This window comes from Dasypus novemcinctus, chromosome 14 (assembly GCF_030445035.2).
Source record: "Dasypus novemcinctus isolate mDasNov1 chromosome 14, mDasNov1.1.hap2, whole genome shotgun sequence".
Classification (NCBI taxonomy): domain Eukaryota; kingdom Metazoa; phylum Chordata; class Mammalia; order Cingulata; family Dasypodidae; genus Dasypus; species Dasypus novemcinctus.
The window spans coordinates 13,673,690-13,745,778 of record NC_080686.1 but is presented as its reverse complement, the minus strand read 5'-3'; the positions used below and the strand labels follow the sequence as shown (position 1 = coordinate 13,745,778).

At 35.4% G+C, this 72,089-nt stretch overlaps 1 long non-coding RNA gene across 1 annotated transcript; it reads right to left on the bottom strand.

The window, feature by feature from the left end:
* Window positions 1-17,151: 17,151 nt before the first annotated feature.
* Window positions 17,152-66,680, bottom strand: LOC131273351 (uncharacterized). Its single transcript, XR_009180560.1, has 3 exons — window positions 66,619-66,680; window positions 66,384-66,449; window positions 17,152-17,265 (listed from the first exon to the last, which is right to left on the bottom strand). It is a non-coding gene; the product is annotated as an uncharacterized lncRNA (long non-coding RNA).
* Between the last annotated feature and the right edge of the window lie 5,409 nt (window positions 66,681-72,089).

Here is a 72,089-nt window from a genome sequence, read left to right as displayed (position 1 = left end):
TGCCTCCACTATCAATATCCCAGATTAGAAAGATAGATACACTTGTGGAGGGAGTTGCTCAGTGAAACTTCCTGGAAACACAGACCCAGGCACAACAGAAACTTTCAGCATATTACTTCTTTGTTACTTACAAACACAAAAGATCCGAAAGAGCAGACAATCATGCTAGTCTCCCAGGGAAATCAACTGCTTGCGGCAGGGTTGGTGGTTAGCAGCGCCACGTGTCCCACTTTGCATCAGAGCTGAGAGTGCTGTACAGTTTTAGTGTTGAGTATTTATGCACGGCTGACAGGCTCTGCTACTGAGAGTTCCTGCCTTGATAAGCGTCTGGGATTCCTTGTTCCTGGTTCTCAGGTTTAAGATTTGGTCCGATGTTTTCATAAGCCCTAACACCTCTCCTAGACTGGGAATGAAAAGAAAGAAACATCTGCACACAAATAGAAAAGGGGTAGATGAGGGACGGGTGATGGCTGCCGAGCACGTTCTATGATTTGCCCAGCACTTGTCACAATCAATGTTTTAAAATTGATACATTGTTACCTCCCAAATTCCATACTTTACTTAAATTTCCTTAGTTTCTATATTTCTGGATCCCGTCCAGGATACCACACTACATTTAGTTGTCTTATCTCCCTTGGGCCACAACGGTCTCTCAGATGTCCCCAACCCCTCTTTATTATTATTATTATTTTTTAGGAGGCACCAGGGATTGAAGCCTGGATCTCGAATATGCAAAGCAGGTGCTCAATCATTGAGCTACACCTGCTCCACATCCCTTCTATTTCTGATGACACTGACCTTTTTAAGGAACACTACATATGTCTCTGATTGGAATTTGTATAATGTATACATATACAGTAGTTTTAGAAAAGATAACCTCTACCCCTATGAGGAAGTACTTTATCTTTTAGAGTGCAGTGTATTTTCACAGTTCCTTTTGCCTTTTAAAAAATTTTTTTGATTATTACATTCAAAAAATATGAGGTCCCCATATACCCCCCATCCCCATCACCCCACTCATCCCCCCACCTTTTGCCTTTCTTACAGACTCCATTCATTTTCAAAGTTACCTAGGTTTTACATTTTCCCTCACCATTCAATGAGGTTAATATATTTAGAATATTTTTCACATTTTTCAGTCCATTTTGGAACCCCTGACACCTTAATTCTTTTAATTACATGTACTGAAGTTCATTCTGTGTTATGAAGTTTTATGGATTTTAACAAATGTATAGTGCCATGTATGCATTCATCACCTTAAAACTGCGATGGTTTGCTCGGTCGGTAGAGGTGGGGTCTGGCTGCGGACGAGGGGTGGGTCCAGCCTTGGACAAGGGGTCGGTCCCACTTGGGACGAGGGGTCGGTCCGACAGCAGACGAGGGGTCGGTCTCACAGGGGTTGCGCGGTTCGGCTGACGGGGTCGCCCGGCGAAGCTGGCGACGAGGGGGTCGCCCGGAGAAGCAGGCGACGAACTGGGGACAAGGGAGGCCAGGCCCTTGTCGGGGCTCTCAGGACTGGAGGGCGCACGGCAGAAGAACTACCGCGGAGACAAGGTAAACACGCAAGTCCAACTTTATTGAGGGAGAGGCAACAGTTTTATAGGGGCTGGGGAAGGCTGATTGGTAGAAGCCATGCTCTGTTCTGATTGGTTGCCGGAGAAAGGTCAGTGGGAGGTACTGGATGGGGGAGGGGTGGTGGTTAGGGATTGGCTGTTGCTGTTGCTGGGGGAAGGGGCAGGGTTTAGGGATTGGTGGCTGCTGTTGCTGGGGTGGAGGGCAGACTTGAGTTTCCCGCCCACGCCTGGCTGTTGCTGCTGTCGGGTGGAGGGAAAAGGGCAGACTGGAATTTTCCGCCCTGCGCCTGCGCAGGGAGAAAGAAGGCATCGTGTGGCGCTATCTGGGAGGAGGGGCGGCCACGGAAGCATGGCTGCCGAGAAGGGGAGACCCGAGGGCACTCCGCGCCCATGCTGAGCTTCCTTCAGGGGTGGCGGTGGGCCCGACCAACCACCCTATTACAGGGGCAGCGGTTTGGAATAGGCCTACTGCAGCCGCCGCCCCCCGCCAGGTCAGCAAACCACACTTCAGCCCGAGGGGCGACCGCAAAAACTATCTTCTGTACTTCACTACCAAATTTTCCCCTTCTTCAACAACTGGAAACCGCTAATCTTCAACAACTGGAAACCTTTTAGTTTTGCCTATTATGAATTGTCATATAAAGGGAAGCAGAGACTATGTAGCCTTTTCTGCTGGTTTTCTTTCACTTAGCAAGACAGATGTATGAGTGTCCAATATTTTTACTTGACTTGATAGCCTATTCCTTTTTATTTCAGAATAGTTGTTCATTGTACAGTTGTACCTTGGATACCCATTCAGTAGTTGAAGGACAGCTTGGGTATATCCATTTTTTGGTGATTGTGAATAAAGCTGCTATAAACACTTGGTGTGTTTTTAATGGAGATTAGGTTTCTAATCATTCAGGTTAATGCTTAGGAATATCATTGCTAAATTTTATGGTAAGACTGTGATTAGCTTTGTAAGAAACTCCCAAATTGTCTTCTAATAGGACTGTACCATTTTGTGTCCCTTCTAGCCATGTACGAAAGTCCCTGTTGCTCTGTATTCTTGCCAGCAGTTGGAATGGCTAGTTTTAGAATTTTAGTCATTCTAATAGGTATACAGTTGAGTTGTAAGTATCTTTTTATGTGTAATACGGTACAACAAGAAGAAGTGACACCAGATACATATGAGTGAGAAGTTTAACAGTATTCATAGGTCTTGGGCACAGTTCACATGGGGAACATGTCAGGGTATAAGAAGGCAGGGAGGAAGGCTTACAGTGGATCTGGGGTCTTTGCATTTATACTGTTATGTGGTGGAGCTGTAGTGGTTGGTGACACGAGAATGAGAATTGGGGTGATTGAACTGGACTTTCACAGGGGCTACGCAGGACATGAGAAGAGGGAGTAGCTGTATCTTGTGTAAGTAGATTTTGGGGTGGCCACTGAAGGGCCTTACAACAGGGTCTAAGATATTGAAGCATCATGACAATGGTGCTTATTCCCAAAGAATTTTGTTTTTCTGTTGTGACCTCTATGGAGGCTGCATAAATGGTTGATGCAGTCTCTGGACATCACCTAACTCAGAATTTAAGTGGAAAAGTGGCAGGCATTCCCTGAAAACATCAGAAGGCCAACGAAAATCCACAACCACATGTTGAGGGAAACAACAGAGTGTTAAAAGCCTGGGAGGAAAAGCTGGGGAGAGAGTTTCTTTGGGCAATTTGGGCGTTCCACAATACCCATTTATATTGGGGAAATTAGACAACCCCAGGCATGGGCAGGGCAGAATGCATGTTCAGACAAGACCTGAGAAGACCATCAGTTTTCACTTCTGCCTGACCTCTGGACTCAGCACAAGCAGGAAGGTAATGCAGGGTTCTTAATGTCCTGGATAGGAGTTGAAGAACTAAACTAGCAAAGAGCTGATCTGCAAAGACATGGGGAGGGGCTTTCTTTTCCTTTTGTTTCCTTAGGATCCTGGCATTCAAGGTAATATCTGTCAAAACATTAGCTCATCAAAAGGTAAAGGAAAGGAGACTTCAGAGACATCCTATGACAAAGAAGACAGACTTCACAAAAGTAATTTAGAACAGTAAGTAAACAGAGATGCATCTCCCAAAGTAAGGTATTATCAGATCCCATTAAGCATAAAGAGGTAATTTGTGAGGGCAGCAACATGGGATGGGGTAGACTTCTACCGAGGCAGAGTTGCTGTAAACTATTGAGGCTAAACTGAATTCAATTCAAACTAGATTATTAAATTTTGAAATGTTAATTGTAATCCCCAGGGTGACCACTAATAAAATATCTAAAAACATATTCAAAAAGAAATGAGAAAGGAACCAAAATGTTACATTAAAAACTCAATTAAACAGGAAAGAAAACATTAAGGAAAAAATGAGGAACATGAAAATAGAAAACACACAGAAAATAAATAGCAAATAAGAAGAGGTATCCTTCCTTATTGATAATTATTTTAAATGTAAATGGATTAAATCCCCCAATACATAAGCAAAGAATGCCAAAATTCATTTAAGAAAAGATGATCCAGCCATATGCTGTCTACAAGAGACTCATTTTAGACCCAAAGAAACAAATAGGTTAAAGTGAAATAGTGGAGAAATATATTCCATGCAAATAGTAACCAAAAGAAAGTTGAAATGCCTATACTATCAGACAAAAGAGAGTTTGCAACAAAAATTGTTATAAGATACAAGGACATTATATATTGATTAAGGGTTAATTCATAAAGAAATGTAGCAAATACCAAACAAAGGCACCATAAAAAAAGAAAACTACAGATCAATATCTCTTATTATGATATAAATATAAACCTCCTCAAAATTTACTAGCAAACCAGACCCAAGATCATTTAAAAATGATTATTATATAATAACCAAATGGATTTACCCCAGGAAGGCAATTGTGGCTCAATGTAATAAAATCAATGTAATACTTCACATTAATAGAATAAAGAACAAAACCATATAGTCATCTCAATTGAAACAAAAAATAAAGGCACTTTACAAAATCCAACAGGCTTTCAGGATAAAGACTTTCAATAAAGTAGAATTAGAAAGGAATTTCCTAAACTTGATAAAGACCATATATGGAAAACCCATAGCTAACATCATAATCATCATACTCAACGTTGAAAGATGAAATGTTTTGTGGCTAAATTAGGACAAAATCAAGGATGCCTGCTTTCATCACTGATAATTCAAGATTATATTGGATGATCTAACTAGATAAATTGGACAAGAGAAATAAATTAATGATGCCCAAATTTGAAAACAAGAAGTAAAATTATCTCTAGTCATAAATCCATAAATACAGAAAAGTCCCAGATAATTTATTTTAAAAACTGCAAGACCTCACCAGAAGCACCTTTGGCATCCATATTCCCACCCCCGCCCCCATGGTCTCTTCAAGTAATCTAGGTTATTTTGATCATATACTCAAAATTCTTCCAGCCTCTACCCATTACACAATTCCAAAGTCACTAGCAAATGTTTAGCTATTTGTTATAGCAGCACCCTGCTCCTTGTACTAAAATCTGTTATTAATGTCCTAGAGCTATGTAACAAATTACCATAAACTTGGTGGTTCAAAACAACAAAAAATTTTTCCCTTACAGTTCTGGAAACCAGATGCTTAAAATCAAGATATTGGCAGAGTGAGTTCCTTTTGTGAAGAGGCTCTGGGTGAAAATTCATTTCCTGCCTTTTTCCTAGCTCTCGGTGGCGCCAGTTGTCCTTGGCATTTCTTGGCTTGTAGAGGTATGACTCCAGTCTTTCCATCGTCCCAAGGTTTCCCCTAGTCCTCTACTTTCTCATTCCGTCACTGTACTTATGGTCCATTCTAAACCCAGAGTAATTTTATGACTAGATCTTTTAATTAGTCATATCTGCAAAGACCCTATTTCAAAAGGTGGGCACAGTCATAGATATTATGGGTCAGGACTTGGACACAAATCATTAGGGGAGGGGATATTCAACTCAACCCAATAGAGCAAAATTTCAGTTAAAATATCAGCCTTTCCCAACCAATCAATGCCATTCTTGAAGTCACAAAGCAGTCTTTTATGGCATGTTCCTCCTTTAACTCCATTCCCTAGAAAGTATCCACATATATTTTATAACTCAAATAGCCAGTTTCCAGATACAAGGGCCATTTCAAATGCTGCCACATTTTTTATATTTGCACATAGAGCAACAGATTAATGGACAAAAGATCCATATTTCTTTTATGAATAGATCAACCACTCTTCTCTGCTAGTTTACTATAGTTAGTAGGTGGAAATTTCATTAACAAAGGAAGGTTTTAGATTATAATTGATGTGAAAATCTTTTTTGACAGAAAGGGCATCATATAGGTTAAAATGTCTGTACCCCTAAAATGCAAAAATGCTCAAGGCTTCTTTCAAATGATTTTGGACTGTGATGGTGGAGAATATTATACTGATATATAAGTCCCATGTTTCCCAAATCCAACCAACCTAAAGAAGCAAATATGGACACATTCCTAGTCATTAACCATAATTCCCTGGCTCACATTTACACTTGCCATTGCAGGCTTCCAGACTCCTCTGTCACCTTGCTCCTGATACTTTCTTGGAACTTAGTTATGTGGTAACAGTTGGTTCACATGTACTCTCTAATAAGACAGTCAAATTTGAGGTGAACTTCCAGATTCCTTCCATGGTTCTTATTGCTGGGCACTGGAAGCCACTAGAAGGTGCCTTACCACGAGCTCTGCAAGGAGTGACCTTGACCTTCAGGCAGGAAATGCCACCACCTCCACCAACATCAGTACCTTCACCTCTCATGAAAATGATTTATAACACTTGAAATTACAAACTTGTATTACCTTCCATAGTCTGATCTGGGCAGCAATAGAAAAATGCTTCTGTTACTCATATTTTAATCATATGGTTTCTTGAGTGTGACCAATTGCCAACATATATGTTAGAGGGAGAGTTTTTTTATTATTATTATTGTTTAATTGTTTCCTAAAACTGTTAAATATTTTCTTTCACTTGGCTAAGTCAGAGAAGAAGCCCAAATTATACACGCTATAGGTGGCTATGGATTTACTATTAGATCATTTCGGTTCATAATACTCTCCTCAGGACAATTTCTTACCCAAAAGTCTGTTTTGTCCTCAAACAAAATGTTTCTCCTCACAAGGCTACTAGGACTCTTCTTTGCTAATCTTTCTTAAAAACTATGAAAAGTGAGGTATTCGTTTGTTTTTCTAGAGAATCATTCCTTTGTCTTATCTTTAAAAGCAATGTATAAAGAAAATGAAAAACATTTTGGCGATATTCTCTGATTTCCTTAGAGTTAGGTATAACTTTTAATCAAGTAGTTCATTTTTAATTTAGAGTTGCAGTATTTTCCAAGTATTGGATGATGGTCACAGAAGAGAATCACAGAAGTGGTTTGTTAAAGCTATCATCATAAAGAAGCAGATTGTTAAACCAACATAAATTAGGTATGAACCATAGGAACTCATCTGAAAATCAGAGTGCTAGTCTAAAGATAACTTTTTGAGGAAAGTGCTTTCTTTGGTTTCAATGTAAATAGACCTTTTCTCACTAATGATACCCACTGCACCAGTTTAGCTCTAACACCAACCCTCAGGATCAGTGTAGATTTTTCCAATAAAAGTGTCTATTAATCTCCACATTTGGCAATACAACCTCACTCAGAGGAATTGGAATTTTCAATCTATTTTAAAAAGTCATAGTCACTGTCATAACATATTAAAAACTAGGACCCCCAAATTTAATGATTATATAAAATACTGAACACAATTCCATATAAAGTAAACCCACAATTTTATCTGAATGCTGGCATAAAGTATAGATAAATATTTTCATTTGTATCTTGAGGCAATTAATCTTTAGTTCAAAACTTTCCTTGACCATCTACATCATTCTAAGAATATAATGGATCATTTACGCATTGCTAGCTGAAAAGCATCTGCTTATCTATTAATATTTTCTTTATTCTTCCCCTGGCTGTTTAAGGCTTTCTTTAGAAAATTTAGTTTAGTTTTGTTTTACATAGTCTCGATACATTTTTCATTTTTTACATCTCTATATAATTCCATTCTTTTCCTAAATGACAGAATGAGGAAAGGATGCACTAACTTGCATTGCACTAAAGTGCCTTCATATTCTCAGTCCATATTGAACAAATATTTTCTATTATGTTTTGAATCATTAAAATATTGGCTTTGATAGTCCATCAGGCACAGCACGTGTTGATGGGTTTGTTCCAAAGACATCCTCAATACCATGTCACACCATGAAATAATCAAATAGAACCTGAGCTGGACCTGATTTAATTAGTTTTGACTATAGGAAATCACCCATGAGGCTTGTAAGAAGCCTCTTAATCCCTCCAGGCATTATTACTTGGTCTATGCACACAATGAATTTTCTGTATGAAGTTATTAAAAACACACACAATGTAACTAGTAAGGATCATGCTGTTTCTAAGTGATGCTCAAGTTTTATTTTAGAGAGGTAATGCCTCACAGCAAGAAGAAACATTTTGTAATGTTGATCTTCTGCACAGCAATTGAAAAAAGCATAGACAGAAATTACTTCCTTAGATACTCCTGTTGTTCTTTTTGTCTCAATCATTTCTGGCACCCCACACAGTAATGATACCTAAGGATCTATCTGGCAAGAGACTGATTTTAAGCATAATATAATTAGTGCACTATTCTGCTCTATCCATATAAAGAAAAAAATGTGTTCCCTGTATCTCGTGACAACAGTCTTATGCCGCAAAAATAATCATGTTTAATAGTTCCTTATGTATCCTTCTGGAAATTTCCTATACCTATAAAAGGTATGTGAAGTAAGATAAACAAACATATCATGTTTGCAGATAATTTATGCAAAATTATCTAAATAAACTTCTGAAGTTTCTTTTCCTTCTCAATACATTTTTTTCATTTTAAAAATTCCTTACATATAGATTTATTTCATTTTAAAAATAGTATATGTTTTGATGTATTTAATATGCCAATGCACATATATAATAATTATGTGTGTGTATATGTATAGTAATATATAATATGTATTCATATTACATATATTAATATGAATACATATTAATATGTTATATATATATTTTCCTTTGTATGGAGAAAGCATACTTTTGGATGACTTTCCTATTGGTGGACGTTTAAGATGGTTTTAGTCCTTTTGCTTACAATAAACATTGTTTTAGTGAAATCATCATGCCTTTTGTAAATTATATTGAAGAATAAATTTCTAAAAGGTAAATTGTTAGATCAAAGAGTTTATATATTTATATATGAATTGCCTTCTTAAAAATTTATACAATTCACATTTCCCAAAACATAGTATGTTTCTGCCACATACTTTCCAAAATGTGTGATGACAAAGGGTTATAAAAATTATTCGTTGTCAGTATATGTAAAATATCATATTGCTTACATTTTTTGAAATAACTACAAAGTTTAAAAAATTTTCACGTTTATTGAACATGTTTTTTTTCTGTGAACTAAGATTTTTTTCCCCATTTTTAGGCAAATATATTGCAAGAATAATAAGTGTATAAAATAAAATTGCTCTATATCATTCCTATGCATTGCAAATATGCACCATATTGCAATTTGATTAGTATTTAATTTTTCTGTATTATGTAAAATATTTTTATGCTATTAGTATTATAATATGTTTTATTTAATAAATTCTGGGTGTCTATTATCCTGATAAATGTTATTTTATTCATTTTAGTCATTATTTTAAAATTATTTTCATATTATTTCATGTATATCTTTGATACCTATAATTTATTTTGATACAAGAAGTAAAGAAATCTTACTCTCTAAATAAATTTTATTCACTAAATTATTACCATATGGCTCTTCAAGCACCACTTTTTAAAATAATTTAGTTAAATATTAATATCTGGTATGTCTGTGTTCCTCCATTATCCCACTGATATATTTGTAAGCATTTATTGGCTATTCTTGCTTATTTAAAAAATAAATTTTAGAATAATTTAAATGATACTCACAAAGGAAAAAATTATGTTACTTTATTGGGATTATATTACTCCAACAATCAATATTTATTACAGAACTCCTCCTGAGTAAGCTAGGCTTCCTCTGCTCAGTTTTGTTCCATTGACCCTTCCTTTTATAGAGGTTGATCCTTAATAAACATTGTGTGGCTTACGGTTGGCAGAATAATGGATCCTCATCCCTATAGTCTGTGAATATGTCCCCTTACTTGTCAGAATTGTTTTGCATATGTGACTAGATTAAGGATTTTGAGATTGAGAGATTACCCTGTATTAGTTAGGTAGGCACAATGGAAATGCAGAATCCCTATAAGGGAAAAAGGGAAGCAAGAGTGTCAGATAAGAAGAGGTGAAGATGGAAATAGAGATCAGAGTGATGAGTTTTGTCTGGGCACCATGAACCAAGGAGTTTTGGCAACCTCTAGAAGCTGAAAAGGACATGGGAACAGATTCTACCCTAGGGTTTCAAAAAAGAATACAACCCTACTAATCAATTAAGAGTTGTGAACACCATAACTGTGAGATAACAAATATGTTTTATTTTAAACCACCAACACTGTGGTGATTTGTTTTAGCAGCAGATGGAAACTAATACACAGCCTAAACTATCTTAGCATCGGCTCTCTGAAAATCCAGCCTCTAGCAGCATTGGATAAGGGAACAAATTCAGTGCAATGATTCACAAAAATAGCAGTAAAGATTGGAAAGGAAAAAAAAAAAAACTCAGGATGATTACATGCGTAGAAAAATATTCCAAAAACAATTGCAATTTAAGTGTGTTTACCAAGACTTGTGACTATAAAACGATTTAAAAAAAAAAACATCAATTACATTTCTATATAACATAAAAACCTAGTAAATAAAGTTTTAAAAATGATGTTAGAATTCTTAAAACAACAAATATCTAACAAATTTAAAAAAAGATACCCTCTGCAAAGAAATTTGCAAAACATTGAGAGGAATTTTACTTTAATGGAAAGACTAACAACATATATAGTTTGAAAGACACAGTATTGTAAAATGTTATTTCTACTCAATCAATACAACTTCAGTCAAAAGATCAACTTTTTATTAAATGTCTGGATTTTGTTAATTTTATTCTAAGAAGTATAAGGAAATGCAAAAGACCAAGAATAGGGAAAAATTTTAAGGTAGGAGGACAAAATGGAGTTCTTACACTATGAAATATAAGACCTTATTATAATGTTACAATAATTAAGACAGTGTGTGGTAGGCCTGCAGACTAATAGAGAAAAGACAGATATTTTAATAAAATGGGTTTTGGGTAACTTGATATACATATGGTAAAACATTATTTATTTCCACCTCACATGTACAACAAATAAGTTGCAGGTAGCTCTAAATGAAAAAGACAACAATAAAGCTTCCAAAATAAAACATAGGGAATAGCTCTGTAATGCAATTTGGAGACTTTTTTTTCGTAATAGAAATTAAAGAGGATTTAATTATGGAAGAATATTGAAAGAGAGGGGAAGGGCAAGATGGTGGCTAAGCAAGGTGTTTCAAGAGTCAGCTCTTATAGGGCAGTTGGTAATCACCCAGAGCTATCTAAGGCACCTGTTTTGGGGACCCAGGAGATCAGAAGAGCATCATGCAACATCCTTGAAAAAATGGAAGGAGGAGACTGCCCAACTGCAGTGAAGTGTGTGTAGGGCATTTCATGCTGCACAGGCCAGTGCCCATACTTCATTGGAAGTACAAGCCACCTCAGGAGCTATTTCATGACTGGAGTGGAAACTCCATTTCCCAGAAATGGGGGAAATTTACTAATCAGTTACTGATTAGTAAATTCAACCGGCTAAAGTATAATCCTAAGAACAGCTGAAGTTTAAACCTGTCCAAGTTGGAAAGAGGTTGGTATCCACCATTTTAACCCCAACCCCAGTATGAGGGGAAGTGGAACTGATTGAAAATCACTGTGATGTTAGGGATTAGCTTCTTCTCCACCCAGAATGGATTACAACACAACCCTAGGCTTCAGCACGGAAGAATTAGGGGCACCTGCACCAGCATCTCCAGGCAACTGCAGACAATTTTGGCCAACACAGACTGACTAGTCAGACACCTGGGGCTCCATCCCCACACCCCAAAAGGATAGGCAACTGAAGGCACTTTGGTTCTTCATGAACTGGTTTGCTGAGTGCCTTCAATTCCATCTCCACTCCTCCATCCCATAGATTAACAGGGGCTTCAGCTTCTCTGGGCAATAACAGACACCTTCAGCCTGCACAGATGAAAAACTGTTGAGCAACAGCGGATTCACCTCACTTCCCAAAAGGACAGGAAGGGGTTGCTGATTCCTCAGTCATTCTAGGCAGGGTCTCAGGGAACTAAATAACAGCAATAGACATTAAAATACACATGTCATGGGTTGTCCAAGAAGGAGAAGAGAAGGGAAAAGGGGTAGAAGGAATATTTGAAGAAATAATGGCAGAAAATTTCCCAACCCTATTGAAGGACATTGATATCCCTGTCCAAGAAGCACAACATATTCTCATTTGAATAAATCCAAACAGACCAACTCCCAGACACATATTAATAAGAATGTCAAAGGCTAAAGAATTCTGAGAGCAGCAAGAGAAAAGTGATACAAAATATACAAAGGATACCCAATAACTATAAGTGCTGAATTTTCATCAGAAACCATGGAGGCAAAAAGGCAATGGTATGATATATTTAAGATATTGCAAGAGAAAACTGCCAGCCAAGAAACCTATATCTAGCAAGATTGTCTTTCAAAAATGAGGGCAAATTTAGACTATTCATACATAAATGGAAAAAGAGAGAATTTGTAACCAAGAGAACAGGTTTGCAGAAAATACTACAGGGAGTCCTACAACCTGAAAAGAAAGGCAGGAGAGAGAGGCTTGGAAGAAAGTCAGGAAATGAAATTTATACCAGTAAAAGTAATTAAAATGTAAAAAGAGTGATGAAAATAAAATATGACAGATAATAGCCACAGGTCAAAAATGCATGAAATAAGTACTGCCTTCACAGTAATAACATTGAATGTTAATGGATTAAGCTTCTCAATGAAAAGACACAGATTGGTGGAATGGGTAAGAAAATGTGAGTCATCAATATGCTGTCTACAAGAGTCTTACCTTAGACCCAATGATACCAATAGATTGAAAGTGAAAGGCTGGGAAAAGATATTCCATGCATGCTGTAACCAAAAAAAGCCAGAGTAGCTTTCCTTATATCAGAGGAAACAGACTTTAAAAGCAAAAACTCTTATTAGAGACAAGGAAGGACATTATATATTAATAAAAGGGGTAATTCACCAGGAAAAAATAGCAATCATAAATGCATAGGCCCCTATTCGGGAAGTCCCAAATTACATGAGGCAAACACTGGCAAAACCAAAGGTAGATATAGATGCCTCTACAATAATAGTTGGAGACATCAAAACATTGCTCTCACCATTAGTTAGAAAATCTGGGCAGAGGATCAATAAAGAACCAGTGAGCCTGAATATAATGACAAATGGACTAAACCTAATAGCATATACAAAACTATTCATGCCAAAACAGCAGGATATATATTCTTGTCAAGTGTTCATGGATCTTTCTCCAAAATAGATTATATGTTGGGTCAACAAAGTAGATCTCAATAATTTCAACAAGGTCAAAATTATACAAAGCACTTTCTTTGATCATAACAGGGAAAAACAGGTAAAATATGGGGGCATTTTTGGGATGTGGGAATCAGCCTGAATGATATTGCAATGACAGATAAAGGGCATTATATAACTTGCCATAACCTACAGAATTGTGGGGGAGAGAGTGTAAACTACAATGTAGCCTATAATCCATGTTTAGTAGCAGTGCTCCAAAATGTTTTCATCTATTGTAATGAGTGCACCACAATAATGAAAGATGTTGTTAATGTGGGAAAATGTGGGAGGTATAGGGAGCAGGGCATATGGGAATCCCCTATATTTTTATATAATATATATGTAATCTAAATATCCTTTTAAAAATAAATAATATATTTTTAAAAAGATGAAAATCAACAAGAGGCAGAAAGGGGAAATTTCAGAAATATATGGAGATTAAAGAACACACTCTTAAATAAGCGATGGGCCAAAGAAGAAATTTCAAAAATAGACAATAAACATCATGAGGTGAATGAAAATGAGAACACAACATATCAGAACCCATGGGATGCAGTGAAGGCAGTGCTGAGGAGGAAGTATATCACCCTCAATGTTTACATTAAAAAAGAAGAAAAGAGTTAAAATCAGTGACTAACTACACAGTTGGAAGAATTAGAAAAAGGACAGCAAAGTTTCCCAAATCAAGAGAGAAGATGCAAATACATAAGATTGAAAATGAAAATGAGGCCATAACTAAGGACTACACAAATATAAGAAATCATAAAATAATACTATGAACAATTGTATGCCAACAAACTAGATAATGTAGATGAAATGGAAAAATTACTAGGAACCTACAAATAACCTACACAGACCCTAGAAGAAATAGATGATCTAAGCAAACCAGTCACAAATAAAGAGATTGAAACAGTCATCAAAGAACTCCCCAAAATGAAAAGCCCAAGACCATGTGGTTACAAGTGAGTTCTACCAAGTATTTACTACAACTTAATACCATTCTTGCTTAAGATCTTCCAGATAATTAAACAAGAAGGAAAGCTAACAAACTCATTCTATAAAGCCAACATCACCCTAATACCTAAGCCAGATAAAGGTATTACAAAAAAAAAAATTACAGACCCATTTCCCTAATGAAAATGGATGCAAAAATCCTCAACAAAATACTTGCTAATAGAATCCAACAACACATTAAAAAAAATTATATGTCATGATCAAGTGGGTTTTATACCAGACATGCAAGGATGGCTAAACACAAGAAAAGCCATCAGTTTAATATACCACATTAATAAATCAAAGAAAAATCACATGAGCCTATCCATTATTGCAGAAAATACATTTGACAAAACAGCATCCTTTCTTGATAAAAATACTACAAAAGATAGGAATTGAATTACATGAACCAGACATTTGCATACCGATGTTCATAGTGGTGTTATTCACAATCACCAAAAGATGGAAGCAGCCCAAGTGTCCATTAACCAATGAATGGATAAACAAACTTCGGTGTATACCTATGATGGAATACTATGCTGCAGTAAGAAGAAATGAAATTGGGACTCATATGATTACATGGATGAACCTTGAAGACAATTTGCTGAATGAAATAAGTCAGAAACAGAAGAATAAACATTGTACGGTCTCACTAATATAAACTGAATATGAAGAACAAATGAATGGAAATTAAAACCTAGAATATAGGTTATTAGGAGATAAGGGGAGGGCTGAGAAAGACTACCGATGCTTAATGTATATGAAGTTTTAATTAACTTGACTGTAAAAGTATGGAAATGGATATAGTTGATGGTAACATTAGAATGACAGCAGCTGGTTTATAAATGGAATTGTGGCTGTAAAGGGCAGTCTAGTGATATAAATGTCAAGTGGAAGAAAGCTAGAGAATAATATAGGTACTCAATAATACAGTGAACCCAGACGTGGATGAGAATTTTGTTTAATATTACCAATGCAAGAATGTCCTTTTGTGAACTAGTATGGATGTATATCACTAGTGCAGGGTGGTGGGAATGTGGAGAGGCATGAGAAAAAAAACAAATAATGTAACCGGTGTACTATAGTTAATAGCAATACTGTAATATTCTTGCATCAATGCCAAAGATGTACTGTGTTAATAATAGTAGGGGATGGAAAAATATGCCAAAGATACACTATGGACCATAGTGATTGTTAATAGTCTGGCATTATCTTATAATCTATAACTAATGTTCCACAACAGTGTGGTATGTTGGTGAAGGCTTATTGCATGGAAAATCTGCACATGTGCATGATTGTTTTCTAAATTCACTATTTCTGTAATAAAAATACATTAAAATAATAAAAAATTTAAAGAAATATCGACAAAAAATGACATTAAAATTTAAATGAATTATTTCTATTAAAAATACTATTTAGAAAATAATTTTACAGAATGGAATATGCTAAGCAATGAAAATAAATGATTGCCTATTATAAACAAAAACAGAAAGGAATTTCATGAACATAAATGCAGAGTGAAATTATCTAGAGGTGAAAGATAAAATTTACTCTAATTCCACTTATGTTGGCATTGAAAACTAGAAAATGTAATCTTAGGTTTAGAAGTTAATATAGCAATTATTTTTGGGGAGGAATGAGTGTGTGGTATGGAACTGTATGTACCCTGGAAAATCATGTTCTTAACACTAATTGATTCTAACTGTGTAATGTAAATAGGGCCTTTTGATGGGGTTACTTCAGTTAAGGTGTGGCCCAGAGTGGATCTAAGTTTCTTATGGGAGTCCTTTATAAACAGGATGACTACAGAGAGACAAAGCAACAGAAACACGATTCTGAAAACAATGAAACTGGGAAGAGGAGAGAGAGACTGGCAGGCACTGCCATGTATGTGCCATGTGACGAAGGAGTCCAGGATCACTGGCCACAGGTCCTCAGCAAGAAAGCATCACTTTGGTGATATCTTGATTTGGAAATTCCTACAGCCTCAAAACTGTAAGTTTGTAAGCTAATAAATTCCAAATGTGAAAGCCAACCCATTTTTTTTGGTATTTACTTTCAGCAGACTAGCAAATTAAAATATTGAGGATGAAGATGTGGGTTTATTTAAATGTTTATAATACCATTGTGATAATTCATTGAGCTATGCATTTATATTAGTGCAGATTTTTTTTATGTTTGATATACATCAGTCAAGAATAAACTAGCTGCATACTTCTTCATCTTTTATAGCAGCAATTGAATTATCAGTCTAACTTAAAAGAGGAAAAATTAGAAATTTCACTATATCATCCAGTCTTATTAATCATCAGAGGAACTGAAAATAAAGATAAATACACAAATAAGAGGAAAACATAGACATCATGCTAAAAGAAATATTATAAATTCAAGTATAACATAAAGAAATATTATATAATCAAGAGCAGACTGACTATTATATTTAACAGTGATAATTGAAGTGAAATCTCATATTGGAAAAAGTAAACATCTCAGATTTGTTTTAAATTTCATACACATACGCAAGGTAAACACAAATGCAAATATATACTGATACAAAAAGATTTAAAGAAAAGAATCATCAGTTACAATATATAAATGCAAACAAAGAGATGGCACAGTATTCATTATTAAAATTATGACAACTAACTATATTTAAATAACAAAAAGGGGACCAAGTCTTAATACTAATAAAGAAAAAATATCTTAAATAATGTTTTAGTGATATAAATTTTAGTGTATCACATAAAAAGCACCAAAGCTCATTAACAGAAACTTCAGATATATAAAGAAGAAATATAGACAATACAAACACATAGTTATAATTCTTACGGTACTACCAATGTAAGTAGTAGGCTTGATGTAATCCAAGTAAATTGCTTGGACCGCACAGTATTGTAAAAAATGTTTTAATTGGAATGGCTTTAGTGGGACATGAGTCCTTAGTTTCCAAGTTCTACACCAGTCTTCATTATATCCATCTAGCCCATCATGAATTCATTCAAATCTGCAAGAAAGACAAAAATGTATTATGCCAGTTATATCTTCACAAATCATGCAAAAGAAAGGAAATTTACAAACTATGTTTATTAACCTAAAATAGTCCTCACATTAAACTATCTAAAATTAGCAAGGAATATGAGTTTGGAAAACTCAAATTATAGGAATTGTGAATTCATGATAAATTATGATTATGCCAGTGGTTGAAAGGCTATATTTTAAATTGTGAAAAGATAAAATGTTCCTAGCAAACTTCATCAAACTTCAAAAGTTAGAAATAGTGTATAACATATTTTACCAGAGTACAATAATATTAGAATGTATTTTTTAAACAACACATAAAAAGGCAAACCAAAGAAAGATATAAAATTTTAAAATTTGCCTCAGATCACTTCTTGAAGAGGTAAATTTATGCTGATATTTCAGAATATCTAATAGACACAAATAGGAGCCCATAACTTCAAATCCAGATAGGCTTCAGTAGCTGTACATGAGTTTCTATTTCCCTAACAAGCCCTCTCTCCACAAATATTTTGTGTTGTTAGTCTTTGAATTTTTCTTCATCATGAGTGTAATAATTTTCATTTACCTAAAAAGCTTTTCATACATTTTCTGGTGACATTTTGCTCATTTTACTATTGCCTGTCCTTATTCATTTGTAGAAATTATTTATATATGTTTTGGATATTAAATCTTTTTTTTATTTTTTTATTCATTTTTTAAAAATATTACATTCAAAAAATATGAGGTCCCATTCAACCCCACCGCTCCCACCCCACCACTCCCCCCACAGCAACACTCCCATCATCATGACACATCCATTGCATTTGGTAAGTATATCTCTGGGCATCGCTGCACCTCATGGTCAATGGTCCACATCATAGCCCACACTCTCCCACGTTCCATCCAATGGGCCCTGGGAGGATCTACAATGTCTGGTAATTGTCCCTGAAGCACCACCCAGGACAACTCCAAGTCCCGAAAACGTCTCCACATCTCATCTCTTCCTCCCATTCCCCACACCCAGCTATTAAATGTTTATTTTAAATGTGAAAATATTTCATAAATTTTAAGAAGTGGTTGTGCATTGCTTTTTATCTTTTCATCCTCTCATTTGATGACTAATAAAGCTTTATTTTATTGGGCTTTAATTATTGGCCATATACATTATAATTCTTTCTCATTTATATTATTTAATAGATCCTTTCATTGCCAGAGCTAACAAAGATATTGTCAGGTATTTCATTCAAAATTCAAAAGTTTAGCAGTATTTTTTTTTCCTTTATTGTTTTTCATTTTTAAAGAAACTTTAGATTACAAAAATATCACTTCAAAAATATAGTGGATTCCCATATACCCCATCCCCTCACTCTCCCACTTTCCCCCACTAATAATATTTTTCATTAGTGTGGTACATTTGTTACAATTGATGAACAGATATTGAAGCATTACCACTAGCTACAGTCTATAGTTTACATTATAGTTATACTTTGTAATGCATAATTTTATGTTTCTTTTTGACAAAAGTGGACTGTATCCTATGGCAATGTCATGAAGGACAATTCTAATGTCCAAAAATGTCCCACATTATGCCTATTTTTCCCTCTCCCCTCCCCCTAGAACCTCTGATGACCACTATCTTTATTATTATTTTAAAAGATTTATTTATTTTATTTCCCCCACTTCCCCTCACCCCGCCCTGCTGTTTGTGCTGTGTTGTTTTCTCTTCTCATTTTCTCTCCTCTAGGATTCACCAGGACTCGATCCTGAAGACCCCTGATGGGGAGAGAGGTTCCCTGTCAACTGTGCCATCTCAGTTCCTGGTTTCTGCTGTCCTTCACCTTGACTCTCCCCTTGTCTCTCCTTTTGATAGGTCATCTGAATGGGTGACTCACTCGTGCAGGGCACTGGCTCACCACACGGGCACTCACGTGGGCACTGGCTCACTGTGCAGGCTTTCTCTTCTTTTTCACCAGGAGGCCCCAGGAATCAAACCCAGGTTCTCCCATATGGTGGGTGGAAGCTCTTTCACTTGAGCCACATCTGCTTCCCATAACCACTATCTTTATATCTATGTTTATATCAATGTTTATATCAATATTATAATTTCTTCTGTTATTGCAATAATAATGTCTACCTTTGTCCATGGTTGCATTCCCCATAATCTTGAAGATTTGGGAGTTGTGATGCCCAGCCTGTTTCTGACTGAAAGAGGGCTTAGATCTCATGGGGCAGATGGGTGGAATTGTCTTGCTTGCAGTTGTGGATACTCTCTGTTTTTTGGGATGGGCATTGTCCATCGTCATCCTTTTGCTAGTTGTCTTGGAGAGTAGGGGTTGCAACTCTGCTGAGATTCAGGGCTCAACTGGCATATGAAAAGACCAAAGATTTAAGTCTAAGGGACATATGTTTAATGAGCATAGTGCTAATTACAGATTCAAATAAAAGGCCAGAAGAGCCATGTGTAAGGAAATTATAAATGAGTCTAACTCTGTTATATTGGGACACATATATTCCAAGTTAAGGTCCTCTGAGAAGATGATAAACTCCTGAGATTATCTGCCCTACTGTAGTGTCTAGATGTCTCTAGAGCCCTCAGGAGCACCCCTGCCTGGGGCACTGTTTACTGTGGCAGTCAATGAAATCCTGCTGAGATGTGCATACGCATAACCTCTGAAATTACTTCCTGACTGACTTTGAAATCTCTTAGTCCCAGTATTTAATATTTTTCCCTTTTGGTCAAGGTTTTCTTTCTAAATGCATCTCTAGTTGGTGCTTGGTAATAATCCATCAGTGCTAGAGAGGCTCATCTCCAGGAATCATGTCCCATAACGGCAGGGGAAGGTAATGCATTTATACGCTGAGTTTGGCTTAGAGAGAGGCCACATGTAAGCAACAAGGAAGCTTTCAGGAGGGAACTCTTAGGCTCAGCCATCAGTATCAAGTCTGGTGTAATGTCTGTCTTTTGCCAGGCATTGCCCATGTACTTGGGGGACTCTTGCCGCTCTATTAGAGAATGTAGCAGGAAAAGAATTCAATATGCTTTCAGGTATTGTATGATCGCCACCCATCAAGACAATGGCCCATGACTACTTGAACATATTCATATGCCACAGAGGCATGTCCCAGGGGCACCTCCCCACACATCCCCCCATCACTAACACCTCACACCAGTGATTCTCCCCTGCCACAGTTGTAAACTTTCTGTGATCCAAAACGTCCCCAGAAACGAAGTCAAAAATAAACAAATAATAATAAAAAATAACAAATAAAATTCAATAATAAGAAATAAAAATAAAACATAAGATAAACTTTTTCACTGTCTTTCATTACTGTAAGATCTGTTATCTTTTATGTACAGTGACAATTTCTTCTGCATCTTCCCCAGTGTTTTATTTTTTTCATTTTATCTTCAAAGAAGCTTTCTGCTACAGAAAAGTCATATGGAAAATAAAGGGGATTCCCATATTCCCAACCCCCTCCCCCTCTCCCACTATCTCCTATTAATAACATTTTATATATGCAGGGTACATTTGTAACAATTGACATACAAATATTGAAACATTACTACTAACCATGGTCAGTGGTTTACATTATGGTTTACATTTTGCTCTGTACACTGTTTTGACAACATTTAAAATGGCCTGCATCCATCATTGCAACATCACCCAGAACAATTCCAATGCCCTGAAAATGCCCTGTGTTCTATCCATTCAGTTCTTATTTATTGCCACATCTAAATCTATAAGTCTTCTCTAATTCTAGGTATGATATAAAAGTGTGTCAAATTTTTGGCTTTCTTTATGAAAAATAGTCAGAACATAGGTTGAGCCTTTGCATTGATCTGTACTGTTACCTGAATCATATGACAAGTGTAGATCTGTTTGTAGACCTCCAGCTTTACAAGAAATTTTGTTAGAGCAATAACCACATCCCTTCCTTTTCTTCAATATCATCTTGGCTATTTTTACCTTTTGACTTTTACAACTACCAATTTGTTTTCAATGATTTCAAGTTATTTCTAATTTCTATTTCTTTCTGAGGCAACATTTTTAGCAAATTTCCCAATTATTTAATGAGTTTATAGTTAATTGATCTTTTTCTACTAATCTTTTTTATTTTAAGCACTGTTGATTCTAAAGTCTTGCCAATTTTAAAAAATTCTCCAAATTGTTTTTCCTTCCGTTTTTATTGATGTATCTTCCTCGATATTTTTCTACTTTAGTAGTCTATTAAACAACCTTCTTATATTAGTATTAAGTATATAATTCTTTACATTAATATTTGTCCTTGTCTTTATTGTATCTTTCTTCTATTCCTGACTTAAATTGATATACTTTTTGCTAAATTATTAAGTTCAAAATTTATCTTATTAAATTTCATTTTTCTATTTTACAAATCTAAGCATTTATAGTTTTAATTTTTTAGCTTTATTTTACAAGTTATATGTGATGCATTTTACCAACCAAAAACTTCTAGGTTAAATTTGTATTGCTTTTTGATATTTTAATTTATCATGACATTTTAAAGAACTTTAAAGTTTTCATTTGATATATGATTTGTAATTTTACTTAACTATTTTTTTTACTAATTTGCATGTTGTCAGAATTTACATATGTGCTGCAAATTGACATATGGTTAAACTTGCTTTACGTTTTAGAAAGCAACCAATATTTTTTGTCTTTGAAAATATTGTAAATTTCTAAATTTGGATGCTGTTTTCAAATTTGCTTCCTAAACTATTTTAGTTGTGTATGAAATTCAAAAGTCATATTGTCCAACTGACATCAATTTCTGAGGGAAATGTACTACAAACTCTTAACGTAATGTCAGTTTTTACTTAGGAGTCCATCATAAACTTTTAGTCTGCTGTATTAAGAAATACTTTTTATACAGCAAAATATACCTGTTTCATTAACTAAAGCCACTACACAATTCAAATTTCCTTAGTTTTTTCCTGTGTTTTTCTCTTCCTGGATCCTTTCTAGGATACAACTTCATTGGAATGCCAATTTCTCAGGCCTCCACTGTTTTTGATTATCTTAACAGTTTTGAGGATCACTGGTCAATTATTTTCTAGCATGTTCATCAATCGATTTGTCTGATTTTTTTTTTTTCATGATTATACTGGGATAATGTATTTTGGGGAAAGGACCATAGAGGTCAAGTGCTATTTCATCAAATCATGTATATAATTCATCATAATGTATTTCTGTTAATGCTGAACTTGATCACCTGATTCAGGTAGAGTTTGTTAGGTTCTCTACTGGAGATTTACTGCCCCCTTCCCATAATGTAATAATTTGAAGGAAGTTACTATGCATAATTCATACTTCAGGTAGGTGAAGTATCTACATTCATTATTTCCAAGTTTTCTGAAAAGGAGAGTTTTATGTTCTCTGCCGTTTATTCAATCATTTATTTATATCAACATGAACTCACGGGTATTTGTCTTTATACTTTGAGTTATGATCCAGTATTACATTATTTATTTTGTTGATCAGATGACTCCAGAATTGCCCATTGGAAATACTTTCAGATAAGTCCCAAAGGACGTTTTTCAAACACTTAAGAACTTTGTGCCACAAAATACTCCAAGCTCGTCTTCCGTATTTCCTACCCCAGTCCTAGAATGAACCATTTCTCTAAGCAATCTGATTCCTTTTAGTAAATTTAGTATTGGAAACTAAATTTTGAATGGTACATATGCTATTACATATGGAGCAAAGACATCTATGTGTACATACTAAACTATGCACATATACATATTTATAAATATGCCTATTGGTAATCATTATAATGCCATTAAGCTAAACATGAGTTCATGATGTCGCCAACTATTATCTATTACCCCATGACTAATTATAGCCTCTTGCAGTTGTTTATTTGTAAGCCCCAATTCAAATTATAAGAAACCTGGATCCCCCACTATACATTTACTTATTTTCTTAATTCCAGTATACACGTATACCAATATATAAGTATTTGCCCATATACTCATTATAAGCAACTTTATCAACTAAAGTACAGTGTTTATGTATAGATTATTTTGCCTTTTAGTCATATAGACTCCACTCCCTTCCAAAGTTACTTAGGTTGGCACTTTTCTCCTGCACTTTCTTCAAAGTGGTTGTGTAATAAATTGTTATAGAGTCAAATAGTTGTTATACGTTCGGCTGTGTATTCTGGAATTCCCTCAAATTGCTTTATGATTGTTTAAGTTTGTGTACATTAAGGTTCTATGCATTTTTACAATTGCATAGTGCCATCTACTTACCATTACAGTATTATTATGGACAAGTTTCACTCCTCTTATAGTCCCCATGCTTCACCAATTCAACGCTCCCTGCACGCCCTCACCAAAACTGCAGACAGCCACTGACATTTTTGCTATTACTAGAGTTTCACCTTTCCTAGAATCTCATATATTTGGAATCATATGAAGTCCAGTCTTTTCAGACCGGTTTCTTCCCCTAAGCAATATGCATTTAAGATTCATCTATTCCCTTTTGTGGCTTGATTACATTTATTTTTATTGTGGAATATATAATATGAATATTCCACAGTTTGTTTATCCATTCACCTACTAGAGAACATATTGATTACTTCCAATTTTGGGTGATTATAAATATAAAAATCACTTGCATGATTTTATGTGGTCATACATTTTCTGATATAAACTAGGTAACTACAGTGGATTCTCCTTGTTCATGATAACTATGTTCTGTAAATTCTGCTCTGCAGCCTTTCTTTGAAAATGCCTTTCATAAGTTCCCTTTTATTGAGTTTTTAGAAGATTTTTATCATGACTAGCAGTTGAGAATTTATTTCACATTTTATTGCATTTATTTTTATAATCAGTCATATTTTAAATGACTATGACCCAAACGAATTACTTTCACTCCTTTCTTATTGAATATCGTAAGCACCAATTTTCACATACATTTCCAAGTTTTTTCAAAATATTAATTAAAGATTCTTCATTATTTTGATGGGTAAGCCTTTTGTTCCCAAGTTTGACTCATAACTTGGATCTCTAAGGCATACTGTAATATTGACTGAGATTGAGGTCTACTGGCATTAGCATTTTGCAAAGTAACTTAATGAAAATTAACATTCTTCTGCTCAACAAATACCTCAGGTGAAGTCATCATGACATCTCTACACAAGGCAGATGTGGAAGGAAGGAATTCAGCAACTGACTCAGAGGTTCAGTGTGTGTATGTCAGAGTCATCTGAATTTTCCCTAATATTAATATTTCACTTGCAAGGATCACAACTTTTCCCATCTTGTCTTAAATTTCACATAAGAGACAATAGAAGTCCTGACAGATTCTTTCTCTTTGTTCTGAACTCCATGACACCAAATATTGGAAATGATATTAAGGAAGTTATAGAATCTTGGTTATTCTCTGACCATCATTAAAGTCAGGAACTTAAGATTAAAGCTTACAATTTTTACTTATTGACTTCTATGATAAAGATAGAAGTGGCCTGCCTAACCCAGATTCCTGTATTTCATATGATCATTACTGGTTTGTGGAAATAGTCACATAGTCCAAACAAATCCTTCTCTTTAAATGGTACTTTATTCTAAGTGACTCTTTCCATATTGGTATCCAGAGCTCTGAAATATCTTATCATTTAATGTGAATTCCCACTGAATCTCAATCACCTAGGTCCAATATTAAACTCCAGTTTCTAATATAAGTTGCTGCATTGATGAAATTATTACTTGCAGACTATAAAATTCTTTCTTGTTAGATTAATCAGTAAGGAATTTACTGTAATTTTAATATACCAGAATGCTATTTCCTATGCACATATCAAAAATAGAAGAAATGATCAAATTAATATTGATTGCAGAAGTTGAAGAGATCTTGCATATAGGTGTATGAATTTCAGGCAATCAAAAAGATATCCTTGGGTTGGGTTGTCTATAGAGCTGGAATTAGGGCTGGAGCAAGGAACAGGTGAACTCTGGGAAGGCTGAGAACTGAAGCTGAGATTACAATTTTGGGAGTTTTCTTTTGGCAACTATGGTAAGGGAGGATCACTGGTGCAGGGTGTTGGTGGTAAGCAGACAGGTGGGGAAGGGTTCATCTGGGACATGACTTCAAGAAATATGAATATTTTTATGTTGTCATAGAGTGTTATTTCAGTGTTATCACACAATACAAACAAAATATTAAACTCCCATCCTTGGGAGTCCTGTTACATTCTCTAATAAAGTGGCAAGAATCTCTAGAGTACATGGGCAGTGCTTAATGAAAAGAACACAGATTGATATGCCAAGTCCTCAATATTAATGCTGGTCTTTATGAACCTTATTCTTGTAAAATTGTAACTTAGCTTAATAGTTATCTATTACTTAAGAGTTACATCCTGAAAACTTCCTTGTTACTCAAGTGTGGCCTGTCTCTAAGCCAAACTCACCTTATAAACTCACTACCTTCCCCCTGGTGTGGGCATGACTCCCTGTGATGAGCCTTCCTGGCACTCAGGGATTAAAACCAAGTGCCAACCAATGATGCATTTGGCAAAAGACCTTAACCAAAAGGGGGAAACACTAAATACATAAGAGATTTCAAGGCTAAGAAATTTCAAAGTGAGTTGGGAGGTCATTCCAGAGGTTATGTCTACACACATCTCAGCCAGCTCTCACTAATTGCCACTGTAACAAAGCCTCAAACAGGAGTGCTCCTGAGGGCTCTAGAGACATCCAGCACCGTAGGCAAGACACACAATCCTATGGCCCATCAGTGGGCCTTACCTTGGAATATATAACAACCTGTTTCCCAAACAGAGACTCATTTACAATTTGCCTACACATGATTCTTCTAACCTTTTATTTGAACCTATAATTAGCACTATAATTGTTAAATATATGTCCCAGAGACTTAAATCTTTGGTCTCTTCATATGCCAGTTAAGTCCTGAATCTCAGCAGAGTTACAGCCAACACCTACTGTCTAGTTCTTCAGACTCACCCAGGACAACTAACAAAACGATGATGATGGTCAATTCTCATCCCAAAAGGCAAAGAGTATCTGTACCTGCAAGCAAAAGAGTTCCTTCCATCTGCCCCATAAGATCTAAGCCCCCTCACAATCTAAAGTAGAGTTGGCATCACCATCCCAAAATCCTCAAAACTGAGGAATGGACACACATAAATGGGCAAAGCAACCATGAACCAAAGTAGACTTACTGATATTCTAGTAATGTAAGAATTTATAACATTGATATAAAGATAATGGTTTCCAGAGGTTCTGAGGGGATGGGAAGGGAAGATGAGGTGGAACATAGGGCCTTTTGGGGGCATTAGAATTGTTCTGCATGATATTGCAAGAATAGATACAGGCCATTTTACAGTTTTGTCAAAACCTGTAAACTGTATGGTGCAAAGCGTGAACCATAGTGTAAACTATAGACCATGATTTGAAGCAAATATTCAAGCTTCAATATTGGTTCATCAATTATAACAAACTTACCACACTAATGTAGATGCTATTAATAGGAGAAAATGTGAGAGAAGGAGGGGGTTGGGTATATGGGAATCCCCTATATTTTTGATGTAACTTTTCTGTAGTCTAAAATCTCTTTAAAACTTAAGTTAAAAAATATATTCTACATATTTAAATGAAACAAGTAGAATTATGTAAGGAAACACACCTATCAGTGACTCTACAAGAGGGAATGTATCTTTTACTTATAATGAATAGAAACTTACAGAATATTTCTTTATTACTATATTTATGTTTTAAATATTTTTGCTAGAGTCTTTTACCAGAAAGCTATATACAGGGCTTTTTTATTGGTGATTGGGTGAAGAGCAAGGCATTTCAGTAACTGTACAAAGGATACCTTTTGATAGAATTGATACCACACTGAAATTACTTACAGATAACAGCTTGATAAATTGATGTTTTTACAACATGTTATTAGTATCAGTTATTTCCTTATTGGTTGAAATAGCTGAAACTGATTCTCTTAATATTTGACATTGTCAAACAAACTTGCCAAATCCCAACATTAGTAAGTTTTAATTTTATTCTATTTCCTACTAACTCAGTGGATTATATCTGGTATCAAACATCCTATTGGACCTATTTTTCATGGAGAAGGATCAAATAATCACACAGACACATGAATGCTACCAAAAAAGCAAGAGGGATGTTTGATGTTGATGTTGATGAGAGAATATCTTTAGCTCTCCTGATATTAAAAATGCTAAAAATGCCTTGATGATTAAAATTAAAGTATGCCTCCTATGGTAAGAGAATAATGAATTCAAATTGTTCTATATCTTTTTGAGACTAAAACCCTGTAAAGAGCAATAAATCATTCTAAGGAATTTGAAAGAGGAAGATAAATGTGTTAGACAAGTTTCTGGTGAAGACACAAACTGCAAATGTCATCACTAAATAAGAGAGAAAAGTGTAAAACTTTGATTTGTGAACCATATGGCCTTGTCAAAGAGGAACTGACAAACCTCCTAGTATTTCTAACTGAATAATTCAAGAAAAGTTGATAAAATAAGTAGTTTAAAAAAATGCTGAACATTTGTATAAGCTCAAAATTCAGCTCTGGGCTGTCACCTAAGAAAGTTTAAATGTTAATGTTGATATATGGAGTGTTGCTTTATGTTGGTAGGAATGTTTCAATCTTTGCTTCTTGATAAAGTATCTCAGAAACACAATGCAAAATAGGGAAGAATATTTATTTAGTTTGCAGAAAATTTGAGCTGATCCCAGTTTGCTAATATTTGAGCCCAGAATATAACTGCCACTGTAGCAGAATGAACTTTATGAATTTTGGTCAAACAAGCAACTCTTCCATGTATTAGAATTAACTTTACAGAAGAAAGTTTCTAAGTTTAGATCAATATAAGACTACCATTTGAGTTTCATATACTATAGCAGCTTTTACAACCTACGTAACTGTTGCATTACCATGATATTTAGTTACTATTATAAAATATTTTTTCTCTTCCAGTTTTCAAGCAAAGCTTTATTCCCATTTTCATACTAAAAATGACAAGAATAAGAAAATGCGTCCTACCTGAATGTATTTTAAGTTCATTTAATATAAAGAAATAATATTACTGTTGGTTATATAGTTTATTTCTTGAACAACATGTGCTGATTAGTACTAACCATCCAAAAGAAAAGTGGCATCACTTATAGGTGGAAACCAGCATGGTATAAAACAGAAAACACAGAAATTAAGTAAGGAATATCCTCAGTATGAATTCTACTCCATACATTGATTTTATTTTTTCTTATGTTAAATTGAGGTCAAATTCACATAAAACAAATAAATCATTTTTAAAGTGTGCGATTAAGTGCACTTTTATGAACACAATACCAGGCATACACTACCTCTGTCTACTAACAAGGCAATTTCATTACCTCTCCCAAAAACTTTTACCAATTAAGTAGTTATTCCTTATTCTGCCCACCCCTAAATCTTTTAAGTTTGTCTTCTTCCTCTTAGCATAATATTTCCATGGTTCATCTTCATTGTAGTATGTATCAGAATTTCATTCCTATTTATGGTTGTATAATATATTATTGCATATATATATAGCCCCATTTTTATAGCCAGCATGCTTCAAAGGACTTTTGGTAAGTTCCCAACTTTTGGTTTAAGAAAAATACTACCACAAAGATTTGTGTACAAATACATTTGTTTGAGCTCCAGTCTTAAAATATTTTGGATATATATACTGAGGAGTAGAACTGTTTGTTCATAGTGTAACTATTTGTTTGAACTTTTGAGGAACAATTGAACTGTTTTCTACAGTGGCTGAATGATTTCATATTTCCATGAGCAATGCACGAGTTTTCCAATTTCCATACCCTTGTCAACACTTGCTAGTTTCCATTTTAATATTATTAGTATTATATTCATCATAGAGGCTGTAAAGTGTTATCTCATCAGAGTTTTTATTTGCATTTCCTTGATGACTAACTGTATTGCTTAGCTTGACATGTGCTTATTTGCCTTTTGATTATCTTTTTTGGAGACATGTCTAATCCAAGATCCATGCCCATTTTGCATTGGATTGCTTATAATTTTTGTTGTTAGGTTTTTAATAGATTATATATATTCCAGATATAGAACTTTATCAGAGAGATAATTTGCAAAAATTTTCTCACATTTTATACATTGTCTTTTCATTTTCTTGATAACTGTTATTTGTTGGAGGTAAGTTTTAAATTTTTTATCAAGTTAAATGTATTTAATGCCTGATGCTGCTTTTGGTGCTGTATGCAAGAATCTATTGCTAAATCAAAGACCATGAAGGTTTACCACCTTTTTTCCTTCAAGAATTTTATGGATATAGCTCCTGCATTTAGGATGTTGATCCATTTGGGGTTAAATTTTATATCTGGTTTGAGGTAGATATTCAACTTAATATTTGGATATCCTTTTGTTCCAACACCATTTTTTGAAGATACTATTCTTTCCCCCATTGAATGGACCTGACATAGTGTTGAAAATAAATTGGCACTCTCAATTCTATCCCATTGGTTTATGTCTATCCTTATTCCAGTATCACACTGTTTTGATTTGGAGCTTTATAATAAGTTTTGAAATTGTTCTGCTAGAACTTCAAAAGTACAACATTGAAGAACATTGAAGAAGTGGACATTTTTGTCTTGTTCCTGACCAAACAAAGACGTTAGTTTCTTCTTTTGTTTTGTTTTTCATAAATGCACAAATCACGTAAAGTAAGTTATCTTCTATTCCTAATCTCAGTGTTTTATTTTTTGTTGAGTTCAAACTATATTCTAATTTAATTTGAGATAATTTCTTCTTTGACACATTGATTTTTAAAGCAGGTTTATTGAGATATATTCACACACCATACAATTCATCCAAAATTTACTGTCAATAGCTTTTAGAATATTCAAGGAATTGGCTATTCATCACCACGGTAGATTTTAGAACATTTTCAGTACTCCAAAAAGAAAAACCTAGTACCCCTTAACAGTCACCTTTCAATCCTTCTAGTCTTCTTAACCCTATATAATGATGAATCTATTTCTGTCTCTATAGATTTATGTATGTTTACATCTTATATAAATGGAAATCATACAAAATGTAATACTTTGTGTTTTGTTTCTTTCATTATGCTTTTTAAAAAAACATTATTTTTTAAAATTAGAGAGCATGTAGGTTTACAGAAAAGTCATGTAAAAAGTACAATGCTCCAATATATCCCTCCCCCAGTGGTTGCATTTTGCATTAATGTGGTACCTTTGTTACAACTGAAGAACAAATACTAAAATAGTATTATTAATTATAGTCCATAGTTTACATTAGATGTATTTTCCAATATACCACCTTATTTATTAATAACACCTTGTATTAGTTCTGTACATTTATAATTCATTAAAGAACATTCTTATATTTGTATTATTAGCCCAGTCCAGCCACAACAGGGTTCTCTGTGTTATATAGTCCTTTTTTTTAATTTTTAAAATTTAATTGCCTTTTTTTTTAAAGATACATAGACCACAAAAAATATTACATTAAAAAAAATAAGAGGTTTCCATATACTCCACACCCCACCCCACTCCTCCCACATCAACAACCTCTTTCATTATTGTGGCATATTCATTGCATTTGGTGAATACATTTTGGAGCATTGCTGCATGGCATGGATTATAATTTACATTATAGTTTATACTCTCCCCCAGTACATTCAGTTGGTTATGGCAGGATATATAATGTCCAGCATCTGTCCCGGCAATATCATTTAGGACAACTCAAAGTCTCGAAAATGCCCCCACATCACATCTCTTCTTCCCTCTTCTGGCCTTCAGCAACTACCATAGCCACTGTCTCCACATCAATGATATAATTTTTTCAATTGCTAGAGTCACAATAGCTCTATAGTAGAATACCATTAAGTCTACTCTAATCAATATTTTATTACTCCATCCTGTGAACCCTGAGATGATGATGTCCACTCCACCTCTAAATCAAGAGGGGTTTAGATCCCACATGGTTGATGGATGCAATTCTCCTGTTTGCAGTTGTAGGCACTCTTGGTTCCCTGGTGTGGTGGTTGACTATCTTCACCTCTCTGTTAGCTGACCTGGGTAAGTAGAATGAAGCAGAGAGTAGGAGTTGCGACTCTGCTGAGGCTCAGGGCCCAGGTGGTACATGGCTAGTCCAGAAGTTCAAGTTTCCTGAGTATACACCAATCCCAGTGTCAACCACAGGTTCAGTAAAAGTGACAAAAGAGGCATGTGTAGAAAAGTAACATCTGAGTCCAGCTCCATTCCACTCAGGAACATAAATTACCTATTACCGTATTATTCAAGTTCTCAGTTTCCTTATTGATCATCTGTTAGGATGTTCTATCTATTGATGAGAGTAGCCTTTGATATCTCCAACAATTATTGTAGTGGTGTGCTTTTCTCCCTTCAGTTTTGCCAGTGTTTGTTTTATGTATTTTGGGGCAAATTGATAATTTTATTTATCTATAGTGTCCTTTTTTTCTTATGACAATTTTGCACTTAAAGTCTATTTTGTAGTGTAGCTACCTCAGCTATTTGCTTTTTGGTTATTATTTGCATGGAATATCTTTTTCCATTCTTTCACTTTCAACTTATTTGCATCTTTCGTATAAGGTGAGTCTGTTTTAAACAACTTATAGCTATATCATGCTTTTTAAAATCTATTCCAGCAAGCTTTTTCTCCTGATTCTAGAGTTTAATCCATTTACATTCATTGTTACTGCTGTAAAGTCAGTACCTATTCAGACATTTTGTCATTTTATTCTTTTTGTCACCTTTTCTTTGCCTCTCTTTTCCTTTATTGTAACCTCTTTTTCTGTATAGCTCATCATTTGTGATATATCTGAGTGATCCATTTCTTATTTATGTTTTTGCAAATTTTTAAAATATTTTCTTTGTCATTACCCTGGGATTTATATTACACAACCTATATCTATAACCTATTAATTTGAAAAGATACCAAACAAGTTTCAGCAGCACACAAATTCTCTGCTCACATATCCCTCTGTTTCCCCTCTTTATGTTTTGTTTTGCTTTTTTTTTTTTTTGGTCCCACTTTACCACTATATATTCTGCACATCCATTATTAGGAAATATGTTTTCCCTTGGTCAACTGTATTCTGATTCTTATAGGAATTAAAGAAAATGGGTTTTGCATTTACCTTTTTAGTTAACCTACTGATGATTTTCATTTCTTCTCACTACTCTAATCCACTTTCTTCTGTCTTTTCTTTTCAACCTGTAGAACTCCCTTTAATAATTCCTGTAGGACAGGCCTCTTGTTAATGAACACTCTCTGTTTCCTTTTATCTGTGTGTATTTTTAAATCTTCCTAAGTTTTGAAGGACAGTTTTGCTCGATAAAGAACTTAGACTGGCAGTTTTTCTTTTCCATTTCCTTAAATATATCATTCCACAGCTTTCTTGCCTCCCTGACTTCTGATAAGAAATCAGCATTTAGTCTTTTGAGGATCCCTTGTGTGTGAAGAATTGACTTTCTCTTGCTGCTTTCAGCATTCTCTCTTGAATCTTTGGCATTTGACATTCTGATTAGTATGTGTTTCAGAGGAGGCCTATAAGGATTTATTTTGTTTGGCATATGGTGAGCTTCTCAGACACATGTATTTATGTCTTTCATAAATGTTGGGAGATTTTCAGCCATTATTTCCTCAAATATGATTTCTGCCCCTTTTCCCTTCTCATCTCCTTCAGGAATACCCATAACACATATATTTGTGTGCTTTGTGCTGTCATTCAAATTCCTGAGATGTTGTTATTTTTTCCTCAGGGAATGTTGGTCATCCTTTATTCCTTGTTTCAGCCAGCCACCCAAACAAACTGACAGAGCCCATTCTCACCCCTCGAACCACAACACTGAATCCTGAATCTCTGCTTAGTGGGCCCATATCAATAAATTCAGCCATATCCAACCACTAATATCCATTCCCATACATATCCCCTGATTTCTTTCAATGTCAGTTGTAAATCTCAGGCAGTGCTTTTGTAGTACGGTGTACTTCCCCATGGGTCATCTTTTGTACCTCACCTTTTGGAGTCTTATTGGGACTTTAGACTTGAAATAGCTCTGGACGTTAAGAGGGGTGTTGAGGTGGATAATGAGAAGGATTAGAAGCTTCTTTCAAACCAATTACCTCAGTGCATTCCCTTGAATTCCAGCTAGTGAAAGAGGATTAATTTATTCAGGGGAAGTTACATGGCTGACTTCTTAGGGCGGACAAGTCAGGAAGCTGTTTCCTCAGGGCAAGCTATTCCAGGTTTATCTGGCAAAGACCCAGCAAAATTCAGGGTTTCAATGTCCCCACTGCCATTATTATCAAGCAGTATGTCCTCAATTCCAATTTCAGCATCTATTCCCTTCCAATCAATACCCTCACTTTAAAAGCAAAATAATGACTCATTTGCAGCATATGGTAAATTGTCATATATTGGTTATTTAAAATTAAAGTAGTTATAGTAGTCAGCTCAAAATAAAACAAATATTTTGCACATTCATGTAATTTTCTATGTATCATGTTACAACATGATCATGATCTTACATAGGGAAAATTTATTATATTAATATCAATTTTATTTTCCTGGAAGAAATTAAAGTTAAAATTCAATTCATTTTGACAGACTACCTAAAATATTTACTGAATCATAAAAAATAATTCTGAATCAATTTTAAGTCATGTAGTATACAAAAATTTACGAATTCATGAAATTCTAAAAAATCAGATTGGTCAAGTCCTCTATTTTTTCCCACTGTTAAAAAGTTTGCATCTTTGCTATTATTTAAGCTATTCTTAGAATTAGAAATACTAGTAACTATATTACCAAATGCAGTAGTCAACATTACCAAATTGCATTACATGCAAGTGCAATGATGATTTTATTACCGAGAAATATCAAATGATTTGCAGAAGATAAAGCCAAGGGCATTTTTGCTAATAAGTAGCATGTGGTGGTCAGGATGTCTGTAAAAATGAAAAAAAAAATCGACCTGAATGATCTATTTGGAGAAATGTTTCATATAAACAAACTAGTTAAAAACTTTATGTATGTGACTGTCTTAAAATTAGAATGACATTGTTATGGCTGTTCAAGAGAATTTAAAAGAAACAAAAATTATTACGTTGATAAAGGCCATATTTTTTCAAGTGTACTTCTTCTCATATCTATCCAAGTCTTAACAATGAGTATATTAATCAAAATGAACTTTAAGTTCTCATTTTATGAGAAATGGAAAATATCCAGAGCATCTTATAATATATTCAATATAAAAACATCATAAGGCTCTTAAGTATTTATAGATAAAAACACAAAGAGATGATATTTTAAAATTACAAAGTTGTTTACTTTATAATACCTGTAGATTATTAGAATGGAAACTGGTAAGAATACAAAAGAAATCATACTAGGTTTAAAAAGAAGGGATGGTAAAGGCATATAGGGTGTGATAATACAACAGAAAACCAAGTCAGTGGTACAATTAGATGTGGAAAGCTATTTTCCCAGAGGTCCTCAGCCTGTTTTACTTAGAGAATCACAATATAAATACATAAAAATATGAATTCTATTATTTCTCTGAACCTATGTCACTAAACAAAGTGACATTCAAGAAATTGTAAGGGTGATTTCAATGGGGTGTTGTGTAGGAGTTCATGAGAAAAACTGCTTTGGCACTTCCCACTGATAAATTGCTAAAATCGGATTTTTCTGGCTAGATTTCATGATACTGCCCATCTCTACGTACTATCACCACTTGTTCCCCCTCTAATCCTAAAGTACAAAATACATCAAAATAGGCAAGTTTTAAATGGTCTGTTGAAAGGTTGTAAGAAACCTTGACTTTTTTGTGTCACAGTTTGATAGGTATTTTAATTGTGCTCTTTGAATCTCAGTTCCCAGTTGTGTGTGTTTTCAAATATACATAAAGTTGGTTTTTCTATTTTTATTTACAATCCTTTCACGCTGACAGAGGTATGGCAAACCCTGTGTAGGAAATATATAAAATGATAGTCTGCCCAGAAGTGCTCTTCCTCTCCTATGCTGGGGCTCTCTTATTAAGTCAAGCTTGCTGTTTCTTATCCTTTCCTTCCTTTGGCTAAGATCTCGTCCACGAGGATTTCTGGCTCCTTTGAAAATGAGTTTAAAGGGAAAGCTTGACCCAGAGGCTTGCCAGACATATTTGAATCGCCTTTAGATTCAAGCTGGGTCGCCTATTTCAAATGTTTTGGCCAAAAAGTGCACAATAAAATAACTGGACTTACATAACCTTGTAAAAACCTAACATTTTGTTTTAAAATTTCTGAAAGAAAATAGAACATTTTTCAAAAAAATTCCTCCTCTGTTGGTTATCAGCCCGCTAATCATTGGGCCCAATCAATGAGTATGCTCTCTTACCAAGTTTTCTTATGAAACTAGAACTTACCTGTTTGATAACAGGGCCTATTTTCAATTTAGTTTCACCTACGTGATTTATTGTTTGTCAACCTTATCACTTCTAGAAGCATTTTAAGGAAAGATCAAGCAAAAATTACCATAATTTTGTAGGAAATAATAAAACTTATTTGATTTTATTTAGACAATTTTGCTTCATTGATATTTCACTCCTAGAGCTATAGAACATTGTTTTGTAATGAAAATTAAACACCAATAGCAAAGTGAATGCTTCTCTTTGACAAAGAATAATTCCTATGTACTATTAGAGTCACATTTATTTTACAGCAGTTTATTTGCCAACTTTGTTGTGATATACATATTATGGTTTCTTCATTTTTAATACTATTTTAGGCAGTTATAGAATCATTTGCTGCCAGCACTGGCTACAGAACACAAAACTATCCCAGGGAGGCTTAGAAGCATATTTTATCCTGGAACTCTGGTCCATTTTTTTCTTGAATTTCTATTACTAGTGTAATTTGGTACATGTTCTGCTCATTCACATGGCTAATGGATATTGTTATATTTTCATGTACTGAACAGTTAGTCTCATTTCAGTGGTTATGGACTTCTGTTTTCAAGGTAGTTAAAATAATATCCTTGCTTTCCACAATCTCCAGTTGAATTATAGTTAAGGACTGATGTAAAGTCATTTAATGGGGATGTTATTTCAATATCTGATTTTTTAAAAATATAAGCTTTATGGCCATTTTTGGTATTTATTCAGTTATGATTTTAAAGCAATCACAGTGGCTTAAGAGCATGGTGGCTCTTTTATTATTTCTATATTTTCCTGAAAGTCTTAATTCTGTGAAATCAATCAAAAAGCGAGAAAAACCTTGAAGGCTGATATAGAATTTCTTTGTGGTAAATTTGCATTACCCTTATAATGGAGTCCTTTATCTTCCATGTTGCTGGGGAAACGACAGTGGTAGAAGTGGTTATAAATCCTCCGAGCACTCTAGGCAATGCAAAGTATCTGAATCATAAGCAAGATGAGGAGGAGGACTGCAAACTGGTTTATCAACCCACATGCAAATAACATTCAGACTGGAGATTAACTCCCACCAACTCAACCAGCTGGACTCTATAGGAACGTTAATTAGTGGTTACTCATGTTGACATTATGTAAAGGTTTGAAGTGAAAAGGAAGATGTTCTGAATCCTCCATGTTGTACTGTAATCACTTAACAACAATTATGTCTAGAATATAAAATCTTTTGTAAGGTTTTTATTATAGCGATAAAATAGCATGGATGTGGAGAGGAAAGACAAATATTAAACAATTCTTCTACATACTTTGTAGACCTTATAGGTCTTCATAGTCCAAAATTTCTCAGTGATGTATCTTGACTTGTGAGGCTATAAAACTCAAAATCAATGTTTCCCTTTTGTGCGAAATGCTGAACAGGACGACTGAACAATTAGAGTCAGTCACTTCATGGTGCGAAGCTGGAGATTAATGCGATGAGTGTTGACAAATTAAGATTCTTTAAAAATAACTTATTCCCTTTTTTTCCCTTTATATATTAAGATAAGAACTGAAAGAGAATATAAAGCAGCTTTAGAGATCTTAATTCCCTGGGTTGCTATAACAGATACCTTAGACTAGTTGACTGAAACAATAGGAATTGACTGTTTCGAAGTTTTGGAGACCAGAAGTCCAGAACGAAGAGGTAGGCAGGGATGTGTCTCCTCTGAAATCTGTAGTATTCTCGTGGTGTCTTGCCAGCATTGGTCAATCTTAAGCACACCGCATGGCCATCTGTCCCTCTCTGTGTCCTCCTTACTCTTCCTGCTGACAGTTTCAGAGTTTCCTCTGCCATGAGGACCCTAGTAAGACAGGATTAAGGCCATCCTGATCCAGTTTGGTTGTCATTACCTTCAAAAATCGGGTTTGCAAATGGATCCCCATCCACAGGATCGGGGGTTTGCACTTGAATATGTCTTTGTGGGGCACAAATTCAATTCATATAGACAGTAATTGAGGCACTATTAATTAGTAGCCAACTGGCAAGATCAGTTAATAGAAAATTGTACTCTAATGAGTTTCAAATTCTCCTTCATTATGAAAATACATCTCTTATGGAAAAATTTGAAAATAAGTGAATAATTCCTGAGAGTCAGTCACATCTGAAGATGATAAATTATATCATACTTTCTTTTCTTTATGAGATAGGTGGAGAACAGTGAATCTTATTGTCTCTCAGATATGCTGCACTGAGTCTTTTTCAGGGAGCAAAACTGTTTTTTTGTTTTTTTTTAATTCAATGAAGAGTAAAAAACATGACCTAGAGAACCAGAAAGGCACATTTTAATCATGTGTTAATGCATTACTTTAAAATCCATCAAGTTAGTCATCATGAAAATAATGTTTTCCTTATACTTTATTTTGTTATACTTACATTAGTAGCATTATTTCTATTTAAAATTATGCATAGGGGCAACAAAATCTTTTCAGTATCCAAAGATCCTAATCAGGCTCTGTTAGAGAAAAACTCTACGATCAGAGATTTGGTTTTCTGTTTTAATCTCCGCAGCTTCCTTTCCACAAGCCTGGGCCCATTTACAATATTCTCGTTCCTCTTTTTTGGTGGACAGACCCTAGGAAGCCCTACGTTTTCCTGTCCCTTGTTGTTCACGCCCTGTGTGGTCCTGTGGGGATTAAATCACGTCCCCCACAAAAACATGTTCAGGTATTAATTTCTAGGCCTGTTGGTGTGAGCCCATTCATAAATAGTAACTTTGATTTTATTATTGTAAGTCAAGGTGTAGACTAAATAGGTTATGCCAGCTGCATCAGGGTAAGCCTTAATCTGTACAACTGGAATCCTGAAAATTAGAGGAATTCTGACACAGTCCAAAACTAGAAACAAGAGAAGCCAGAGTGGAGGGACAAATTGTCAATTACCAGAGGACTGTCATCACTGGAACACTACCAACTCCTGAGGAAAGCATAAACCTGTTTAAAACTTGATTTTGGGCTTCTTACCTTCAAAACCATAAGACAATAATGCTTACTGTTATATGATAATTTTTCATAGCAGTCCTGTCAAACGAAGACAAATCTTCTCCTGAGTGTGGGTAGAACCTGTGGCTTTATTCTAGCAAATAGTGTATGCCAGAGGTGAAGGGATGTTGATGATGTAATTAAAGCCATAAATCACTTGATGCTGAGTTAATCAAAAGGAAACTCATCCATGGTGGATATCATTTAATCATGTCAAAGTCCTTGAAAGTGTGGCGGGGTCCTCTCCAAAGTGACGGACTCCGTTCTGGCTTGATGAGGTGATTGGCCATGTTGGAGAAGCCCCTGTGGCAAGGAAGAGCAGGCAGCTTCTAGGAACTCCAGGCGCCTCTAGCCCTGGTGCGCAGCTTCCAACCAACAACCAGGAAAAGAGGACAGGGCAGTTTGCTGTTATTTATGAATTCCAAAAAGTTACATTGATGATGTTTGTAAACTCGTCTGTTTCTCTGGGCATGATACACTTTGCCTAATTTATATTCAAAGGCTTTATGTTTACCGACTAAATCAAGGTTAGGGCTTTGATCTGACCACGTCATTTGGGCATGCAGGGTTGAGTCCTCAGTACCCTGGCGGGCTATGTAAACAGACATTCACTCAAGGAGAACACAGAACAGATATGTGAGAAAAGAGAGAAAGCTCCCCAGAAGCATGGCAGATGCCCTGGGAAGAGAGAGGAACCATTCAGCTAATAGTTTACAGCTGACCTGATAAAGAGAACAGAGCAGCTGAGCCTGGAAAGAAAAATCTCTTGGAAGAGAGATGAGTCCTATGCCAGCCTACAGCTGCGATCAGAAGAAACTGGGACCATGGAGCATTGACAGGAAGAATGAAGGCTGAACCCTTGCAGACATCGCCCGCCACCTTGCTTCAACATGTGGCAAAGGAGTTTGGTAAGGAAGTAACCTTGAGTTGGACTCTTTAGGGCTTTGTAACTGTAAGTTTTTACCCCAAATAAACTCTTCATAAAAGCAAACAGATCTCTGGCATTCTGCATCAACACACCTTTGGCTGACTAATCCAGATGAGGAAATGAATTTTGCCTCTATTCTGAATGAGCTTGGAAGCAGATTCTTCCTAAATCAAAGCTCTAGATGGGAACACAACCCAGCCAGCACCTTTACTGTAGCTTCATGAGATTTTGCACGGAAGAACCAACAAATCTGTGCCCGGAATCCTAACCAAGGAAATTGTGAGAAAATAAATATGTGTGGTTTTAAGCTACAGATGTTGTGGTAATTAGTGATGCAACAATAGAAAACCAATATACCATTCCCTTTTGTTGCTAATCCTAGAGAACATCAGCTTTTCCTTTCCAGTATAATTTGAATTTGTACTTCTGGATTTTGGTCTGAAGTGTGAAGAACTTGAAAGTCATTTCTTCCATCCTCATAATAAAGATGAAAGCTGAACAAACTGAAAATCAACAACTCTTCTTAGATCCATCAGAAAATTGAGTTCACTGGGATAATTGTCACCTGGATAAGTGGATAGGTAGGTGAATGCAGAGAATCACAGCTAACTGGGAACTAAGCTGCCAGTGAAGTCAGAAACTGCTAGGAACATTAAAGGGTAATTGGCTAATTGCTGAAGACTAACTGCGGGCAGCCTCCACACTATTGTACATTTTACCTACAGAAAACCCACCAGGTTATCAGGGTGACGCTCAAAGAGAAATCTCCTCATGATTCCAGCAACGGTAGGAGGAGAAGTACCCATTTTGAAATATGCCCAGAATATTCTGTTCTCCTTCAAAATGTCCTTCTCCCAGGGGAAAATATTTTACCAGAGTCTAATAGACTTGCTTTTTACCAGAACCTAACTGATCTGTGGTAAGGAAAATACCTAGCCCTGTCTCCCAGCCCTCCTGTATCACCTAAGGGGAGGAAAAACAAAAAACAAAAATGGAAATACTTGTGAAATTCATAGCTCACTGCACAGGCTCATAAGACTGAGACCTAATCTTAGAATTATAAAATGCTTCCACTTCCTGACACCTTACCAAGACATCAATAGTGTTCCTGTAGATTATAATAATAGACTGTTACAGCTGAAAGAACTGCAAAGCTCAGGCTTGATTTAAGGACTCTAGGGAAATCCAAAGACAAAAGGAAAGACAAAATAAAGACAATAAAGAAACTTAACCTTTGACACTTACTGTTTCTGCAAACAGAAAACACAATCTAATCCAGATCAATGTAACACTTGACACTAAAGGCCTAGTATCGCAATTCATGTTAGTCAATTCATCATGTCTGACTTTGAATAAAAAATTACAAGTCATGTAAAAGGGACAAAAAAATACAGTCTTAAGAGACAAGGCAATCATTAGAACTAGACTCCTATGTGGAAGAGACTTTCAAATTATAAGGCCAAGAATTTAAAATAGCTATCATTGTGTCTGGCATATTTCATGCAGCATGATGTCTTCAAAATTCAGTGATGTTGTTGCCTATATTAGAGCTTAACTGTTGTTTAAGGCTTAATAATATTCCCTGGTATATTTATATCACATTTTGTTTATCCATTCATCTGTTCATAGACACTTAGGCTGCTTCCATTGTTTGACTCTTGTTAACAATGTTGCTAGGAACATTGGAGTGCAAATATCTGTTTGAGCCCTTGTTTCAATACTTTTACAATATAGCTTGATATGGGATTGCTGAGTCATATGGCAATTCTAGGAACTGCAAAACTATTTTCAACAGCAGTTACAACATTTTACATTCCCACCACATCCTCTCCAACATGTAATTTTCCTTTTTTTTTAATAGTAGCCTTTTTAAAGGGTGTGAAATGATATCTCATCATGGTTTTGGTTTGTGTTTACCTAATGGCTAACTATGTTGAGCATCTTTCCATGTGCTTTTTGGGATTTGTAATACTCTCTGAAGAAATAATTATTCATGCCCATTTCTGAATTGGGTACTTTGTCCTTTTCATTTTCATTTTCAGGATTTCTTTATAAATTCATGATATTAAACTCTCATTACATATATGGTTTCCAAATATTTTCTTTTATTCTGTAGATTGACTTTTTACTTTCATAATAAAGCCTTTTGATGTGCAAATATTTTTAATATTTATGACATACCATTTATCTATTTTTTCCTTTTGGTAGTCATGCCTTTGGTATAAATCTAAGAAACCATTGCCTAACACAGGATCCTGAAGATGCTTCCTATGTTTTCTTCCAGGAATTTTGTAGTACTGATTCTTATATTTTTATCCATTTTATTTTATTTTATTTTTTGTTATCCAGCATTAGTTTTTTATTTTTATTTTTATTTTTTAATTCATTTTTTTAATATTACATTAAAAAAATATGAGGTCCCCATATACCCCCCACCCCTCTCATCCCACTACTTCCCCATAGCAACATTCTCCTCCATCTTCATGACATGTTCATTGCATTTGGTAAATACATCTCTGAGCACTGCTGCACCTCATGGTCAATGGTCCACACCATAGCCCACACTCTCCCACATTCCACCCAGTGGGCCACGAGAGGACATACAATGTCCGGTAACTGTCCCTGCATCACCACCCAGGACAACTCCAAGTCCCGAAAATGCCTCCACACCTCATCTCTTCCTCCCATTCCCCACACCCAGCAGCCACCACGGCCACTTTCTCCACACCAATGCCACATTTTATTGGAACACCAAACTTTATTTTTAGAGAAGGTTTAGATTATAGAAGAGTTATATCAAAAGTACAGAAGATTTCCATAAACCCACCTTCCATGAACACACAGTTTCCCCTATTAAGACCATCTTATATTAATGTGGTACACTTGTTACAATTGATAAGCCAGTATTGAAGCAGTGCTACTATCCAAGGTCTGTAGTTTACAATATCGTTTATACTTTGCAACATACAGTTTTATAGGCTTTGACAAATATACTGTGTCATATATCTGTTATTGCAGAACCATACGGAGCAATTACAGCGACCTAAAACGCGCTCTCTTCCACCTATTCATACCTCCCCCTCCCCTCAGAACCTCTGGTAACTGCTCTTTTTATATCAATGTTACAAGTTCTTCTGTTACCTCATGGTCATAACTACAAATCTACCTTGGTTGGTAGTTACACTCCTCTTTCATGTTTGTTCATTCCTCAACCTTAAGGAATTTGGAATAATTTCCACACTGATTATTTCAGATCAAGAGGGGGGCTTGTAGATATAGATACCCCTTTTAGGGGAATGGGACTTGTAATTATCATTATATCCATTAAATGTGTTGCAGAGACTTAAGTCTTCAGTCTGTTCAAACGCCGATTGAACCCTGAACCTCAGCAGAGTCGTGGCCAACGCCCACTCTCCAGTTCTTCGGACTTGCCCAGGACAACTAACAAAATAATGATGACGGACAAGTCCTTTCATCTGTTTCCTAATTAATTTATGAATATGTTGTGAGGTAATTTGTCAGTCTTCATATTTTTGCATATGGATGTCCATTTCTCTAGCACCATTAGCTTAAGAGACTTTTTCCCAATTGACTGGACTTGGCACATTTGTCAAAAATCAATTGGGCAGACAACCACAAAGGGAAACCAAGAGATACACCTCCTGGATAAGTGAGCCGAGTGCCATCTGCTGGACAGTCTGGAAATTACATATAGACACCTCTCAAGCTCTCTTTACCCAACCTCTGGGAGAAAGTCTGTGACCCATTAGTGAGTTCCTGGCAGAATTTTGGTAACTTAAGCCGTGTAATTTTAAACATTTAGGATAAGCTGGACCAAATATCAAAGAGCAGTGCAAAAATAATAACAATAGGCAATAGAGAGAAATTGGCTATTAGAGTAAGATTCACCAAGATATCAGATGCCTAGACATCAGAAAAATTACAAAGCCATGCTAAGAAATAGGAAGAGATGGTCCAGCCAAAGGAACAGACCTAATATCCTGAAGAGATTTAGGATTTGAGAAAATTAATCATTGATAATCATACAACTCTCCTAAATTGTTTTAAAGAATGGAAAGAAAATATGACTAATGAGATAATGAATAGTAGGAAGGTACTGGGTGAGCATAAAAAACAATTTGAAAGTCTGCAAAGAAACGTAACTAACCTTATGGCAATGAAAGACACAAAGGATGAGGTTAAACATACATAAGAGGCACATAAGAGCAGATTTGAACTGCTTGGAGACAGAATTAGTGATTCTGAAGACAGAACATCTGAACTGGAAAAGACAGGAGAATAGAAAGAGAAGAGAATGGAAAAAATGGAACAGGGTCTCAGGGAATTGAACGAAAACATGGAATGCAAAAACATCCACATTATCAACATCCCAGAAGAAGAAAAAAATGGAAAAGAGACAGAAAAAATATTTGAGGAAATGACTGAAAATTTTCCTACTCTTATGAAAGGCATAAATATCAATATCCAAGAAGAGCAATGTACCCCAAACATAATAAACATGAACAGACCTACCCACAAGACAACTACTATTCAGAATGACAAAAATCAGAGATGAAGAGATTTTGAAAGCAGCAGAAGAAAAGCATCACATACAAGGGAAACATGATAAAATGAAGTGCTGACCCCTCATCAGAAACCATGGAGAGAAGAAAAGTGGCATGATGAATTTAAGATATTGAAAGAGAAAAACTGCCAGTCAAGAATTCTGTATCTGGCAAAGCTGTCCTTAAAACATGAAGAGGAGTTCAAAGACTGCATGAACAAACAAAAACCATGTTACCCAAAGACTGGAATTACAAGAGATACTAAAGGGAGTGTTGCAGCCTGGAAGTAAAAAACAAGGATGAGAGACTTGGAGAAGAGTGTAGAAAAGAAGATTATAGAAAGCATAAAAGGATAGACTACAGTATGATATGACAACAGAAAGCCAAAGGTCAAAATGGCTGATGTAAGCAATGCCATTACAGTTATGCATTTAATGTTAATGCCTTGAGCTCCCCAATCAAAAGACGCAGACTGATAGAGTGGATTAAGAAATATGAACCGTCTATATGTTGACTATAAGAAACTCACCTCAGACATGAGGACACAATGAGGTTAAAAAGTTAAGGGTTGCAAAAAGATAGTCCATGAAAATATTAACCAAAAAAGAGCTACTAGCAGCAACACTAGTATAGGACAAAGTAGATTTTAAATGCAAAACTTTTATAAAGGATGAAAAAGGTCGTTATATATTAATAAAAGGGGCAATTCAACTCAAAGAAATAACTATTCTAAATATTTATGCCCCTAACCTCAGTGCCCCAAGATGCATGAGTCACACACTGGCAAAAGCCAAAGGGAGAAATAGGTCTTTACAATAAGAGTGGGAGAATTCAATACAACACTCTCAATACTGGATAGAACATCTGGACAGAGGATAAAGAGACAGAGACTTTGAATAATATGAAAAATGAATTAAACATAACAGACATCTATAGAGCATTGCATCCCAAAACAGCAGTATATACATTCTCTTCAAGTGCTCATTGATCCTACTCCAAGATAGACAATATGTTGGGTCACAAGACTAGTCTCAATAAATTTAAAATGATTGAAATTATACAAAACACTTTCTCTGATCATGACAGAATGATGCTGGAAACCAATAATGGACAGAATAGGGAAAATTCATGAATACATGGAGATTAAACAATACACTCTTAAACAACCAGTGGGTGAAAGGAGAAAATTCAAGAGAATTCAGGAAATATCCTGAGACAAATGAAAGTGAGAACACAGCATATCAAACTCTATGGGAAACTGCAAAGGCAGTGCTGAGAGGGAAATTTATAGCCCTCACTGCTTACATTAAGAAAGATGAAAGAGCTAAAATTGATGATCTAACTGCACACCTGAGAGAACCAGGAAAAGAACAGCAAACTAATCCCAAAGGAAGCTGAAGGAAAGAAATAGTAAAGAATAGAGCAGAAATAAATGAAACCGAGAACAACAACAACAGAAACAATCGAGAAAATCAACAAAACCAAAATTTGGTTCTGTGAGCCCAACAAATCCACAAACCCTTGGGTAGACTGACAAAAAAAAAACATAGAAGACACAAATAAATGAGAAATGAGAAGGGGGACATTACCACTGACCCTGCAGAAATAAGAGAGATCATAAAAGGATACTACAAACAATTGTATGCCCCAAAACTAGAAAATGTAGAGGAGATGGACAAATTCCTGGAAACACATGAACCACCTACACTGACTTTAGAAGAAATAGAGGACCTCAACAAATCAATCACAAGTGAAGAGATTGAAACAGTCCTCAAAAACCTCTCGAAGATGAAAAGCCTGGGACCAGATGTCTTCACAGGTGAATTCTACCAATCATTCAAAGAAACTGTAATAGCAATCTTGCTCAAGCTCTTTTAAACCTCAAACAGGAAAGAATGCTACCAAATTCATTCTATGAAGCCAACATCACCATAATACCAAAACCAGATAAAGATAATATGAAAAAAGAAAATTACACACCAATATCTCTAATAAATATAGGTGCAAAAATCCTCAAAAAAATACTTGGGAACCAAATCCAAAAGCACATTAAAAGAATTATACCATGATCAAGGGGGTTTTATCCCAGGTATGCAAGGGAATAAACCACAATGATAAATTGAGGAAGAAAAATCACATGATTCAATTGATGCAGAAAAGGCATTTGACAAAATACAACACCCTTTCTGGATTAAAAACTCACCAAAGGAGAGGAATAGAAGGAAACTCCCTCAATGTGATAAAGTGCATATATGAAAGACAGAAAACTTTACCACTGAGATCAGAAACAAGACAAGGATGCCAATGTCACCATTATTATTCAATATTGTGCTAGGAGTTCTAGCTAGAGCAATTAGACTAGACAAAGAAACAGAAGGCACCTAAACAGGAAAGGAAGAAGTAAAACTTTCACTATTTGCTGATGACATGATCCTATATCTAGAAAATCCTGAAAAATCAGAACGAAATTACTAGAATTAATAGAAAAGTACAGCAAAGTGGCAGGATACAAGGTCAATGCACAAAAATTAATAACATTTCTATACACTACTGATGTGCAATCTCAGGAGGAAATAAGACAAAATTTCTATTTATAGAAGCAAATAAAACAATCAAATACTTTGGGAAAACTTACCAGGGACATAAAAGACCTGTATTCAGAAAACTACAAAATACTGATAAAAGAAACTGAAGACTTAAATAAATGGAAGAACTTCCTATGTTCATGGATTGAAAGACTAAATATCTTTAACATGTCAATTTTACCCAAACTGATTTACAGATTCAAGGCAACCCCAATAAAAATCCCAACAGCCTTTTTTTTTTTTTTTTGCAGAAATGGAAAATAAAATAATCAAATTTATTTGGAAGGGTAAATAGCAAAAAATGTCTTAAAAAAAGAAAAATGAAGTTGGAGGACTCTCACTTCTTAACGCTAAAGCGTATTACTTAGCGAAGGAAGGAAGGAAGGAAGGAAGGAAGGAAGGAAGGAAGGAAGGAAGGAAGGAAGGAAGGGAGGAACTGGCATAAAGAGAGTCAGCAGACAGATTGACCAATGGAACAACCATACTGAGAACTCAAAAACTGACCTTCACATCTACAATCAAGCAATTTTTGACAAGGCTGGTCACCCCACCTCCTGAGCCAGAACAGTCTACTCAACAAATGATGCCATTTCCAAAGGAAAGAAAGGGAACCTATCTTATACCTTATATAAAAACTGAACTCAAAGTGCATCAAAGACCTAAATATAAAACCAACAACTTAAAACTCCTAGGGAAAATGAAGGAAAACATCTTCAAGATCTTGTGGTAGGTGGTAGGTTCTTTAACATTGCACCCAAAGTGTGAGCAACAAAAGAAAAAATAGATAAATGGTACCTCCTCAAAATCCAACACCTTTGCACCTCGAAGGACTTTGTCAAACAAGAAAAGGCAGCCGACTCAAAGGAAGAAAATATTTGGCAATCACATATCTGATAAGGGTTTAATATCTATGATATATAAGGAGATCATAAAACTCAACAATAAAAAGACAAAGTATCCAATTAGAAAATGGGCAAAAGACTTACAAAGACAACTGTCCAAAGAAGAAATACATATGGCAAACAAACACATGAAAAAATCTTCACCATCACTAGCAATTAGGGAAATGCAAATCAAAACTATGAGATACCTTTGCACACCTATTAGTCAGGCTGCTAATAAAAAGTTGGAAAACTAAATGTTAGAGAGGCTTTGGAGAGATAGGAATGCTTACTCACTGTTGTTGGGAATGTAGAATGGTACAGCCACTGTGGAGGACTGTTTGGCAACTCTGAATGAAATTGAATATAGACTTACCATTGTTAGGTATAAGAACTAAGAGCAGTGACACATATAGAAATCTGATGTTAACACTGATGTTAAAAGTCAAAAGTTGGAAACAACCCAGGTGTCCATCAACTTATGAATAGAGAAACAAACTGTGGAGTATACACATGATGGAATTTTACACAGTTTAAGAAGAAATGAAGTCGTGAAGCATATGACAACATGGATGAAACTGGAGAACATTATGTTGAGTGAGGCAAGTCAGACACAAAAGGACAAATAATAGTGTATGATTGCCCTATTTTGTGAAATATGAATTTAGGTAGAATTGCATATATAAGACCATTTTTATTTAAAGATGGATAAATGTAAGTTAATAGTACAAAATGTTAATGTCAGACAAAAAACATTATATGAAGTGAAGGAGACCAGACACAAAGTACTACATATCATATGATTCCATTTATCTAAAATGTAAATATAAATCAATTTATAAAAGTGAAAGGAAATTATGGTTATGTGTGTCTGAGGAAGTAACGTTAAGGGGTTTAGAGTCTTTCTTTTTGGAGTAATGAAATTGTTGTAGAATTTTTGAGGTGATGAATGTACAACCTTGTAATTATATTAAAGCCATTAATTGATATACTTTGGATAGAATAGCCAGAACCAGCCGCTATGCACAGGGGAGCAAACACAGAGAGATTAAGAGGTGAGGAGTTTTCTTTTTTGTCTGTTTTTTGTTTATTACTATTATTATTGAAATAATTAAAATGCTCTAATAATAATTGAAGTGATGAATGCACAATTATGTGATTATAGCAAATACCATTGATTGTAAACTTTGGATGAATCGTACGCTTTATTAATACATATCAGTAAAATTGATTTGTTAAAAAAATCAATTGGCCATAGATGTGACGTTCTATTTCTGAACTCTCAATTCTACTTCATTGGTCTATAAGTCTTTCCTTTTGCCAGGAGTATGATGTTTTGAGCACTGCTGCTTTGAAATAAGTTTTAGAAATGAAAAATGTGATTTCTGAAAATTCCTTCTTTTGAAAGATGTTTTTGAGTATTCAGGGCCACTTCCCCTTCCATAAAAATTAGGTGATTGACTTTTCCAATTGTGCAAATATTGCAAATAGAATGCAAATCCAACTGTAAATATTTTGCAAATATTGCATGAAATAATGCAATAATAAGGCTAAGCAAATTTATAGAGTTCAAAACTAGAATACAGGTTACCCTGGGCTGGATTTGGGGTAAGGAATGGGCAGTTAATACTTAATTTGTGAAGGATTTCTATTTGGGATGATGAAAAGCTTGAATAATAGATGATGGTGATGGTAGTACAACATCGTGAATGTAATTAATGCCACTGAATTATATATCTTAATGTGGCTAAAAGGGGAAATTTTAGGTTGTATATATGTTACTAGAATAGAAATTTTTAAAGAAATGACCATATGACTATATAGCACAGTGAAGCCTAATGTATGGAATATAGTTAAAACTGCAATTATAATAATATCCTCTCATCAATATAGTTAAAACTATAATTATAATAATATCCACTCATCATTTCTAACAAAGGTACTATGCTAAAGCAAAATGTTAATAATGGGGGCAGGTGAATGGGAACTCTGTTTTCTGCATGATTTTTCTGTCAACTTAACAACCTCTCTAATCAAAATGTGTACAAATAACTATGATTAATATGCTAAAAGTCCTCTATCGGAAAAAGTGGTTAACATTTAAGAACAGATAGATTATGTGATTAGAGAAATGGAAACACTAAGAAAGTATCAAATGGAAATGCTATAAATTAAAAACACAGACAGAAATGAAGAATGATTTTGACTACCAAGCAAAGAATCAGTGAGCTTGAAAATATGTCATTAAAAACTTCCAATACCAAAATGCAGTGGAAAGTAGTCCAAAGACTGTGCTCTAAATGTTATTTTCCATGTTATTATTACTGCCCATCAGCTCAGGGTGATACGGGTCTTAGTATGCTCACAAACATAGTTCCCCAAAATGCTTGCTTACTAACAATAAATGCTAACTTACTAATAATACATATAGTGATTAATATAAAGTATAACTTCCTTCATGGACACATTATTCAAAGTCCTTGACTTTCATTGCTATACTTAAACAACTTTCAAATTTTCATGGGGTTCCCTAATTCTCCATTTGATAATTATTCCACCAAACAATTTCCAAGTTCATTTGTAAAATTCCCATTTTGAAAATCTAGGAATGGAGAACTAGAATGTGTATTTGGGAGATTTGTGTATATAACCCCCAGGAATTTTTCCAGGATTTAAGAGAAAGGTTAAATGTTAGATATCCAGTTGATAAGGAGAGAGACACCTTCAGTTTTGTCCTATTAGTAAGTTGAGGCTCTGAGGTTTGATAGCCTCCGCTAGCAGGTACTAGAAGCCCCTTACCTTCTTGAGTGGAGGTCATATGCTATTGCTTTTTAGAAATTGCAGTCCTGACCAGATTACACAAGGAACTGAAGAACAGAACGATGGGCACTCAGAAGAACAGGGGAACATAACAGTTTTCCATAATGAAAAGCACTGGTATTCTACTCCAGACTTATTGTGATTCTAGCAATGAAAGCAATTATATCATTGATGTGAAGACAGTGGCCAACAGAAGTGCTGAAGTCAGGGAGAGGGAAAAACAGGTGTCGTATGGGGCATTTTCAAGACTTGGAATTGTCCTGAATGACATTGCAATGGCAACTACAGACCATTATATAGCCTGCCAAAATCTACAGAATGGAGTGGGAGAGAGTGTATTGAGATGCCCCAGTCAGGACATCTGTGGTCTTGTTTTCTCTTGCAAATGGTGTGGGCTGAGGGGAAGAGAGGGCATATTTATCCAACGCAGCTGACCTTCTGCCTCTTTCGCAAGACCCTGTGAATGCTACCAGTTTGGGGGAAGTACAGAGTGTACTCCAATGAGTGAGGAATCTGGAGTTCCACTAGGAACTATTCTTATTTCAACATTTCTCCTGAACAGCCTAAAAGATCTCAGAGCAAAGTGTGAATCTCCAAGGCTCAAGTAATTGCTTGTCACTTAGATTCTCATTTTAAATCAAGGTTTCTGTTTGGACTTCATTTTGTGGGATTTTCTCTTCCTGAAAATGAGTCTCCCAAATCATATAAACCTGGATATGCCCCTGGGAGGAGGCCAGGCTTATTACCACTATACATGACCTTGGGGAAGTAATTTGACCAAAAGGTAAATCTGAACTTGTTCTCCTGCTTCCCATGTTTCAGGGGCCCCTCACCACCTATAGCCTGAGGTCTAAACTCCTGTGCAGGGGATGAAAGGTCCTTTGGGCTAAGCTGTTCCCAACCTCCTCCTTTTCAGGGACTACATCCTAGTCGCACCACCTTAGCGATAGCATTACCTGAATTCTCCAACCTTGATTTTCACTACCTGCTATCTTGCACCATGATTACCTCCCCAGTAACTGCTACAAATTAACAGGAAATTCCAGAAGAGCACTGTTAGAAACCTTTCATAACTGCCTAGGATAAAATGGGTCAACCCCCTGTTTGAGCCCTGGCTCCATTCTCTTGTGCTTCTATCATGGACCCTGAGCCATGCAGTTGCTGTCACCCCGTCCCACAGGTATCTGTCCCTAGCACCACTGGTGACACATGAGAAAGGCAAGTACTGTTTTCTAAATACATGAATGGTGGTGACCAGGATATTAAATTGATGACACAGGGTTTCACACAAAGTACTCTTCACAGCTTGAATGATTTTCACTAATCTCCACTTGTCTTTTTATTTCCTTGAGGAAAGCTCTGGTGGCTTCTCTATTTTAATTTGCACTTATTTCAGGTTTTTACCTACAGTGGTACTTGCTATAGCCTAGAGCTTTCTACTCTTGCTCAAATGACAACTCTTAACTAAGCCTTCTGATTCTATCTTCATGTTAGTCATTTCTTTTCTTTTTTCTCTCTCTAGTATGTGCTGTTTTTCCTTTTTTTTCTTTTACTCTTATGTGGTATAAATTTATTTATGAAAAGCCCATTTTAGTTTTTTATTAGAGGAAAAGTATGGCTAAAGAAAATCATCATTCTCAGGTCAATGATATATATTTTTATTGACTATTTAAAAGTATCCACTTCTCTTCATTAATTAGATATTCAAGGATTTACATGTGTGATTATCTGAAAATTCTCATATTTCATATATCTAATGGGACATTTCAATAAAGGATTACTAATTTAGTTTTTTTTAAATATATTTTTTATTAGAGAGAATGTGAACTTACAAAACAATCATGCACATGTGTGGAATTCCCAGACAATAGCCCTCCATAATCTTACAGATTATGAGGTAATTACCACTAACAATGGTCTATAGCATACATTTGGTATATATTATCCATACCCCCATTTTATTAGTAGTGCATATTTGGCATTGATGCAATAATATTACAGTATTTCTGTTATCTCTAGTCCATAATTACATTAATTGTACTTTTCCCATGCTTCTACACTTTCTTACCAACTTGCAATATTCATTTACATTTGTTCTAACTCATAAAGGACCTTCTTGTATTTGTACTATTAACCACTATTCTCATCTACCTCTGGGTTCACTATGCTATTCAATCCCTAAATTATTCTCTAGCTTTCTTTCAATTGACATTTATATCCCTAGACTATTCTTTTTGGCTACAGTACCATTTATAAACCAACAGTGTGTTAGTTCTACTCATTATAAGGTATTACCATCAACTCTATCCATTTCCATACTTTTACAGTCAAGTTAATTAAAACGTCTACCTACATTAAGCATCAGTGCACCTTCTCAGTCCTCCTATTATCTCCTAGTAACTTGTACTCCAGGTTTTAACTCCATAAGTATTTCGTTCATGAGGTAGAGCATGAGACCATGCAATATTTGTCTTTTTGTGTCTGGCTTATTTCCTTTAGCATAATGTCTTCAAGATTCATCCACATTATCATTTGTGTCCCAATTTCATACCTTCTTACAGCAGCATACTACACCATCATGTGTAAATATATATGTATTTTGTTTATCCATTAATTGGATGATGGATGCTTGGGTTGTTTCCATCTTTTGGCAATTGTGAATAATGCCACTTATAAACACTGGTATGCAAATGTCTGTTCATGTCACAGTTTCAGTTCTTCTGACTATATTCCTAGTAGAGGAATTGCTAGATCATATGGAAGTCCTATATTTAACTTCATAAAGAACTGCAAACTGTCTTCCACAGAGGCTGCACCATTTTACAATTCTACCAACAGTGAAGGAGTGTTCCTATTTCTCCACATCTTCTCCAGCATTTATTGTTTTCTGTTTTTTTTTTTTAATAATGGCCATTCTTTGCAGTGTGAGATGATCTCATTGTTGGTTTGATTTGCATTTCCCTAAAATCTAGTGATATTGAGCATTCTTTTCATGTGATTTTTGGCTAATTTTATTTTCTCTTTGAAGAAATGCCTATTTAAGTCTTTCACCCATTCTTTTTTATTCGATTGCTTGCTCTTTTATTATTGAGTTGTAAGATTTCTTTATATAGCATGGAAATCAAACCCTTATCAGATATGTCCTTTCCAAATATTTTCTCCCACTGAATGGGCTGCCTTTTCACTGTCTTGATGAAATCCTTTGAATCACAAAAGTGTTTAAGTTTAATAAGGACCCATTTATCCATGTTTCTTTCATTGCTTGTGCTTACCATGTAAGGTTCAAGAATTTACCACCTACAACCAGTTCTTGAGATGTTTCCCTACATCTTCTTCTAGAAGCATTATGGTTATAGATTCTATAGTTCGGTCTTTGATCCATTTTGAGTTAATATTTGTATAAGGTATGAGATAGGGGTCCCCTGTCTTTCTTTTGGCTATGGTTATCCAGTTCTCCCAGCAGCATTTTTTGAATAGACTGTTCTGCCCCAGCTGGATAGGTTTGACAGGCTATCAAAAATCACTTGACCGTAGATGTGAGGATCTGTTTATGAACCATCAATTCAGTTCCATTGATCTATGTGTCTATCTTTAGGCCAGTACCATGCTGTTTTTACTACTGAAACTAGGTAATATGATTTAAAGTCTGGAGATGAGAGTCCCCAAACTTTGCTGTTACTTTTGAAGAAGGTTCTGGCTATTCTGAGACCCTACCCATCTAAAAAATTTTGATAATTAGAATTAGTGGAAAGTTTTATTGGGATTGCATTGAATCTGTATATCAATTTGGGTAGAATTGACATCTTAATGATATTTAATCTTCCAATCCATGAGGATGGAGTGTTTTTCCATTTATTTAAGTCTTTTTAAAATTTCTTTTGGCAATGCATTATAGTCTTCTGAATACAAATGCTTTACATCCTTGGTTAAGCTTATTCCTGAAGATTTGATTGTTTTAATCACTATTGTACATAGAATTTTTTTCCTGAAGTCCTCAGATGGCACATGACTAGTATATAGAAACACAAGTGATATTTGCATATTAATTTGTATCTTGTCACTTTGCTGAAATTGTTTATTAGCTCTAGTGGCTTTGCTGTAGATTTTTCAGCATCATATCTATGAACAGTGAACGCTTTACTTCTGCCTTTATGATTTGCATGTCTTTAATTTTTTTATTGCCTGATTGCTCTAACTAGAACCTCTAGCACTATATTGAACATCTATGGTGACAATGGATATCTTTGTCTTGTTTCCGATTTCCATGGGAAAGTTTTCAGTCTTTCACCATTGGATAAATGTTAGTTGTTGATTTTTCATTTACTGCCTTTATCATGTTAACAAAGTTTCCTTCAGTTCATATCTTTTGTAGTATTTTTATCAAGAAAGGATGCTGTATTTTGTCAAATGCCTTTTCTGCATCAAATGATAAGATCATATGATTTTTCTTCTTTGATTTATTAATATGGTATATTATACTAATTGATTTTCTTGTGTTGAACCATCTTTGCATGCCTGGTTAAAACACACTTGCTCATGATGAATAATCATTTTAATGTGATGTTGAATTTGATTAGCAAGATTTTGATGAGAATTTTTGCATCTGTATTCATTAGGGAAATGAGTCTTTAATTTTCTTTTTTCATAATATCTGTATCTCTCTTTGGTATTAAGTGATATTGACTTTATAGAATGAGTTTGGTAGCGTTTCTTCTTGTCCAATTTCAATTTTGTGAAAGAGTTTGTGTAAGATTAGTATTAAATCTTCTTTGAATGCTGTAGAATTCACCTTTGACACCATCTAGTCCCGGGCTTTTCATTTTGGGGAGTTGTTTGATGGCTGTCACAATTTCTTTACTTATAATGGGTTTATTGAGGTTGTCTATTTCTTCTTCCACGATCAGGGTAGGTTGTTTGTAGGTTCCTAGAAATTTTTCCATTTCATCCAAATTGTCTAGTTTGTTAGTATGCAGGTTTTCATAGTATCCTTTTAATATCTCTATTATTTCTGTGGGGCCAGTGGTAATGTCACCGTATTCACTTTTCATTCCATTGAGTGCTTCTGACTGGCTGGAATTTCCTGTCGAACGATTGACCTTAGGAGTACTCTAATGGGTAGTTGTTGGGCCTGGTAAGGGCTATAGTTCTACTGGAGGAATGTGATCTGGTTCTAGAAAAGTGGAAGTAATGAATTCTGAATGGAATATGAAAAGCTCTGCGACTTTACCATTCTTTCACAAGTAATAGATTTAATGTTGTCTGCGAATTGCCGTACACTTTCTCTAGAATTGCTCCTAGTGGCACAGGAGTTAGCTCTAGGCCTTTGCATGCTGCCAGCAGATCAGTTTCCATAAAATTCATTCCACTATGGTTTTGGAGTACTGACTGAAGAATATGAAGTCCTTCCTAAAAATGTACCTTTAGTGATTCTACCCAAATCCCAAGTAGATGGTCCTGACAGACTTTTAACGCCTCTGTAGATGACACAAATATTGTGGATGGCTTTGATAAACACTTTACAAACTTCCCTTTATCCCATTTTTATCAACCATTCCTTGAGTAGGAGCATGTTTTTCAGAATCAGATAATTTTATGTAGGTGGAGTATTTCTAGGCTTTGCACCATTTTGTTCACCAAGGCGGTATTTATGTGCCTTTCTGCAATTAAATGCATGGGTCTGCGGACAATCGGAGCCATTATTTTTTGTTTTATTTGGGACACTGCTACTCTTGGAATTTCCAAACAAACTAATAGTTGTCCCATTGGCATTGACTGCAGTGTGTTTTTTATGTATTTTGTTCCATAATCTGGCAACTTGGAACCCTAACATGACTTGATTTGTGTTTTTACTTCCACGAAGTAAAAGTTGCATTAGTTCTTAAAAATGGACAGAACCTCTGCCACCCCTCGCTCATCCTTGTTCAGGAATCACTAGGTGTCTCGGCCTTGCCGGATTGTCTGGTGACAGAAGGGCGCAGGCCCCGACCCCAGCCCGGGGACTGGGGCGTCTGGCCTCCTGGGTCAGCGCGGGCTCCGCGCCCGAAGGCCCGCGGGAGAAACCAGGAGGGCGCAGCACGTCCCCGGCCACCCCTCCTCCAGCCCGGACCGCGTCCCCTCTGTGGGGCTGCGGGTGGTGCCAGCCCGACCCCGGCCCAGGCCCTCGGCGCACCGGGCGGAGGTCGCGCTGCCGCCCCGCCGCAGGTCGCCTCCGGCCGGGGGATGGGAGGGGCGAGGCCCCCAGGGCACGTCCCGGCCGCGCGCCCCCAGCTGCCGGCAGCGCCGGGGGCAGCACCCGACTCTCACTTACTTACTTTTAACTCTGATATTTTGTGTGTGACTAACGATGACATTTCCATTTCGGATTCATGGTAAAATGTCCCTTAGACAAGTGAGATTTGATTGTCTTTTCCAAGGAAATCATACCACTAAACCCATTTATGCTGTATTGTAGGTATATTTACTAGCAAACACAACCACATTTTCAATGAAGTCTTTAAGCTATATCCCTATTTTTGCAGTATTCTTTTGTTATGGAGATGTGACCAATAGGAGATAACACAAGAAATAAAATTCATTCTTAGAGTTATTATCCTTGGATATCATTGAAGGTGTCCATTTCGGAGAAAGAGAGTCAGCATTCAAAATGAGAGACTTTATTGTGAAGTCACTTAAAATCTGTTCTGTGCGAGGGGTCTGTGTGAGTTCTTTACCACAGTGTGCATGGGCATCAGGTCCAAGGCTGGTTTATAATATTTCATTTTCTAAAGTTCCCACTGACTTTGCCCCACAAAGGCAAAACAAAAACCTATCCAGCCCATTTACTTTCTCCTTTATCGCTTTAATCATCAGTTATTATTAGTGCTTATTATATCCAATTCAGTATGCATATACAGAATTTGCATTTGTACACTTTTGTTTCATAATTAAGGAATTATTCCATTGATTAGGTTATGCCTATTTAAATCTTTAGCTTCCTTTGGTTTAAATGACTCTTCACAATTTGAATTCTTCTCATTCCGATTAGAATTATATTTGACAATTTACCTTAACTTATTTTATTTCCAATTATATTGCAATCTAAACATACTGTAATCACCTGGTGTTAGTGATATTTGAGGTGTGAATTATTATTCATTTGAATATTCCTGCATAGCTCTTTTATGAATATCATTAACATTTGTCTCATTGTTAAACATCATTCACACCATAAAAATCTCAGCTATGTAATGCGCATGAAAAATAATTGGCTTGCACAGATTCTCCAGTAGTAGCAGATTAACAAATGAGTGATAGAAGAATATACATCCATCCAAGCATGACTATTTTAATTTCCTCTTTAAGGTCTTTAAAAGTCATGAATATCAGCACCAAATTCAATAAAAATTGTTGCCAAATTTAATTCAGTGATTCCTGTTTTTTGTTTTGTTCTCATTTTGTTTTTGCTTTTAATCTTTAGGATGCTTTGAACATGTTTCTCTACATAGCATTCTTTGAAATATTTTGCTTTTCAAACTGTGTTAAGTATTTATCTGTGATGTTTTATTAAGGTGTACCATAGGCCTTTTGAAAACTTATAAAAAATATTGCTTTTTATAAGGCCTGTTATTCATATTCATGGGGAAAGAAATAACAAGTCATTATCTTAATGGTAAGTTTAGGACTCTTGGAATAAGACATTTTGGTGGCCAACTGACTATCAATTCTTTCGAAGAGCTTTTGAAATATGGAAGGTGATGGGAGACAGAGAGAGGGTCATGCCTGAAGCACAACAGAAAGTTCCAGTGTAGACTGAAAACTATCTGATCCCCATTGTAGAATCTATGTCCTCTCCTCAGTTTAAGGAATATAATATTAAAAACAAAATTCTATGGGTTTGTTTGGCACTAACCCATTCACAACAAAAATAAAAACAGCCTCACTGCAAAGCAGCATTCAACTGAGAAGTCCTTGGAACAATCCAGAAGGGGCACATGTGTACACGCACTTACTTACACAGAGAGATCAGGAGCAAAGTAAGCAAGCAAACAAAAATCTTTCAAAATTTTTAAACCACTAAGAATATATTCACAGGAGCCAGTCTGAGAAATCCAGATGAATATCTACTACAAAGCACAAAACCTAGGGCCCTTACTTTTTGTTTATTCAATAGGATTTTGTTAGAAAAGGATACTTTGGTGATAATTGTTGTGGCATTGGCAGGCTTGGGAGAACTGATCAGGCCAGGCTCTGCCCACTAGCTCTATTTGTCTACTAATTCTGAATCTTTCTGTTGGAAATTTTCAACTCATCAAAGCTTTGCTGTTTTTGTTCAATTCTTTCTAAAGCTGTTAATGTCAACCAGGGGAGAGTCAATAAGTGTTTTGTCTACAACTTTTTCTTCTATAACTTTCTTTGGCTCTCTGTTTTAGTATTTACTTAATGTGGAAGAGTATTTGTCTTTTTTGTTATGTATACATGAGTCTCCCATATTAAGGTCCGTGGCAATAGAGGATTATCTTTTGTTCAAGTAAGCCAAATGCAGAGAGATTGATTTTACATTTAGTTAAGTTCAGTTAAATATTTAGTCAGCATCTATGTTTGTTTTTGCAATCCCTTGGGTGAGCAAGAATATTTATTAAATATTGTTTATAGTATTAAAATGGTAAATTTTCTTTGTGTAGTGAACTGCAGTATCTCATTCTGTTGCCCTTCTCCACCCAGAGTTACCAGGTAAAATAGACACCTAGTTCAATTTGAATTTCAAATAAAAAAAGAATAAAACTATTATTAGTATAAATATGACCCAATATTGCATGGTAGACTTCCAGTAAATATGTATTGTTTATCTGAAATTCATGTTGAAATGGGTGTCTTGTATTTTTAGTTGCTAAATCTAACAACTTTACCTCATCTACATTAATCAGATGGAAAAGACCCCCTGCTGTCCATGAGATGCCACGGGCATCTGCTTTCTGTCTTTCCTTAGTCCTCGTGTAATGGATTTATACATGCATGAGTATAGTAGGGGAGCAGACATATGTGAGTTCAACAACATAGGCCTTTTCTCACCAGAATACTCTTGCAAAGTGCCTGACTTTCTCCCAGCAGAGGCGGGGCATGGGGAGGGGTAGCCACACACTTGGGGAAGTATGATACATTGGACAAGTTTTCATAGATGGAGTTGTTTTTGGAGAGAAAGATGATTTTCAGATATATTTTTCTTCTTCCCTCACAATGCATCTGCTGGCACTATAATCTGTGGACCTTCAGAATACTTTATTGCTAATTTGGTATTTTTAAAAAATTGTTTCAGACCAAGGAATTTTGTTTTATGGGAAAGAAGTATAGCGTGGGTCTCTGCCAATGGATCAACCCATCTCATTGCATCTCCCATCACTCACGACTTGCCAGCCTGACAAAACTATGGAAAGGACTAAGGAGGGCACGACCTGGGAGATAGGACGTAGTATTTGGAATCCTCTAGGAAAGAGCTGAAATAGTTTAATATCCAGTATGTTTCTCAGTGAGGGCCTTTGGGATCAATGCCTGAGGAAGCATAGCTGGATGGAGATGGAAGTCAGGCTGTAAATTGAAACCTGATAGCCTCAGCAACATCCTACACCATTTTGGAGCAGAAATAGCCTGGGGTCATTCCACATTGGGCCCAAACAGCCAGAACTTTAAAGCCTGTCTCAACCAATCATTGTACATAGGCTACATAGGGAAAAGAGATGAATTTAGTGAGGCACTCCGCAGAGAGAGGCAGTCCCTGAACGGCTGACCAGTGACAACTATCTCCTGATAGCAGTCTCCACACTGGGCAACCAATTTTCCTTAGAAAGGGGGCTCTGGTAGCACATCTCCTTGTCTATGAACACCTGTCCTTCATGTTTGGAGTATGGCCTACTGAGGATTGAATCATGTCATCCAAGAGACCTCTTCACTTTAATCCATGTTTCTGTGGGTGTGAACTCATTTGTAAATAGGACTTTTGAAGATGTCATTGCTCGTTAAGGTGTGAATAAGATCTTCAGTGATCTCATGTGTGAATAAGATCTTCATGTCTGAATAGGATCTTCAATTCTGAATAAGATCTTCAAAGATCCTATTTGGATGATGCCCAATTAAGGCAGGATGGGCTTTAATCCATATGACTACAGTCTTTTTAAGCCAAGGCATTTCAGACACAACCAGATAGAATCCAGAAGCTAGAAGTCAGCAGAAACCAGAGGATCAGACAGAAGGAAAGAGAGCTAGCCATGTGATAGAGGAAGAGATGCTAGTCAAGGAACCCCAAGGATGGTGACAACCCAGCTAAAGAATGCTACAGACTCTAGGAAAAAGCATGGCCTGTGGAGACCTTCTATTAGACTTCTAGCCTCCAATGCCAAGAAAAATAAATTCCCATTTTAAAGACAACCCATTGCATGATTTTTGCCACAGGAGTACTGACAAACTAAGACACAACAGTATTTTCTGTGGATACAGTATTTGCTCTAAATCTCCAACCAATATATGGTACTGCTTTACTTAGAGCCAGAATACAGGAGTCCAGAGGTAGAGGCAGAGGAGGATGGCTTCATACTGAGCACTCCTTTACTATTTCATCTTTCAGCCACTTAAGTGGCTTTTGTTTTATCTGAACTTTGGACTTGATGGCTTTGGAGATCCTAGTTCCCTAAGGAAAAATACTTCCACCAAGAACGACAGCATGGACTTAGAAGCCAAGACACTTTGTAAACCATTTGGTACTTTAGGGCTCTGAAAGGACAGGCAGAGCTGAAGGGGGCTCTATTGACTAAGATGATGGATCCATCCTGCTAAAAAGGAAACAAGGTGCCTGGAACACAAATGGGTCAAGAGGCTATGCCTGGAATTCAGGTGTCCTAGGCAAAGATGGTATTCTTGTGACCAAAGCAAGTAAATATCCTAAAATAGATAGGAACACTAACAGCTCATGCCTTCAGAATTAAATATGTGTATTACAGCAGATGTATGGAACCTGCCTAGTAAGAAGATTGGTATAGAGTAAGGGGAATATAAAATTGGTGATGGGGGGAAGAAGTTATGATTACAACTTAGGCATACTAATCATTTATGGAGGATTTGGATGTTACGGTTCTGCATATTTTATCCAAGTTGTTTCTTCCCCCTCCCCCTTCAATATTCTTGTAGTGTACACATGAAATCTAAAATCATAAAATAGGTTCCAAGAAGAAAGTAAATGTCATTTATGTCGCAACATGATGAATAGTTGTCAATGAACTAGGAAGCTTCCTCACATGAACAAAAGGCAATAAAGAATGTGGGGAGTAGAGAAATGGTTGATATTTGCTAGTTATTCATTTTCTTCCCCCAAATATCTTCCCTGCTCTTTGGCCCTCAAGGCCATCAACCCAGATCCTTCACCATTTGCCTTCCAATTGGGTAAGGCTAATGGGAAGTACCCAGATGCTATTGGGAGGTGCTAGAAAAGGTAGGTCAGAGTATTTCTTCCTGATCCTGTCATACTGTAGTGTCAATGGTTGCTCTCTTTAGATATCTCAACACACCTTGTTGTCTCCTTTAAATCTGACCACACTCTATTAGTGGTCCCTTAAATACAGCCTTTACATTTAAACCGTTTGGGGTTGATTCTGTTCCCTATTGGCACTCCAATTGCTACGGGTTATTTGAATTAATAGTACCACTATAGTCTAACACAAGCATGCTACTTTTAAATCAATCAGTCTCTTTATACCCAAGTGTCCATTGACCCCATTTAGGCATGCCCATACCCTTGGTGATTCTGAAAAAAAGTGACTGCTCTTTCCACATTTGCCTGCAAGTGTTGCCATTAAGCTAGTCAAAGTCAATCAAGAGCTCCTGTTTAATTTAGGTTAGTTGACCATACTGGAATTCAATTGAAAGTCAGCAAGTTGGAACTAGGGAGTGATTTTCAACTGAAGAAAAGTATTGGAAAGGTGGAGTCTTAATCGAATAGAAAGGGAGGCAAAGAAAGTACCTTATGATAAGCTTGTGAAACGATTTGTCATGATCTGATTTTATTAATGGAAACAGCTTCAGAGTTGGGGTTTTGTGCCAAGGCTAACAAAGCTTGCCTACAGTCTGGAGTAATAAAAGTTGTCCGCAAGGTCATTCCATGGGGAACAAAAGCACCATTCCTGCCATTTCTGTACCTCAACAGACTGTAGGGCTTCTTTTCTACTATCTTCAATTTCTGATTAATAATTCAAGAAGTAGGAGCTTGGGCGGTGTTCCCTGATTAAATTGACATCCTTGCATAATTAACTTACCTCAGTTTAATTGCGACCTTTTGGAATTACAGATATTTAGTATTGATATATTAAGTACCGTCATCTAGTACTGGGTACATATCTGCTCAATAAAAATTCTTCCTTGAAATTAAAGTGACAGATAACAGGGATTTGGGGGAAAACCTAAATCACTGTTGTGCTAACCAAGCTGTGGAAAGCATATGAGATTCTTAATCTCTTGTGCCATCATTCATTTTTATTAAATGCATCAGCTGTGTCCTCAGGCATCTAGCTACTCCTCACAAAGTTATTATTTTTTTTACTCTGGGTGACAGGAGATTGATCAAAACTGCTTGTAGAAATCTAAATAACATCACTAATATCAGTGAGTTGGTCATGTTATTTTGAACCTGTCTAGAGCACTTTTCCAGAACTAATTTCTGTAAATCAAATGTTAAGAAGTAACCTAAATTGATATTTTTAACCAATAGATATATCATGTTAGTTTAAGATTCTGGGATAAAAGCTGATAACTCTAAAGGAGTAACTTTTTTCCTTGTAAATAACTTTAAAATATATAATAATATACATTGCATATCATATATATGAATCTATACTATATGTAAATTATATTAAACAGAAAATAATTTAAAACCATTTATTCTGTTACATTGAACACCATTACAAAAACTAGAAATTTTTTCCAGGGCAAATATTTACCTGGGTGTGAAGCTCAAGGTTATGTGTATGAGGTTTTGTCAGTCTTGCTTTTGACTCTAGGGAGTAATTTTAAATTTTAAGGTTTGCTGCTGATATAGAGAAATGTGAAACACTCTTTAAAAAAGATTTGTATTTTCTAATACTGTGAAGTTTCTATGTCATTAGCTTAGTGAAATAGCTACTCAAAAAGATAAATATGTATTTTAAAATTTTTAAATTTATCCTATATTTATATTTCTGGAGTATCCTACTTGTGCTAGGCACATAATATATATAAAGAGGATAATTTGTGAGCTCCTACAGAGAAATGAGGTCCAGTGCCCAATATTGCAAGTAAACATGAAAGTGATCTTGCAAAATGTCCACAGTATATATGATTGCTTTATAATCTAATTCTATATTTCCTGTATACTTGTAACTTGAACCTGTTCCTTACTTTGATGTTTTTCCTTCCCATGATATAAAAACATGCAAAATATTATACAGTATTTAGCATATTCCATATAGCAGGCACTGTGGATTATGGATAGTAGAGTTAAGTGATGCCTACAAATGTAACCACTTTCAGAATGCTTTCAATTCTGCCAGGGACTGAGACTTACACAGGTTTAATTTAATCCCAATAATCCAAATGCTGTAGTTGTCTCTTTTTTTCCAAATGAGGCATCTAAAACTAAGAGATGATGCATAGTTTGTTCAAGGTCGCAAAGCTCATTCCTGGCAATGTCCATATTTAAGTCCATTCCATGTGACTTTAGAGCCACTGTGGCTTAAAGAACCCCAACAGAGGTAGAGGGCCTGGTTTGTCTGGAGCTTCCTATGTCACATCCTCACAGTGAGATTTTCCTCCAGCAAAGGACAGGAAAAGCCCAATGCAAAAAAAGAAAAGAAAAGAAAGGATTTGCATGAGAGAATCGTCTCAAAGGACCTGATGCTCACATACTAAGTTCTGTCTGCAGGTGTGTCCAGGTATCTAGTCCCAACTCCAATTCATTTACAGATGATTTGTCTATAGTCCAAAAGAATGAAATCCAGGCTGACTTCCATTCCCTAAATTAATATCTACTTCATAAGAAAGTAACGTTTATATCTCATCAGGGATTTTTCTATAAATTTCAGGAAATTGTAAAAGAGTATATCTATTAATATTTATTTTGCTATCAAAAAGAATGTGTTGTATTTATATGCAAGGCTAGAATTAAAGATTAAAAATATTGTTCCTTTCTACCACTCTGAATTAACAGCCAGGCACCCAAATCACTAAGTAACTTGTAATTATTTGGTAATGAGTAGCAATCATAAGAAATTTCCCAAAGAGAAAATTAAGTATTCATTAGAAAATGTAATCACTATTAATCACATTAATCATTTCAATTAAGAGGCAGAAAATGCATTTTTATATGATCCTGGGGGTCATTTTAGTTCTCATGTTAGTGAGGCCCCTCATTCTCTAGATTTTTAAAAAGCAAAGAAACAAACAAGCAAACATATTCCCAGTATTCTCGTCTTCTTGTTTCTACATTGTTAGGAGACCTACTATATTGCTTCCTCTTTGCTTATATATCATATATCAAGTTGTGGAGCCCAGAAAATTGACTCAATATCCAGAAAAAGGTATAATATTTTTTTCTGTGCTACACCTAGATTCACATAACGTTTCTCTCATATTTAAATATTAAAAACCTGTTGATGAGTGGCATTCTAGTTTCCTCACTCCAGTATGATGGCAGAGGACTACTATTCTCATTATTATCAGTGCCTTGGGCTGAATAATGCCACCTGCTGGAACCTGAAAATATTACCTTCAATGGCAAAAAAGAACCTTTGCAGAGATGATTAAATTGAGGAGCTTGACGTAAGGAGATTGTTCTGGATTATCTGCGTGGACACGAAATGTAATCCAAAGGGTCCTTATAAGGGAGAGGCAGAAGGAGATCACATACACAAAAGAGGAGGATGCCATGTAAAGGCAGAAGTTGAGACTGGAGTGATGTAGCCCAAAGCCAAGGGATGTCAGCAACCACCAGAAGATGATTCTCTCCAAGGACCTCCAGAAGGACAGTGGTCCTGCCAACACTTGGATTCAGCTCAGTGATACTAATTTTGAACTTCTTACCAGACTGGTGAGAACATAAATTGTGTTGTTTTAAGTCCTTAAACTTTGGGTAATTTATTAGACAGGAAACTATAACAATTAGAATTACTTTTTTCAGGCTTATTTTCCCTTATCTCTCTTATTCATTATATGTCCCAGCAAAACCAGGCTATTGACCAAGTCACAGATAACGCTAGTGCTTTCCTTTTCCACATCTTAGCTTGTATTATTCCTTTGATGTGAAGTATTTTTTTTTCTGTTTTTAAGAGTTTACTTTCTGCCTTCAAGGTTTAAGCTTAACCCAATATAAATTGCACTCTTGTTACTCTGTCCCTCAAGTCAACAGCCACTTAGTCTGGTCCATATCAGTAGATGGTAATTCTGAACTTCCAATTTTTGTTGTTTATTATCTGCCTGACTCTGCTGGAATGGAACCTATATGAGATAAAGACATCTGTTTGGTTCACTGTTAGCTGCCTTAATAAGATTTATCCTCACCATGAATAAATCTCTTATTTATTTTTGTAGAGTTTTAAAAAACAAATCAATTTTATTGATACATATTAATAAAGCATACAATTCATCCAAAGTGTATAATTAATGGTTGTGCATTCATCACTTCAATCATTATTAGATTATTTTCATTATACCAATAATAATAAACAAAAAACAGACCAACACAAAAGAAAATTCCTCACCTATCAATCTCTCTATGCTTCATCTGCTCTACATAGCTGCTATTTCTAGCTATTCTGGCACATTTATTTATTTATTTGTTAGGCAGTTTGATTGAAATATAGTCACATACCATGTGATGTATCCGAAGTGTATAACCAATGACTTTTAGTACAATCACAATGCTGTGCATTCATCACTACAAAAAAAAAAAATTAGAACATTTTCATTCTTCTAAATTATATTTTAAGTTTGTCTTTTATAACAATTCTAATTATGATATGCCTCATTCAGCAGTTATTTACTTAAGTAACTCCATTACTAGTCTATAAATGCTTGAGCATGAGTAGCAAGGTTTGTTTACCAACCTTGCCAAGAAGAGATGTTCAGCATCATTGCAAGTTTTTTGAATCCCTAGGTGGTGGATTCTGAAAATAAAAATAGAGGGTTATTTGCTGGAGAACCTTGACCATCATATAAATCACATTCGAGGTTTCCTCTGGAGAGTGTAGATGTGCTTTCATTCATCATTTCTAGTCAATATACATTCCTTTGAAAATAGACTCTTAGTTACTAGAGGTTCATACTACTTTCTTTTCTCCCATCATATTTTAGAGTATCTGGTAGAGTGCTACAAGATTTCCATAAATCTTTATTTAACTTCCCTGATAATTTTTTTTTTTTTTTTGTTCCCATCATTAACTGAGAATGGACAAGGGTGTGGGTGAAATATAGCAAAAGTTCATTTCAGGGACTCTAATATAAGTCATCCTTTCCTTTTTCTTTAACAACTCTATTTTTCAGAAATACCTTAAGTCCTTTTGATGGTCTGAGAATACAACTCTTATCTTGATCTTTCATACTTTTCTTTTGGTCATTTTTGTTTCATTCTTGGTAATTTTTAAAAATAATATATTAGTGGTAAAAAGAAAAACAACTATGACTTAAATGGAGTTGACTGATAAGACAAGTATTTAGGAGCACATGGTTTTATCCATCACAGTAGTATTAATGATTCAAAAAGAGGAATGGTCAATATTTATGGTAAGGAAACTGTCAATAAAGTTTGGTGTATTGATACATAGCATGAGATATTATATAGCCTTAAGTGGTGTTTTTAAAAATTATTGGGAAAGCAACAGCCCACAATGTCAGTGGTGGCCACACATAGAGGGTGGATTCTTACCTCCAATCAGCTGGAATAAGACACATTTCCACCCCACACCTTATGGTGTTGTCAGAGGAGGCTTAGTGGAGAGTCACGACTTTCACCACTATGAGGTAGAAATAAGTCTGCTCTCCCCTCCTCGTGGGGTAGGTGAACCCCACATGGGAAGCAGCCATGGGCCACAAACAGAAAAGAAAACAAAAACTAAAATGGGAGATTTTAGTGTAACATGTCAATAATTACATTAAAGGTATCTAAATACAGTGAGAGATTATTAAAGTGGAATAAGAACCACGAGTTGACTCTATGTTGTCTGTAAGAAACTCACTGAAAATATAGCAAAATAGACAAATTGAAAGCTAAAAAGATGAATCAAGCAAACATTAATGAAAGCAATGCAAGAGGGACTATTTTAATACTAGATGAAGTAGAACATCTGTCTGTTCAGAGAACAGACACAAGAGACACCGGAAAGGGACATATAATGATAAAAGAATCAACCCAGCAATAAGATTTAGAAATCTTTAATGTATATGCATCAACAAACAGAGCTTGCAAAATATGTGACTTGAAAACTGATAGACTTGAAAAGAGAAATAGATAAATTCACAGTTACAATTGGAATGTTCAGTGCTGCTCTCTCAATTCAAAGAACAACTATACAGAAAATCAACAAGGGTATAGAAGAACTGAAGAACACCATCCACGATCTGGATATAATTGACATTTGTAGAATACTCCACTCAACAAGAGCAGATTACAATTCTTTTAAAGTGACCAAAGAATATATCCAAGGTAGACAATATTCTGGGTCATAAAACCAACCTAAAAAAATTTAAAATAATTTATCTCATGCAAGTATATTTTCTGACTACCATGAGATCAAAATAGAAATCAATAACAAATGTAACAGGAAAATCTCCAAGTACTTGGAAACTAAATAACACACTTCTAAACAGCGCATGGGTCAAAGAAGTATACTCATGTGAAAAAACAATGAATTGAATGAAAATGAAAATAAAACATATTTCAATTTGTGGAGCACAGATAAAGCAGTGTTAGGAGAAAACTTATAGTGCAAAAAGTTAACTTGGGAATGAATAAACAGCTTCATACCAATAATCCAAACCTCCCCTGGAAGAACGTAGAAGAAGAAAAGCAAAATAAGACCAAAGCATGCATAAGGAAGGAAATAATAAAGAAAAGAGAAGAAATCAGTGAAACTGAAATCAGGGAAACAAAAGAAGAAATCAATAAAGCAAAAAGAGGATTCTTTGAAAACATCATAAAAATAACAAATTTCTATCAAGACTGACCAAATAGAAAATAGAGAACACGCAAACTACTCTTTTCAGGATTTAAACAGGGATTATGACTACAAAACTGTAGATGAACCCATATAATAAAGAATGCTACAAACAAATTTACATACATAGATTTGAAAATTTAGATTAGATGATCCCATTCTTTGAAAAACACGTTACCACATCTCTGCAAAATGAAAGAGGTAACTTGAATGATTGTATAACTATTATGGAAATTGAATTCACAATTAAAAATTTCCAAAGAAGAAATCTTCAGCTCCAGTTGGTTTCACTTGAGAATTCTACCATCCCATTTAAAGAAGAACTAACACAAATTCTACACAATCTCTTCTAGAAAATAAGACTATAAGGGAACACTTCCCAATTAATTTTCTGAATCTTGTATGACACATATAAAAAAACAAAGGTAATACAAACAGAAAACTATAGACCAATTATTCCTATGAAAAGCGATGCAAAAATCCCAAACGAATTATGAGAAAATAGAATTCAGCAATATATAATGAAAACTATACATCATGACCAAATGTGGTTTATTCCAGGGATAAAAGGCTGGTACAGTATTTGGAATTCAGTCAATGCAATCCATCATATTCATAGGCTAAAGCAGAAGCATATTCATATCATTTACAGGAGGAAAAGAAAAACCTTTGATGGAATCCATCACCTATGTTAAAATTTCCCAGAAAAAATAGCAATTCAGGAGGATTTTTTCAATATGATAAAGATCATCTACAAAATACCAAACACTAGCATAGTATCTAATTTTAAAAGACTGCGAGCTTCCCTGTTAAGATTGGAAATAAAGGCAAGGATACCCATTCTCAGTACTCTAATTCACCATAGTGCTGGAGTTCTAGGTGGCGCATTGTGGCAAAGAAAGAAATAAGGACATAAAAATCAAAAAGGAGGAAACAAACATTTTTTTTGAGATCATATGATTGCCTACTTAGAAAATCCCAAGTATCTCCCCCCAAATCCCCAAGAACTAAAAGTCAGTTTAGTAAAGTTGCAACATATAAGACAAATATACAAAAATCATTTGAATTTCAATATAATAGCAATAAACCCATGGCTACCAAAACCACACATAAAATGTTATTTGCAATTGCTCCTCCAAAAATGAGATACACAAACAGGATTGTATGCTGATAACTACAAAACACTAGTGAAAGAAATCAAAGATCTAAAAAGAACTGAGAACTCATTGTTAGAAACGCAGCACAGTAAAAATGTCAATTTTGCCCAATTGACAGACAGGATTAAAAATCCCTACCAATATCTCAGCATGATTTTTAAAAAATATCATACACACTACTATTTTAAAATTTATATGGTAGAGCAAAGAAACTACAAAAGCTAAAAGCTTTTTAAAGAGGAGAAAAAAGTAGGAGAAATCTATCTAGCCAATTCCAAGACTTACTATATAGTTATAGGCATCAAAATTGTGAGGTTTTGGAGAAGGAATAGATGCACAGACAAATGGAAAAGAATAGAGAACACAGAAATAGATTCTCAAAAATATACCCAAGTGAATAGAAATGTAAAATATATGACTACAAAATTTTGGGGGGGAGGAAAACAAGACGTAAGAGAAAACCTTGGGGATTTAGAGTTGTTTGAAGAGCTCCTAAACATGATGCTGTGATTCATAACAGGATGAATTGAAACTGATAAATTGAACTTCATCAAATTAAAATATTTTGCTCTGTAAAAGATGCTATTGAAAGGATAAATGACAAACTACATCTGGGAGACAAGATTTGCAAACCATATGACTGACAAAGGACTAATATTTAGAACATAAAGAATTCTTAAGACAATTCTAAGAAAACAAACAATTCAATAAAAAAATAGGCAAAGGCATAAGTTGCCATTTCAACGAAGAGAATATACAGGTAGTAAATAATTCTATGAAAATATGTTCAGCCTAATTTGCCATTACAGAAACTCAAATTAAAACTATGATCAGGTATCACTATACACCTATCCTAATGACTAAAATATAAATAAAAAATAAAAACTGACAGCATCAAATGGTGAAGATTGTAAAAATCTGGATCACTCATACATTGCTAGTGTGAACATAAAATAGTATAACTGTCCGGAGAAACAAAGTTTAGTAAATTCTTAAGTAAAATAATCATGCAAATCCATACCACCCAGCGAATGTGCTTTTGTTTATTCACCCAGGGAAATGAAAACTGATGTTCACACAAAAGTTCATAGCAGCTTTATTTGTACTGGCCAGAAACTGGAAACAGCCCAACATATCCTGGCTGTGATAGTGTACTGTAGTTTTGCAATATTTCCCTACTGGTAAAATGTATATATGATACCTATGTACTATATCTTATAACTGCATGCAAATCTACAAATATCTCAAAATTTAAGAAGTTTTATAAAAAAAGTTCTTTGGGATCTGAACCCAGTGAGCATATGTTTGAACCCTGGGAAATGTAGTAGCAATGGGACAATAAGAAATTTACTTAAGGGAGTCTGAATTTACAAATATGTAAATTGAGGATTTTATAACACTCCTTAGAGAACTGTGGAATGATGCCTGAGATTAGCTATGTAAAAATACATTTCAAATTCATAAAATTGTATAAATACTTGGTATATGTATTTCGAGGTAAGTTTTAAAGAAAATCCAAAATTTTTCCAGTGTATAAATTATGTAAAAATATTTAAATCTCTACAACTGTACAAGGTATAATAACCTGTCATGAATATTGAGCACTGAGCAACAGGAAACAATTTCCACAGAACTCTAATATAGCTGAATAATTATGCAGAACTCTAATATGCCTGAATGAAGTCCTTACTCAGATTCTCCTACTAAACGTGGCAGACTTGAGACTTTAAAATGCACACCTAAAAAGTTGCTGATTTATGATATGTGTCGTCACAGTTATAAGAGTGTATGAAGGGTGTGGTGGGCAGCGGATGGGCATGAGAGTGGTGCAGTGACATGGTTGGGTTCCACGATGCTGGTCTGTGAGGGGGAAGAGGTGGGGGTTGGGTTGATTATCCATGAAACTGGGGGGAGGGTTGGAGAAAGGAGCAGGTGAACTCTGGAGCTTTGCAGGTCTGTGGTTAAACCTACAATGTTGAAAATGTCTTTTGGCAAATATGCCAGTGGAAAGTTACTGGTGTAGGGTGTCCCGTGTGTGGAATATACAGGATAGGGGACACCTGCGCCATACTTCTATGGAATATGCAAGTGTTCATCTTGTCATGGCGTGTTATCTCAGTGGGCGAAGACCTACACAATAAACAAGAAAATATTAAACTTCCATCCTGGGGAGTCCTGCTGTGTTCTCATTTAGAGGGACTCAAGAAC